Below are 72,089 nucleotides of genomic sequence, written 5' to 3'. Positions count from 1 at the left end.
GACCTCTGATGTGACAGTAGACCTCTGATGTGAGGGGGAACCTCTTGTGTGAAGGGCTGGGTCTGATAAGATGGAGGGACCTCTGATGTGACAGTAGACCTCTGATGTGAGGGGGGACCTCTGGTGTTAAGGGCTGGGTCTGATAAGATATGGGGACCTCTGATGTGACAGTAGACCTCTGATGTGAGGGGGGACCTCTGGTGTGAAGGGCTGGGTCTGATAAGATGTGGAGACCTCTAATGTGACAGTAGACCTCTGATGTGAGGGGGGACCTCTGGTGTGAAGGGCTGGGTCTGATAAGATGGAGGGACCTCTGATGTGACCGTAGACCTCTGATGTGAGGGGGGACCTCTGGTGTGAAGGGCTGGGTCTGATAAGATATGGGGACCTCTGATGTGACAGCAGACCTCTGATGTGAGGGGGAACCTCTGGTGTGAAGGGCTGGGTCTGATAAGATATGGGGACCTCTGATGTGACAGTAGACCTCTGATGTGAGGGGGGACCTCTGGTGTTAAAGGCTGGGTCTGATAAGATGTGGGGACCTCTAATGTGACAGTAGACCTCTGATGTGAGGGGGGACCTCTGGTGTTAAAGGCTGGGTCTGATAAGATGGGGGGACCTCTGATGTGACAGTAGACCTCTGATGTGAGGGGAGATCTCTGGTGTGAAGGGCTGGGTCTGAAAAGATGGGAGGACCCCTGATGTGACAGTAGACCTCTGATGTGAGGGGAGACCTCTGGTGTGAAGGGCTGGGTCTGATAAGATGTGGGCACCTCTGATGTGACAGTAGACCTCTGATGTGAGGGGAGACCTCTGGTGTGAAGGGCTGGGTCTGATAAGATGTGGGGACCTCTGATGTGACAGTAGACCTCTGATGTGAGGGGGGACCTCTGGTGTAAAGGAGGAACTCTGATTTAAAGGGGGACCTCTGTTTGGCTGTGGCTAACCTTTCCCAACCAAAAAACAAGTACAGTATGGATAGGGCCTTCAGTTGCAGTATAGAAAATAGAGATTCGCCCTCTCTGTTTGATCTGGTAATCGTTGTCATTGAGAGCGAAAGTGAGGTCAAATCCATCGTTTTCAGTTTTCGGGGTAGGTGCAACATGGTGCAGGTAGCAGTAATCACTCTGAGGCTCAAGGAGTACAAAACGATGTATTGAGGAACTTGCAGAACAATACAGAAGCCGGTGGGCTGAAATGTCTGTCCGGGAACTCATAATCAATAAAGCAGAGCAACAGGCCCAAGCTGAAGAAAGCTCTTGCCAAGGAAAATGGAGAGCGGTGTGGCCGGTCCAACTCAAGACGTAGTGTACATGCAGGCCCTGCTCTTTCCCTACTACTTTGGAACTCTAGTGCTGATACTTACAGATGGGTGAGCTCTCCCTCCACTAGGCACTTTGCCCAAATGTGCCAAAACCCTGGGGGCAGGAACTTAAAAAGACTCTGCTTGACCCAAGATGGTCACCAGGGTCACCTGGATGCAGCGTAGCCAACTTGAATGTTGTCCCAGGAGAAATCAGGTTTCTTTTGACTTCCTCTCCAGCTGTAGTACCACTCCAGTTGAGCGCCACCTATAGTGGAGGAAACAGACTGCACCTGCCTACAAGCTGCTACCAGAACAGGAATAGAGGGGGAAATTTTCCAATGGTGACCTTAAAACTGGCCATACACCGATCAATATTTGGCCAGTTTAGTTACCACTTGCCTGCCGGGCACTTTCATCCCCTTCCTGCCCAGGCCAATTTTCAGCTTTCAGTGCTGTTGCACTTTGAATGACAATTTCGTGGTCATGCAACACTGTACCCATATGACATTTTTATCATTTTTTCACACAAATAGAGCTTTCTTTTGGTGGTATTTAATTGCCACTGGGTGTTTTTTATTTTTTGCACTTTGTTTTTATACAATTTTGCAAACAGGTAATTTTTCTCTTTCACTGATGTGCGTTGATGAGGCTGCACTGATAGGCAGTACTGGTGTGCACTAATAGGCTGCACTGATGAGCTGGCACTAGTGGGAATTGGTGAGGAGGCACTGATGCTGATGCACTGATATGTGGCACTGATGGCAGTTCTGATGTGCACTGATAGGCTGCACTGATGAGGTGGCACTGGTGGGAACTGATGAGGAGGCACTGATGATGCTGCACTGATGTGCGGCAATGATGAGCACTGATAGGCAGTACTGATAGGCAGTACTGATGTGCACTGATGAGGTGGCACTGGTGCGAACTGATGAGGAGGCACTGATGTGCGGCAATGATGGGCACTGATAGGCAATACTGATGTGCACTGATAGGCTGCACTGATGAGGCGGCACTGGTGGGAATTGATGAGGAGGCACTGATGAGGCTGCACTGATATTCAGCACTGATGGGCGGCAATGATGGGCACTGATAGGTGGCACTGATGGGCAGTACTGATAGGCAGTACTGATGTGCACTGATAGGCTGTACTGATGAGGCGGCACTGGTGGGAATTGATGAGGAGGCACTGATGATGCTGCACTGATGGGCAGCAATGATGGGCACTGATAGGTGGCACTGATAGGCAGTATTGATGTGCACTGAGGCTGTACTGATGAGGCGGCACTGGTGGGAATTGATGAGGAGGTACTGATGATGCTGCACTGATGGGCAGCAATGATGGGCACTGATAGGTGGCACTGATAGGCAGTACTGATATGCAGCACTGCTTGGCAGCAATGATGGGCACTGATAGGCAGCACTAATGTGCACTGATACTTGGTACTGATGGGTGCTGATAGGCACTGACTGACGGCACTGACAGATGGCACTGCAGGGCACTGATGGGTGGCATTGATGAGTGGCACTGATAGGCATTGCTGGGCACTTTTGGGGCTGCACTGATAATCAGTGCCCTGATTATCAGTGCAGATGTCCTGTGTGACATATTGCCGGTTATCGGCAGTATGTAATATATGAGACGTGAGGCAAGTGCTGCCGATAACCGGCAACTGTATTTACTTTGTGATCAGCTGTCTCATTGGACACAGCTGATCAAGTGGTAAAAGGGCACTGTGATTGGTCTTTTACCTTGTCATGTGATCAGCTGTGTCCACTAGGGGCACGCGGGGGGGGGCACATTCCGGGAGGACGTCATATGGCACCCTCCCAGAACTGGACAACCTCACTGTAGCCATCATTCGGCTATAGCCCAGTTGTGGTGGTTAAGTGTCTTGAAGGAATGGAGACGTGAGAACATCAAGAGGTGGAAGGTGTGCTCCATAGATAAAAGTAAGAAGCTAGTTAGTGACGGGGAAGCCTTTCGTTTGACATTTGACCCCTCTAGAGTGTTGTGTTTGTGGTTACATTGGAACATCCCTCCCAGCATGACTCGTCTGGCAGGTTTCAGTCTATTCTCTCTATAAAAACAAATGCTTGAGGATAAACATGGTCTGACAAAGCCACTTACAGGGGGCAGAGACAAAAGCCACAGCAAGATTTGTACCAAAAACTAGAGAAAAGGATTATATCTTAAAGCCGAGTGATCGCAAAAAAAAAGATAAAATATTGACCTCCACCAGAACCAAGGTAGGTGAATCTCTTCCTTTCTTCTACGCTCCTTAGATGTGTCATAAGGATTCCGATTGCTTGTTAGAGTGTGTCCCATGTAACTGCCATTGACCTAAATATACAAATTGTTACAAAAATTTTAATTTGCAGTTTGTTGAAATGCAGATCCCTAAATGGACAAACAAAAGTAAAATAAGTTATCATATTAAACCCTCAGCATTTTTTAGTTTAAGGCCCCATGTACACGGGACGTTTCTGAACGATGGAAACTGACTTTTGGAAAACGTAGCTTAAAAAACGTCTGTTTGCATAACTCGTTTATACGCGTTTGCGTTTAGACGTGTTTTTTAAAGATAAGCACAGGAGAACCTCCCAAATGCCCAGAATGCACTGAAAAGTGGTAAATTATTAACTATTTCAGACTGTTTCAGAGAAATACAGAGAGTAGAAGCAGAGACAGTAGTATGTGTTGAGATAATTAGGTGTGAGTTGCTCATTAACATTTCTTTTGTTTCCAAGGGTGGGAAAGTTGTCTGGTGGAGGAGTCATTAAGGCCACCTGGCAGGGGGTCTTCATGAGGAATTTGAGGTGTGAATGGGTCATTAACATTTCTTTTGTTTCCAAGGGTGGGAAAGGTGTCTGGTGGAGGGAGTCATTAAGGTCACCTGGCAGGGGGTCTTCATGAGGAATTTCAGGTGTGAATGGGTCATTAACATTCCTTTTGTTTCCAATGGTGGGAGAGGTCTGAGGTGTGAATTGGTCATTACAATGTGTGACAAGCTTGGTAGGAACATCCTGTGTTCAGTGTTTTGTCCATCTGAGTACCTTGAAAACGCTTGCATGCATTTTTCATGATGAAAAAAGGCTCTGGACAGCATCAGGAACTGGGAGAGTTAAAAAAAATTTCAAACGCTTACAAACGCGATTTGCTGCATTTAGATGCGTTTACAAGCGTTTGCGTTTGAAACACTGATAGAATTGACGTCTGGACACAAGTTTGTTGCGTTCAAAAAACGACTCTAAACTTAGGTGCCTGTAAACGACTGTAAACGACGATGTGTACACGGACACATAGGAAAACATTAGGGAGAGTTCAGGGGCTGCTGAATAAAATGCAGAAAAGCTCCTAAACGGCAGTTTATCAGCTGCAGTGTACATGAGCCCTAACATATTCAGGGCAAAAAAATAAGCATTGCCCCAGAAACTATTTGTTAATATTCTTGTCCCAGCACTTGCACTTTACAGCTGGCTCTTGCTCCTACACCCCAGCTGGCTCCTGCTCCCTTGGTGCTGCTTCTCTGAACTTCAGGTCTTTACAGGAAAGTGTTAACAGTGGACAATGCAGTCCCCAGCCAGTCCGTAAGCTTTGAGAATAGAGGTGGGGTTAACAGGGAATGGTTGTGCCATCTTGGGTTATGGGGTTGTGTGTTTCCATTGATGTGCACAGTGTAGGGAGACACAACTTTAGTCCCTGCCTGCAAGGGTGACTCTATAACAGTAGGTTCCAAACTGCCCTTTGTTTACTTGAATGGGGCATTGTTCCTTCCACTGTTACAAAGCATTATTCCTCCCACTAACACCACCAATAGAGCAATAATTCCTACTCTAACATCAACAATCGGGCACTATTCCTCCCACTGACACCAATAATGGGGCTCTATTCCTCCCACTGACACCATCGGTGGGGCTCTATTCCTCCCACTGACACCAATGGTGGGGCTCTATTCCTCCCACTGACACCAAAAATCGGGCACTATTCCTCCCACTGACACCAACGGTGGGGCTCTATTCCTCCCACTGACATCAATGATGGGGCACTATTCCTCTCACTGGGGCACTATTCCTCCCACAGACACCAAAAATGGGGCTCTATTCCTCCCACTGACACCAATGATGTGGCACTATTCCTCCCACTGACACCAATGATGGGGCACTATTCCTCCCACAGACACCAATAATGGGGCTCTATTCCTCCCACTGACACTAACGTTGGTGCTCTATTCCTCCCACTGACACCAATGGTGGGGCTCTATTCCTCCCACTGACACCAATGATGGGGCTCTATTCCTCCCACTGACACTAATGATGGGGCACTATTCCTCCCACTGACACCAATAATGGGACACTATTCCTCCCACTGACAGCAATGATGGGACACTATTCCTCCCACTGATACCAATGATGGGACACTATTCCTCCCACTGACAGCAATGATGGGGCACTATTCCTCCCACTGACACCAATGATGGGGCACTATTCCTCCCACTGATACCAATGATGGGATACTATTCCTCCCACTGACAGCAATGATGGGGCACTATTCCTCCCACTGACACCAATGATGGGGCACTATTCCTCCCACTAATACCAATGATGGGGCACGATTCCCCCCACTGATACCAATGATGGGATACTATTCCTCCCACTGACAGCAATGATGGGGCACTATTCCTCCCACTGACACCAATGATGGGGCACTATTCCTCCCACTAATACCAATGATGGGGCACTATTCCTCCCACTGACACCAATGATGGGGCACTATTCCCCCCACTGATACCAATGATGGGGCACTATTCCTCCCACTGACAGCAATGATGGCGCACTATTCCTCACACTGACACCAATGATGGGACACTATTCCTCCCACTGAAACCAATGATGGGGCACTATTCCTCCCACTGACACCAATGATGGGACACTATTCCTCCCACTGATACCAATGATGGGACACTATTCCTCCCACTGATACCAATGATGGGACACTATTCCTCCCACTGATACCAATGATGGGCACTATTCCTCCCACTGATACCAATGATGGGGCACTATTCCTCCCACTGATACCAATGATGGGGCACTATTCCTCCCACTGATACCAATGATGGGGTACTATTCCTCCCACAAATACCAATGATGGGGCACTATTCCTCCCACTGATACCAATGATGGGGCACTATTCCCCCCACTAATACCAATGATGGGACACTATTCCTCCCACTGACACCAATGATGGGGCACTATTCCTCCCACTAATACCAATGATGGAGCACTATTCCCCCCACTGATACCAATGATGGGGCACTATTCCCCCCACTAATACCAATGATGGGACACTATTCCTCCCACTGACACCAATGATGGGGCATTATTCCTCCCACTAATACCAATGATGGAACACTATTCCCCCCACTGATACCAATGATGGGACACTATTCCTCCCACTGACACCAATGATGGGGCACTATTCCTCCCACTAATACCAATGATGGGGCACTATTCCTCCCACTGACACCAATGATGGGGCACTATTCCTCCCACTAATACCAATGATGGGGCACTATTCCTCCCACTGACACCAATGATGGGACACTATTCCTCCCTCAAATACCAATGATAGAGCACTATTCCTCCCACTGATACCAATGATGGGGCACTATTCCTCCCACTGACACCAATGATGGGGCACTATTCCTCCCACTGATACCAATGATGGGGCACTATTCCTCCCACTGATACCAATGATGGGGCACTATTCCTCCCCCTGATACCAATGATGGGGCACTATTCCTCCCCCTGATACCAATGATGGGGCACTATTCCTCCCCTGATACCAATGATGGGACACTATTCCTACCCTGATACCAATGATGGGACACTATTCCTACCCTGATACCAATGATGGGACACTATTCCTCCCACTGATACCAATGATGGGACACTATTCCTCCCACTAATACCAATGATGGGGCACTATTCCTCCCACTGACACCAATGATGGGGCACTATTCCCCCCACTGATACCAATGATGGGGCACTATTCCTCCCACTGACAGCAATGATGGCGCACTATTCCTCCCACTGACACCAATGATGGGGCACTATTTCTCCCACTGATACCAATGATGGGGCACTATTCCTCCCACTGATACCAATGATGGGGCACTATTCCTCCCACTGACATCAATGATGGGGCACTATTCCTCTCACTGACACCAATGATGGGGCACTATTCCTCCCACTAATACCAATGATGGGGCACTATTCCTCCCACTGACACCAATGATGGGACACTATTCCTCCCACTAATACCAATGATGGGGCACTATTCCTCCCACTGACACCAATGATGGGGCACTATTCCTCCCACTGACACCAATGATGGGGCACTATTCCTCCCACTAATACCAATGATGGGGCACTATTCCTCCCACTGACACCAATGATGGGGCACTATTCCTCCCACTAATACCAATGATGGGGCACTATTCCTCCCACTGACACAAATGGTGGGGCACTATTCCTCCCACTAATACCAATGATGGGGCACTATTCCTCCCACTGATACCAATGATGGGGCACTATTCCTCCCACTGATACCAATGATGGGGCACTATTCCTCCCACTAATACCAATGATGGGGCACTATTCCTCCCACTAATACCAATGATGGGGCACTATTCCTCCCACTGACACAAATGGTGGGGCACTATTCCTCCCACTAATACCAATGATGGGGCACTATTCCTCCCACTAATACCAATGATGGGGCACTATTCCTCCCACTGACACCAATGATGGGGCACTATTCCTCCCACTGACACCAATGATGGGACACTATTCCTCCCACTGATACCAATGATGGGGCACTATTCCTCCCACTGACACCAATGATGGGGCACTATTCCTCCCACTGATACCAATGATGGGGCACTATTCCTCCCACTGACACCAATGATGGGGCACTATTCCTCCCACTGACACCAATGATGGGGCACTGTTCCTCCCACTGATACAAATGGTGGGGCACTATTCCTCCCACTGGCATCAAAGGTGGGGTGCTACTCCTCCTATTGACACCAATGATGGGGCATTAATATTTACCCCCTCTGATGCTGGAACATTTTCTACTCTCATTGGCCACAGTCCTGTCCCCCTAAAGTCTGAGGCTAGGTTCACACTAAATGCAACCTGAAGTTGCACGATTTCAAAGATCAGTGCGATTTTTAGATGCGACTTGCCTGACATCTGTGCAACTTCATGCACAGATGTCTGTGCAAGTTGCACCTGGAATCGATATAAATAGTGCAGAAGCTGCTTTCGAAATTGATTTGAACGATTCCATTGCCAAAAATAGGGTGGGACTTGTCATGCGATTTGAAACTGTCAAATCACACCGGGGCTGAAGCACAGTAAACTGCCCCCTGCTCTATGGGACTCTGCAAGAGAAAGGAGCCAAGGATTAAAAGATAAAGAAGCTGAATGCTCTGTAAGCGAATAAATCTGCTGCAGAAAGTGCTTTAAAAAAAAAAAAAGTGTTTAATATCACTTTAACCCCTCGCCCTCCAGAGGATTTCCCCCCTTCCTGACCAAGCCATTTTTTGCGATACGGCGCTGCGTTACTTTGACAATTGCGCAGTCATGCAGCGCTCCACCCAAATGAAATTTATATCCTTTTTTCTGAAAAATGGAGCTTTATTTCGTTGGTATTTGGTCACCTCTGTGTTTTTTTTATTTTTTGCGCTGTGGAAAAAAAGACCAACAATTTTGAGAAAAAAACAATATTTTTGACTTTTTGCTATTTAACATGTCCAGTAAAAAAAATTTAAAAATAAAATTTCATCGTAAATTTAGGCCAAAATGTATTCTGCGACATTTAATCAATAAATCACTCAGTAACCTATCACGTGGTCCGGAATGTTGGAATTGGATACAGAGGATTAAGATATTTTTGGTGGACTATAATAAAAAAAAAATATTTTTGGACACTAAAATTTATTTTTTTGGACACTAATTTTGGACATTCATTTGTGGTCTTTAATTTGTAGAAATTTTGGTGCATTTGGGTTTTGAGTTGAAGGAAAAGGCTTTATTATTAGTATTCTGCGACATGTCTTTGCTAAACAAAATCCCAATATGTGTAAATTAATTTGTTTACTGTACGTGAAAGTTATAGTGTCTACAAATTAAAAACATCTAGTATATTATATATACTGGAAATTTTTTTTTTTTTTTTATGCTAGTAATGGCGGCGAACAGTGACTTATACAGGGACTGCGGCGGGCATTCTGACACTGGGGGGGACTAACTGTCACTGACATCCCCAATGACAATAATACAGTGGTCAGTGCTAATAAAAAGCACTGCCACTCTCCTAATGGCACTGGGCAGGAAGGAGTTAACATTTGGGGTGATCAAAGGGTTAACTGTGTGCTGTGTGTGCTTTACACTGTAAGCACACTGCTTTGTATGGCTCCGCTGCATTTTTTCAGAGGTTTGCAATCGCAAAGAAATAACATTGTGTTTGTGTATGTGAGCATTTGAAGCTTGCCCAGTGAATGGAAATGTCACATAATTAGGCTGAAAAAAAGACATAAATCCATGTAGTTCAACCATAAAAGTGTGTGTGGGGGGGCTGTTTGTTTGTTTTTTCTATCCTATACTCACAGCTGACCCAGAGGAAGGCAAAAAACCCCAGCACAGCATGATTCAATTGGCTCCTGCAGTAAAAAATGTCATCCAGATCATCCAATGGGCAGCACAGTGGCTGAATGGTGGGCACTTCCATCTGGCAGTACTAGGGTCGTTGGTTTGAATCCCAACCACAGCACCACCTGCCCGGAGTTTGCATGTTCTCCCTGTGCCTGCGTGGGTTTCCTCCAGGTACTCCGGTTTCCTCCTGCACTCCAAAGACATTCTGGTATGTTAATTGGCCCTAGTATGTGTATGTATGAATGTGAGTTAGGGACCTTAGATTGTACACCCCTTGAGGGTTAGGGACTGATGTGAATGTACAATATATATGTAAAGTGCTGAGTAAATTGACAGCATTATATAACCCTGAAATAAATTAAAAATAAATAAATAAATAAGAATCTAATGTCATTGTTGGGACCTAGAGATGGGGAGGGATTTTTTTTTCATTCTCTAGGATATCTATTTATTGTATCGTTGTATATATTTATTGCATATACTGGGTTTGTATGTTGTATGTCTGTGTGTATGTGTGTATGTGTGTATGTGTGTGTGTGTGTGTGTGTGTATGTGTGTGTGTGTGTGTGTGTGTGTGTGTGTGTGTGTATATAGTGAATAGCGCCTACCTATTCACTATTAGTTCACATACAAATGTCACTTTCACTTTCTACAGGCAGCTGCAAACCCCCCTGGGGGGGTAAATATTATTCTAACACCAATTTATTTTTTATTATATATTTGTTTTTATTTTCTATTTCATTATAGCAATTGGCGCCACAATAATTTATTATATATATTTTTTTAACAGAAGAGAGCTGTCATTGTCATCAGACTAATTGGGGGGCAGTTGTAGTAGCAATAATAATAATGACCGTAATTATTATTATCATCATTCAGGATTTATATATACAATACAACTCAATGCAAGAAGGTTCAGAGGGCCCTGCTCCCAAGAGCTTACAATCTAAAACAGAGGGTCAATTGATATGTGAACTAATAGTGAATAGGTAGGACTGCTTTAAGGACTGGTCTCCTGCTCCCTGTTAAGGATTGGCACCTTTGGGGAGCGGGGGGGGGAGCAAGTACCCGAAATTGACAGGTACCCGCTCCCACTTTCTCTGCGATCGCCTAGGCAATCAGAAGCATAAGTTGTCCCCCCCACATGACAGCTCCCAGAAGACTACGTGACCATTCACAAAGCGCAACGCTACTCACGCATGCGCAGTGAAGTGTGCGTTCAGAAATGTATTCTGCATACCTTGGTTGTAACAAGAGGTTATTTGAGTTACAGTTGCCTTTCTATCATCTGGAACCAGTCTGCCCCAGGGCGCGGACTGACTATTTGGAAACTCGGGCATTGCCCGAGGGCCAAGGGTCAGTAGGGGGCCCCATGAGATGCCCCTGGTACCTTTTTCATAGGCTTTTGTGAGTTTGGGCAAGGACACAGGGGCCCCATGATCCCCTGTTGCCCAGGGGCCCCATGAGTTGTCATTCCACCCCTAGTCTGCCCATTCTCCTCTGACCTCTGACATCAACAAGGCATTTTCCTCTACACAACTGCCGCTCACTGGATATTTTCTCTTTTTCGGGCCATTCTCTGTAAACCCTAGAGATGGTTGTGTGTGAAAATCCCAGTAGATCAGCAGTTTTTGAAATACTCAGACCAGCCCGTCTGGCACCAACAACCATGCCACGTTCAAAGTCACTTAAATCCCCTTTCTTCCCCATTCCGATGCTCGGTTTAAACTTCCGCAAGTTGTCTTCACCACGTCTAGATCCTTAAATGCATTGAATTGCAGCCATGTGATTGGCTGATTAGCAATTTGTGTTATCAAGCAATTGAACAGGTGGACCCAATAAAGTGGCTGGTGAGTGTATATGGTAACGGATTTTATGTAGGTCAGACCATTTAAAGGAATCTTTTATTTGATTGGAACCTTAGATGTATTAAACAGTTTGCAATCCGATATGCATGATTTTTCCTGAAGGAAGACCACAATCACACAATGTTGTTTGTCAAAAAAAAAGAATTCCGTTCTGCTCCTTCACCTTTATCATCACTACCAGGGGCGGACTGACCATTTGGAAACTCGGGCACTGCCCGAGGGCCTGGGGTCAGTAGGGGGCCCCATGAGATGCCCCTGGTACCTTTTTCATAGGCTTTTTTGAGTTTGGGCAAGGACACAGGGGCCCCATGATCCCTTATTGCCCGGGGGCCCCATGAGTTGTCAGTCCGCCCCTGATCACTACTCTCAAAAGCGACCATAGAATTGACCCCACTAACCATTAGAAAATCCAACAAAGGTTCAGCAAACAAAAATGTAAAAATTGTACTGGTGTGTGGCCAGCTTTAGGGACCACCCTTATATGAGGAGCCTTGATGCAGTTTCCACAAGTATTTGCAAATATATGCAACTAAAACCTGTGTTTTTAGCCTAAGCAGTTGAAAATAGACTAGTTTGGGTGTTTTTTTGCTGGTCATCTTGAACTTGTCTTCCCTTGATTCCCTTGTAGTTTTGTGTATTGCCCAGCCCATGTGTTCCTTTCCCTTTCCTTTTTTGAATTTCCAGATTGGCTGCCATTATTGCTTTCTTAAATCATTACTACATTAATTAGGAAGCGTTGTTTTTTTTGAGCCTTCAGTAATTGGCTTTATCTTCTAGACCAACAGGTGACTCTCTACATTCACTAAAAGGTATCCAGAGAACATCCATGGAGCCAAGAAGACCAACATTAATTCATGAAGTCTCCAGGAATTAGCCCTCTGTACATTTCTAACTGAAAACTCTTCACGCAGCCTACAGGATGAGAAGAGAAGTTGTGTAAGGTGTCCATTGTCTCTGAGGTGGACTGAGATCTCTTTGTTGGGTGGAGCACATTGTCAATGCATCTATGAGATTGAACTGTTCAAAGATTAAAAAAGGCTTTGTGGCTTGAGAGTCAAGATGGTCCTATGCTGGAAGGAGAGGCAGGAGGAAAGCCCACGTGGGATCAATTTATGGCAACAAAAAAGGTTTTATTATTTATTCAATCAACATAATATAGGATCCCATTCATCTCGTCATTAGAAAAATTTCTAGGCTATGTTGTTGACCCTTCATTCTAAAAATGCAAGTTGCTTGGCCATCATACTGCCCTTCAGGACCATGCCTAGGTTAACTGCTGGCTGAGGCATCTGTTTTTGCTGCCTCCCTGAAAACATTTATAAGGCTGTATATTCTCTGCTTTACTGTGGCTTCATGGACACTCCAGATACCACCTCAATTTTTCCACCCCCTATACTTTGGCTTTTAGGATGTTGGCACTGCTGGAATTGTGTGGCTGTGCATCTTCGGCAGCTAGGAAGCTTGCGGCTCAGTATCATGCTTTTCCAGAATGCAGCCAGTTGGGCCATACAGCATCATTGACTGTTATGGTGCAGATGGCAGCCTGCACCATAGTAACCAATAATGCTGTATGGCCTATCCGCCAGCATCCTAGCAACCAGATCAGTAATGATGCTCTGAATCCAAAGACCATAGAAGTCAAGAATGTCAGAATTCAGGTGCAGATGTTGCACTTTCTACCAAAACGACTGACTCCTGGCTGCAGTAATACCAACAGGAATTCTGTGTGACATCATTAACCAGATTTTGGGTGATGGCATCGCCTGGGGTTCCCGATGGTAACTCTAAATTACCGCAGCCAGGAATCTGTCAATTAATAGCAGCAGTGCATTGTGTACAAACCAGCGGGTGACAGTTCGTCCTGATAATCGTGGGTTATCTCGCTGGAGACTGTGATTGGTGCTGGATTACATCTGAGGACATTCATGAACTTTTTTTTTTAAAGTCAGTATATATGTGTTTTGTTTGAGTTAAATTTTTTTAATTCAGTGTGTGAAATATGTAAGGGGTACTAATGTACTCCTGTACTCACTACCCTGGTATTGGGCAGGTATCTTGTCACCCCCTATAAATGGAGCTTCCAGATTACTCATAAGAGTCCCCCACATACCACCTACTTCTTTTTGGGGCACATGGAGGTAGGGTAAAAGCCCACCTCTACAAAATGCTCTCTTACACAAGGGTTTGGTCAGATTGTCCACCCGTGAGGTCCAAGTAGACATTCTCTCAGTGCTTATGCAGCTGCTTTTCTACAGGGGAAGGAATCCCGAACTATAGACAGCCACTTGACTAAAGGGGCTGTGCACACCAGCACAATCAGGATCCTGGTAAACTATGGACCCTGGCATTACCAGTCCGACTGGGGTAGAGGTGGCAGGAAACAGGCAGCTTGATTGTGAGAAGGACATGGTTAGGAAAGGAGCAGCCACATGAGGAAGAGGTGGCTGGTAAAGGAGAAGCTTGATAAAGCCAATATGGTAGGGAAACGAGCGAGATCACTAGGAAGAGGTGGCCAGGAGAGTAGTGGCTTCCTGGGGGAGAGGAGGCCAGGAGAGTACCGGCATGACAGAAGGGAGGTGGACAGGAGAGTAGGGGCTTGACATGGCAGAAATGGTTGGGAGAATAGTTGCTTGAAATGGGATAGATGGCTAGCAGAGTGGAGACTTCATGGGGGAGAGGTGGCCAGGAGAGTATCGGCTTAATGGGTAAGAGGGGGCCAGGAGAACAGCAGCTTGGCAAGGCAGTGGTGACCAGGAAAGTGGTGGCTTCACATGGCAGAGGTGGAGAGGAAAGTAGCAGCTTGATGGGGGAGAGGTGGCCAAGAACGTAGCTGCTTGATGGGTGAGTGGTGGCCAGGAGAGTATTAACTTGCACATGGCAGGCTAAGAAAACCTGCAAACTGTTTGTTTATATAGGGCCAAATCCCAATCTGTCAGCACTAAATACTAAGTGGGTGGCTTTGTTTAGACACCAGCTTTTGCTTAGATATAAATACCCCTGTGATGACAACAGATCCTGCAAATATATCATTAAACCTGCGCTCCAGACCTTGCCTAAGGCTTTACGGTTAAGGTAAGCTTGGAGCCATTAGAGTTTCCCAGCTATGGGACAGCTAAAGCAATATATAAACAGAGAACAAGCTCACTTTGAAGCAACCCTTTCCTCCTTAAAGGGACCACACCTATCAGAGGTGCCGAGGTGCAGTATGGCTTCTAAATGGTATTTGCAAATGTTGTGCAATGGAAACCTCAGCTTTAAGATCAAGTAGTTGAAACGTATTAGTTTGGAGGGTTTTTATTGATGGCCAGCTTGAAAGTGTGCTGGGGATCCCTTCTGTACTGTTTTATATATTGCCCATTTCTGCCCACATTTCTGCATGTGCGGGAAAAAAAAAAGCAAAAACGTGCGACGCACTTGCTGTGCAATTATTTCTTAATGGCACCCCAAACACGAGTAGCAATAATGCATCTTGTTGCATGATTTCTGCCAGACCGATGGGCTGCGATCTGAGCTGAAGCCTGTCTTTCATTAACCTTACATTATTATTATTATTATTACATTGAGTTTATATAGCGCCAAAGGGTTTACTCAGCGCTGTACAATAGAGGGGGGGGCAATACAAGAAACAGAACAGCAACAACAGTACACGAGGGGTTAGAGGCCCTACTCTTTCGAGCTTGGAGTTGAATATAGTGTGCTACAGTTCCTGCATGTTATATTATATTTTGTAGTGAGATATGCTCTCTTCTCTGCCAGCACCTGAATACAGAGTGTAAACCAGGGGTGGACTGACCATTTGGAAACTTGGGCGCTGTCCGAGGGCGCGGGGTCAGTAGGGGGCCCCATGAGATGCCCCTGGTACCTTTTTCATAGGCTTTTTTGAGTTTGGGCAAGGACACAGGGGCCCCATGATCCCCTATTGCCCGGGGGCCCCATGAGTTGTTAGTCCGCCCCTGGTGTAAACCTGGGACACTGATACTGCAGGCTTGGAGCGGCAGAAATCTGTTACAGTGTGCATTGTCATCACAGACAGGAAGTGCTGTGCTGGCAGGATCACCATGTGAAAGTTCAGGGGGAAAAAAATGTGAAAAATGAAAACTAATGCAGCTACCACATCTAAGAACGTAAAAGCTTCAATGTATTACATTTTTGTTCTTGTGTTTAGGTATACTCAGGATCCACAGGAGAAGTACAGACAAAAGAGCTTTGGCTGTAGTTCTGTGGATGACAGGAGTTCAATTCGTTCTGTACTCCTGAGACCCGTTTTCAGCTGACAGTAGGCTGAAGTCCGCTATTGGCTAGCGTCACTAAGCCGCTCCAGGCTGGTGAAAGATCCAAACTTCAAAGTCAGGATCAGGGGCGGACTGACCATTTGGAAACTCGGCTGCTGCCCGAGGGCCCAGAGTCAGTAGGGGGCCCCATGAGATGCCCCTGGTACCTTTTTCATAGGCTTTTTTGAGTTTGGGCAAGGACACAGGGGCCCCATGATCCCCTATTGCCCGGGGGCCCAATGAGTTGTCAGTCCGCCCCTGGTCGGGATCCACCCCAGAGTATGGAGAGGCACCTGGCTCAGCCTCTCACTGAAGCTCCCTCCCCCCTACAACCCAGCACAACAGTGAGCACTGGGGGGCAGAGCAGAGTTCTCACCCTTAGAGCCGACGGGGCAAATGCTGCATCGACCAGATGCTGCACCCACCTAGGTAAGTATAAATTGGGGGGAGGGGGGCCTACTTCTCTTTTAAAGACCCACATGGGTTGGAATATACAAGAGATCTGTTTTAAAATACATAAGAATTTTGACTAGAGAAAACCAGAGATGGCAGCTTTAATGTGAACTAGCAATAGTAGCAACATAGATGGATACTAACATTTACCTATAACTGTTAGTATCCAGTTATATTCTGTGTATCTAAGAAACAATCCAGGACTTTTTTGAATGCTTTATAGTAAGCTCCTCCTCATGGGTGGAGCAGTGATGAAAAGTTCCCCTTTATAAAGCTGGGATGACCTTGGGAGACAGAGAGATTGCTTGGCGCCACTGGGAAAGGGAGCACAGCCAAGGGGTTCTTGATATGCTTTCCCCTTTGGGATAGGGGCTGTGGAGGGCTTGGCCTTAGTTTATAGAAATATTGGCTATGAACTGAAGATGGGTTGTCAGTACTGTATTGCTATTCCACCGTTGTGTCAAGTACAAAGGGTATGTTTGCCTTGCCATTACTTGGAAAGCTATTAGCATTCAATGAACTGCTGCTAAGGTTGGGAAGTAAGAAATTACTTTTGCAATTAGAGGCTTCTGTGTGATGCTGAGTGAAGTATTAAATACAGCTAATGGCCGAGGTGAAGAGTTTGGTGGTTTACTGGTGCAAACCTGGTTTGCTCTGAAGTAGGTGGTGATGGAGAAATAGATTTCCCCCACGTGACAGTGAGAGGGAACCCCCTCATGTACCATGGCTCTGGCCCCTGTGCTCCACAGGGACCAGGTGAACAGTTGGGCTTCTGGAGCTTCCATCTGGACCACATGTAATACATAGGCCTATGTGTGAGTACTTCAGGTGTGAATGTGAACAGTACGTGGCTTTGGGCTGAATCTAGGCATGATGCCCTGAGACCCTAAATGTAAAGGCGGAGTACAGGTGTGCATGCCTTCCACGTAGAAACAGGCTGAATTCACCTTACATTTGTAAACCCATCTTTATTCAATAAGGAGGGGCAGGAAGAAATGGTAATGTACAAATTACAGTAACCCATAGAGAAACCAAATGGATGTCAGCTACCTGCATCTAGATCAGTCAAAAAGGATTGCTGATGAGTTGTAAAATTCTGTTTTCCTTTTGTGATATTCTAAAATATCTTCTCTCAACCTGGGTTTTATTGAACTCTACTGAGATTTCTAGGGGTTCCTTGGGAAATGAGCAATGGCAAAATAATTTCCCAGCTACACTGACGACCAAGGCTAGGGGGCAATTTTTGGAAAAAGAAACCTTTAGTCCAGCTGTGCTAACAGTTCCAATCCCAGTGTCCAATTCAATAGTGTCCAATCTGAAAGGTCTTCCCCAGGGGACAACTGTCAGAAAAAGAAACCTTTACTTCAATTGCGCTAACAGTTCCAATCCCAATGTCCAACTCAATAGTGTCTGATCTGAAAGGTCTTCCCCAGGTGACAATTTTTGGAAAGAAACCTTTAATCCAGCTGTGCTAACAGTTTTAATCCTAGTGTCCAACTCATTAGCGTCGAATCTGAAAGGTCTTCCCTAGGTGGCACCACCAATGGAAGTGTTTACATCTACACTGACTACTAGGGCAAGGGATCAAAATAAGTGTTAGAGACTTTTGAGGTACCCAAGGATACACCTATTGTAACATAGATTTAAAGCCCGTCTCCAAGAAACCTAAAAAATCTCCCTTGCCGTGGGGCTGCACCCTCACTTCAGGACCTTAGACTACTAGAGCATGAGGGGAAGACCTTGCAGTTGAGACACTAAAATGTCAAAAATAGTATACCCCAATAAAAATTTTATCTGCTACCATTACTTACATTTCCTTTCTATATTTTTCACTATACTAATGACGTTTCTGCAACCATAGGTATCTTGTGCAAACAAGTAACACAATCTGTTTTCACAGGATTCAGGAGCTGCCCCTCCTTAAATATGCACAGAGGAATCGTACAAGGGCTCTAAAGAAGTTGCTAGCTTTGCAGACCACTAACCCACTGCAAAGAGGTAAGTACTTCATCCTGGTTAAGATAAAAAAAAGAGTCAAATCTACAAAGAGTGGCAATCCAAGGCTAGTTGTATCTAATATCCACCTAAGGTGGTCATAAATAATTCCAAATTCAGCCGGTTCAGCAGGGACTGTGCAAACTTTGATCCATCTATGACCGCTTCTGCTTGAAAGAAGTTGATCTAATGATCGACTTAGGTTGAATGTGCTTGTTGGAAATGTTTTCTTGATTACCGGCTGCAGCTGCTGATCGGTGTATTCTGAAAGAGGAATACGCCGCAGGTCACGCGGCTTCATCAGGGGGTTGTGATTGCAATCAGGGATGAGAGACGGGGAGCCAGTTGAGACATACCCACCATACCTTATATGATGCAATACACATCTATTTAAAAGTTCCATAAAAGAACGAAAGCGCAGTAAGCCTACTATAGGCTATCAAGGAGGTGAGCGTACATCTTAAATTTACAATAAGGAAGTCATTGGAATTTATCATCATTAAGATTTGACATCATTATTAAAGAAGGCACTGGATATTTATCACTTCACTCTAATCACTGGGAGTGGTCACTCCATTATAATTAGAGACTTTTGTTCTTTTTTTCAATATATGTTATGTACAGGATGTCTTATTAGATAGGTTTTATTATGTAATTATTTGTTTTTTGATCACATGGGTTTTATATAGTTATTTTTCATTTATTTTTGTTAATATTATTATTATGGTACATTTAATAGTTTTTAAATTGAATGGGTACACTCTTTTTATTAATTTGCTAGATTAGGAGCGCAACATTATTTTTATTTATATTTATTTTATATTGACACATAAATAGAGGATGTGTTGGATGTCAGCGAACCTATACTAGTTATAGTTGGTGGCTCACAAGTACTACTTACATTTTTTATTAGAACTTCTTGGATATGACTATATAGAGCAAGTATGGTTGGTGCATGGATCCTCTTCTTGGGAGGCAAATAAGCATCTTGCTATATATATATATATATATATATATATATATATATATATACACAGTTAGGTCCATATATATTTGCACACAGGCACAGTTTTAGTTTTTTCAGGTATTTACCAAAACATATTCAAGCTATAGTTATATAATGGATATGGGCTGAAAGTGCACACTCTCAGGTTTAATTTGAGTATATGTACATCCAAACTGGAGGAAGAGTTTAGGAATTACAGCTCTTAAGAGTAGCCATCCCCCCTTTTTCAAGGGACCAAAAGTAATTGGACAATTGAATATAATCATAAATAAAATGTTCATTTGTAATATTTTGTTGGGAATCCTTTACTGGTAATGACTGCCTGAAGTCTGGAACCCATGGACATGACCAAAGACTGGGTTTCCTCCTTTCTGATGCTTTGCCTGAAGTCTGAAACCCATGGACATGACCAAAGACTGTGTTTCCTCCTTTCTGATGCTTTGGTCATGTCCATGGGTTCCAGACATCAGGCAAAGCATCAGAAAGGAGGAAACCCAATCTTTGGTCATGTCCATGGGTTTCAGACTTCAGGCAAAGCATCAGAAAGGAGGAAACCCAGTCTTTGGTCATGTCCATGGGTTCCAGACATCAGGCAAAGACTGGGTTTCCTCCTTTCTGATGCTTTGCCTGAATTCTGAAACCCATGGACATGACCAAAGACTGGGTTTCCTCCTTTCTGATGCTTTGCCTGAAGTCTGGAACCCATGGACATTACCAAAGACTGGGTTTCCTCCTTTCTGATGCTTTGCCAGGCTCTAACTGCAGCTGTCTTCAGTTGTTCTTTCTGCCTTTAGTTTTGCCTTCAGCAACTGAAATGCATGCTGAATTGGATTGAGATCAGGTGACTGATGCGGCCATTGCAGAATATTCCACTTCTTTTCCTTCAAAAGCTCCTGGGTTGCTTTTGCAGTGTGTTTTGGATCATTGTCCATCTGTACTGTGAAGCGCCGTCCAATCACCTTTGTTGCATTTGGCTGAATCTGGGCTAACAGTATATCTCTAAACACTGCAGAATTCATCCGGCTGCTTCTGTCACATGATCAATAAACACCAATGACCCAGTGCCACTGAAAACTATGTATGCCCATGCCATCACTAAATGGAGAGAGTGTGCCAAACATGCAAGATAGATTTTGGGTTGACATAAACTTAATAAGAAAATAAAGCATACATACCAAACAAAGATGAACTTTAACGGCCTTACACTTTGTTTTTTTCCATCCAAGAATATGCCGGGTCAGTTCAGGTCTCAGATCTACAATATGCAGTAATTATAAATTGAAATGAGATGGGAGAAAAATACAATGCTTATTGCTATCAAGTCCTTGACGCTTATAAAACCTGCTCGGTTGTACTTTATCTGTCAAGAAGGCTATGACACACAGGGGTTGATTTTTCCAAAACTAGAGCGTTCGAAATCTGGCACAGCTCTGCATAGAAACCAATCAGCTTCAGGTTTTTTGTCAAAGCTTGATTGAACAAGTGGATGTTAGAAGCTGATTTGATAGAATGCACAGCTGTACCAGACTATGCACTCTCCAGTTTTAGTAAATCAGCCCCATTGCCTCACAATGATGGACTTTCTGCTAGGTGACGTTGGAGAGACTGCACTACATCTTGCCGTGCTTCATGATAACCTGGAGTCTGTGAAGATTCTGCTGGACCATACACCAGAGCTTGTCAACCAGCCCATGACCTCAGACCTCTATAAAGGTAATTAATGGAACCATTACTGGTGCGTTGAAGCCAGAATTTAAAATGCATTATCACTGGTCACATTCAGATGGACCTTACATTACAGAACAGGTCTAGTTTATTATGACTAAGAACTATGAGCTATACCATGACCTGGATATATGAGAACTTTTGCAGATGCATTTTGAAATGTTAATTTATTCATAGTATTGTATTGCATTATAGAAGAGTGGATAGATGCAGAATGTAGACATTTCATTTCCTAAAGTGCCAATCAACCCAAATGTAACATTTCATTTATAAGTGGAGTCTTGTGGACTGGGTCATCCACTGCCCTGTGCCAAAAATATTTTTTTTTCAAAAATCCCTACCCTTGTTTCCAAAAAAAAAAAAAAAGTCCCAAAATACAGTAGTTCTCTCCCCTTGCATGTTCAAACGCTGTGCTTTGCATCCTCTTCCAGCCCTGACCACCACTTCTTTCCTGGCACCACACTTTCCCCTGTAAGGGTCTCCATTTCCTTCCTAGTTTTAGGTATAAAGAGGGAATGGTAAAGTCCAGGACAGTGAGTGTTGTGGCAATACAGTAAAGAGGCAACTACTGAGTGTGAGTATTTTTTAGCCCCTGTCCCAAGGATCCAGGGCCTGCATCTTTAAAATATTGACTTCTTTGTTTGGGCTTTACTCCTTGGGGGAAGGCCATGGGGGGAAGGCCATAGATCTTTCCCCTTAGTGGTGTATACTAAGAACCTGAAGTGGGTAATGTAACCAACCATCCATGTCTGAATGAATCATGAAGTCATGGACTATGGTGCCTGTTGCACAAGTAAAGAACAATTCCAAAAAGATTCAGTCAAGCTTTGTCATTCCAGTGGCCTATACCTGGAGAACAAGAAGTATGGACACTGGCTTAGGCAGTGGACTGGTAGTGGTGGTGAGGATGCATGGTGGTGGTGGTGACAGGCCTCCTGTCTTAATCATGTCCCTGGAAATCCCATGACCTTGTAATGTTTGGATCGGGTGAGTAGTCAGCCTCTAACAGACCCAGCCTGGAGCCTCTGTACTGGGGCACCGAACAACCTTGTTATATAGTATTAATGTAGACCTCTTGCTAAAGACCTTCTGAGAGTTCACAGGGAGCCAGAGCCCAGGAGAGATTAAAAAATCTACCGGTCCCTGATTCAGACATATTTAATGTTAAGATCAACAGTAGAGAGGTCGCTGGGGTGGCCCTGGCTCATGAACATCCTGCTATGGGGCCTGATGATCTGTAGTTATGCCTCTACACCAGTGGCGGACTGACCATTTGAAAACTCGGGCACTGCCCGAGGGCCCGGGTCAGTAAGGGGCACCATGAGATGCCGCTGGTACTTTTTCATAGACTTTTTGAGTTTGGGCAAGGACACAGGGGCCCCATGATCCCCTATTGCCCGGGGGCCCATGAGTTGTCAGTCCGCCCCTGCTCTACACTAACATTGTTTTGGGACAGGACGTGAGGGTAAATATCTTCAATGGGGGACGCAGACAGCAAAAAGAAGCCTCAGTCTCTCCAAACAGGGGAAAAAGTGTTTGCTGAAGATGCAGTTTAAGTTTCCCTACAAGGCAATCAACCCAGTGGTGTATTTAGGTTTTGTGCTGCCCTAGGCCAGACAAAAATCGCCTGCCCCCTCTTCCCCTTGGAGAGAGCCTGACACCAACCAACACCACCCCACCCGAGAGAGCCTTCCACTACCACCACCCTCCATACACCCCCCCACCTGGTCCCCATGCCGCGTGTGTCCCTTCTTCTGTCCCTTCGTCCGGGGAGCGGTGCTGCCCCCCTGCCGCCCTAGGCAAATGCCTTGTTTGCCTTGTGGTAAATACACCCCTGAATCCACCATATACTCAATGACAGATCTGAAGAATATGATATCAGTCGATTTGTTTTTACAGATTTCCCCTTTCTTGTGTCTTGGCAGGTCAGACAGCGCTGCACATCGCTGTAATGCGTCAGAATCTGGCAATTGCACGAGAGCTGATACAGAATGGTGCCAATGTGTCCATGCCACGGGCAGTCGGAACACACTTCCAGCTCAAACCCAAATCCTTCTATTATGGTGAGTTAGGGTGTGCTTTCCTGTTTTCTGACCCAAAGTGATGTGTTACTATAGGATAGAGATTGGGCCTAAAAAGTACATAAAACCCAGCAATTAACTTCTTTTATTTATTTGCTTTTGGTCTATTTAAGTAACCATTAAACTGTTTTGTTTTAATATATCCTAATCCCTTTAGCAGCTTCTAAAATCATTGTGCGCATACTGGCAATGAAAGCCTTGTTTTCTAAACTCATCCTCCATCTTGTGGCAGAGAACATGATGACCAATGGAAAAAAAAATCATGGGTCAGTCCACAAAAATTGTATACTTCCATTTTAGTAGATGCTGGAGAGATAAATGACCTGACAGTCTCTAACAGCTTTAGGGGACTCTCTTAGTGAGATCTTTGCTTTTCCTCCCCATATGTGCACATCTGCTATGAAGGTTTCCCACCATACCTGATGGATTTGTATTCTTATTATGATCTTAAAATATCTATATATATATACTGGAGAATGTAACAGCAGGAGTAAGGACACACAAAGGTGGACAGGAGCCCCTAAAATTCCCAGGCAAGCAACAACCTATTTGGGGAATTATGGCAGGGAGGTCTCCCTGTTGGAGAAACCATATATATACCTACAGTATATAAGAAGTCAGGGTCTAATTTAGCACACCAGTTGCTAAAATAGAAATATTATTTGTGGTCGGATCAACCCTTTAATTCTTCCATGACCACATATTTGCCTTATCTCCTTTGTATTTAAACATGACAATATAAATTCGTCAACAATATATTACTGTCTGTGTCCCTGTTTTGGAGCCTTCCGCTTAACCATTTGCCGCCCACTGGCCGAATGGCGGGCGGCAAATGTTATCAGCGTTCTGGGTGGACGCCATATGGCGTGCTCCTGCAGAGCGACGCAGTGGCGCGATCTGTCACCGGCCGTGTACCTCGGACACGGCCGATGACAGATCTGAGTATCGGCCCCGTTGCCGGTACCATGTGACCTGCTGTGACCAATATACAATGGATGGCTTCATTCATGCCATCCCATGTATACTAGTGTCTAGCTGTGAATGGTCACAGCGATCACATGCACATGTCATGTGATTAGCTGTGGCCAAATCACAGTTAAGCACAAAAAAAAAAACCCCTGAATGAATCGATGTCATTCAGGTAAATGCTTGCTTATAGCAAAGTAATTCTTTGCTATAAGCAAATTGTGTAAAAAAAAAAAAAAAATACTTATCACTTCCCCAAAGTAGTACAATGTTACTATGGTAACATTGTACTACTTTGGTCATAGTGAAATATGAAAAAAAAAGAAAAAAAAAAGTAATAAAAAATAATAAAAAAAAGAAAAAAATATATATATTTTTTTTTTTTCCATACTGTCACCAGTCAGTGTCCCTGATCACCGCCATGCCAGTTATATGATGACGCTGTACTGCACTGGTGACAGTATGTAAAAAACAAAATAGTAAAACTAATTTTTTTAACTTTTTAATTTTTCAAAAAATTATGACAAAAAAAAATACAACTTGCCTCTTATGAAGTACGTCTACTTTGCAAAAAGGGGTCATTTGGGGGATATCTGTCCTGTCCTGACATTTGGGGGATATCTGTACTGTTTTGACATTCTTGGACCTCAAGAAATTAGATTGGCTGTCAGTACTTCAGGATTGATCAATATTCAGATCTATACCATAGTTTGTGAACTCTATAACTTTCCTACAAACTAAAAAATACATCCTAATTTGGGTTATTTTCACCAAAGACATGTAGCAGAATACATCTCGGCCTAAATTTATGAAGAACAATTATTTATTTGAAAACTTTTATAACAGCAACAAAGAAAAACTTTTTTTTTTCAAAATTTTTGGTCTTTTTTTGTTAATTTAGCAAAAAATAAAAACCCCAGCGGTGATTAAATACCACCAAAAGAAATCTCTAGTTGTGTGAAGAAAATGATAACATTTTAGTTTGGGTACAATGTTGTATGACCGCGTAATTGTCATTCAAAGTGTGAGAGCGCTGAAACCTGAAAACTGGCCTGGGCAGGAAGGGGGTAAAATTGCCCGGTAATGAATTGGTTAAAATCATGTTCCGATTATACTTTGGGTGGCAGGTTGTCACTGGGACAGGAAGTAGTTGGAAACATCCACAATAGGGACACAGAGAACATTTCAAATTTAAGAACAGGTAATGACAAGGTGCTAGACACAAATTTTCACTGTTTTTTTTAAAGGTACCGTATTTTTCGCTCCATAAGACGCACCCTAGGTTTTAGAGGCAGAAAACAGGGAAAAAAAATTCTGAACTAATGGACTGCAGACATAGTACAGGAGATGACCAGAGACTGCAGACATAGTAGAGGAGATGACCAGAGACTGCGGACAGTACAGGGATGACCAGAGACTGCGGACACAGTACAGGAGATGACCAGAGACTGCGGACACAGTACAGGAGATGACCAGAGACTGCGGACATAGTACAGGAGATGACCAGAGACTGCGGACATAGTACAGGAGATGACCAGAGACTGCAGACACAGTACAGGGGATGACCAGAGACTGCAGACACAGTACAGGGATGACCAGAGACTGCGGACACAGTACAAGAGATGACCAGAGACTGCGGACACAGTACAGGAGATGACCAGAGACTGTGGACATAGTACAGGAGATGACCAGAGACTGCAGACATAGCACAGGAGATGACCAGAGACTGCGGACAGTACAGGGATGACCAGAGACTGTGGACACAGTACAGGGGATGACCAGAGACTGCGGACACAGTACAGGGATGACCAGAGACTGCGGACACAGTACAGGGGATGACCAGAGACTGCGGACACAGTACAGGGATGACCAGAGACTGCGGACACAGTACAGGGATGACCAGAGACTGCGGACACAGTACAGGAGATGACCAGAGACTGCGGACACAGTACAGGGATGACCAGAGACTGCGGACACAGTACAGGGATGACCAGAGACTGCGGACACAGTACAGGAGATGACCAGAGACTGCGGACAGTACAGGGATGACCAGAGACTGCGGACACAGTACAGGAGATGACCAGAGACTGCGGACAGTGCAGGGATGACCAGAGACTGCGGACACAGTACAGGAGATGACCAGAGACTGCAGACATAGCACAGGAGATGACCAGAGACTGTGGACACAGTACAGGGGATGACCAGAGACTGCGGACAGTGCAGGGATGACCAGAGACTGTGGACACAGTACAGGAGATGACCAGAGACTGCGGACAGTGCAGGGATGACCAGAGACTGTGGACACAGTACAGGAGATGACCAGAGACTGCAGACATAGCACAGGAGATGACCAGAGACTGTGGACACAGTACAGGGGATGACCAGAGACTGCGGACACAGTACAGGGGATGACCAGAGACTGCGGACACAGTACAGGGGATGACCAGAGACTGTGGACACAGTACAGGGGATGACCAGAGACTGTGGACACAGTACAGGGGATGACCAGAGACTGCGGACACAGTACAGGGGATGACCAGAGACTGCGGACACAGTACAGGGATGACCAGAGACTGCGGACACAGTACAGGGGATGACCAGAGACTGCGGACACAGTACAGGAGATGACCAGAGACTGCGGACAGTGCAGGGATGACCAGAGACTGTGGACAGTACAGGGATGACCAGAGACTGCGGACAGCACAGGGATGACCAGAGACTGCGGACACAGTACAGGGATGACCAGAGACTGCGGACACAGTACAGGAGATGACCAGAGACTGCGGACAGTACAGGAGATGACCAGAGACTGCGGACAGTGCAGGGATGACCAGAGACTGCGGACAGTACAGGAGATGACCAGAGACTGCGGACACAGTACAGGAGATGACCAGAGACTGCGGACAGTACAGGAGATGACCAGAGACTGCGGACAGTGCAGGGATGACCAGAGACTGTGGACAGTACAGATGACTGCTGACCTTTGGGGAGGTGGGGAGCGGGTACCTGAATTTGACAGGTACCCGCTCCCACTTCCGCAGAGTTTTTTTTTTTATCTTACCTGTTCCTCTATCCAGCCGCGCGCTGTCTTTCCGGCTTCTGTAGTGTGGGCACTCGTCGGACAGCCGGATTCCCAGTGCGCATGCGCGAGAAGCGCTGCGCTTTGTGATTGGTCCGGCGGCTTCTGGGATCTGTCATGTGTCCCAGGTACCGCCTTACCATTCACAAAGAGCACTGCTTCTTGCGCATGCGCACTTGGGACCCGGCTGTCACGCACACTACAGAAGCCGGGAAGACAGCGCGCCGCTGGATAGAGGAACAGGTAAGGTCCCACTGCAGAGCTGAGCGGCCGGCCCGGTATTCTGACACGGCGGCGGTGGAAATACCGGACCGGCCGCTCTATATTCGCTCCATAAGACGCACTGACATTTTCCCTCCTTTTTTGGGGGACAAGAAGTGCGTCTTATGGAGCGAAAAATACGTTAAATAAAGTCATGACTTGAGCCTGATGATTTGGCCTTGGCCACTCACCACAAAACAGGGAGGCCTTCAACTTCCAAGGGTAGTAGGTCAACAAAAGCACCAAATGAAAATCATGAGAGTCCAAAATCTTAAAATGTTTGGTTGGTGACAACAAGAAAAGTAAAGGACGCAACATGTTTTGTGGGCCACATTAATCATGGCTGGGCGGAATATTACTACCTGAACTCAAAAGTGCTCCTCTGCAGATCCAGTGTGCTTGCCATTTTGCTTTGAACACTTGAACTGATTGTTCTCCCTAACATGTACTGTCTGCAGACCAATCTGCATAGGAGCACTTTCAGGTCCATATCATGTGCTGTTCTGCCCATCCTTGATGAAGAGGGGTTTTGTGGCCTCCAAAATGCATTGGATGTCCTTTGCCTTTGCTTTTCTTGTCATCGGTAGAACATTTAAATATTTTAGACTCTCTTTGCATTTGGAGCTTTATTAACCTACTACCCTTGGTTTTAAAGATGAATTCCAGGTATGGATGTTTTTACGTGGTTACATTGGTCCTTCATGGTGCAATGTAACTGTGCATATACCATTCCTGGCCAGTCCCCCTGGACACTTGAAATCACTGCAGTAGACACTGCTACTCCAATAATCTCCACTAGCTTCTGAGTGGCTTAATTGCTGTTTACTGAACTCTTTTTTTTTTTTGTCAATGAATGCAAAGCATTCTCTGATTGGATGAGATGGAGATTGTGACATCACTGTTCTGCTGTTCTAAATCATCCAATCAAAAAACGCTTTGCATTCAGTGAGAAAATGCAAAGGGTTCTCTAAATGGGACCCTTGCAACCTCCTGTGTTCATAATGTGGCAGGGCAGTCACACGGCACACAACCCAGAAGGTAATGGAGATCTTTGGAATAGTGTTGCCTAGTACAGTGATAATCAACTTCCACAGGGATCAGCTAGGAATGATATCATGCATGGCTACATTGGTCCAAGATACACAAATGCAACAATATAAAAATATCCATGTCTGGAATTCTTCTATACCAGTAAAAACCAGACAGGGGTTCTAACCGATCTCCATCCAAAACAAAAATGCATTTTGACTAGATTTGTGCTTTATGAGTAGAACTCAAGCCTATCAGCAGATCTCCATCCCAATTAAAGCAATTCGTTGCCCTTTATCTTCAAGACTTATGATCTGGTGAGGAGTCAGTTTTGCATGAAAAAAAATCTTGCAGAAGGGAAATGTGTTAGCAGTATAACAATTGCTGATTTGGTCCGAATGAGAGAACATCGAAGATGTACATGAGATAAGGCAGGTGACATTCTATGATATATCTAGTATTTGCGGAATGTAGAAAACAAAATATGCTATAAAAACACTGATTTTTATCAGTTATCAGAAAATCTAGCCACTATCAGAACAAAAAAATACTTAGAAGGATGTGGGCCAATTTCTAGTGGTTGAAAACCCTTATATACAGTTGCAAGAAAAAGTATGTGAACCCCTTGGGATTACGTGGCGTTTTGCATGAATTGGGCATAAAATGTGCTCTGAACGTCATCTAAGTCACAATAGAAGAACACAGTCTGCTGAACATAATACTACACAAACATTAGATGTTGCCATGGTTTAATTGCACATAACATGTAAACATTCACAGTGCAGGGAGGAAAAAGTATGTGACCCTTTGGACTTAATAACTGGTTGACCCTCCTTTGGCAGCAATAACCTCAACCAAATGTTTCCTGTAGTTGCAGATCAGACCTGCACAACGATCTGGAGTCATTTTGGACCACTCCTCTTCACAAAACTGTTTCAGTGTAGCAATATTCTTGGGATGTCTGGTGTGAATGGCTCTCTTAAGGTCATGCCACAGCATTTTAATCGGGTTGAGGTCAGGACTCTGACTGGGCCACTCCAGAAGGCGTATTCTGTGCTGTTGCAGCCATTGTTTTGTTGATTGACTTGTATGCTTTGGGTCATTGTCCTGTTGCATCACCCATCCTCTGCGGAGCTTCAGTTGGCGGACAGATGGTCGTACGTTTTCCTGCAAAATGTCTTGATAAACTCTGGAATTCATTTTCCCATCAATGACAACAATCCGTCCAGGCCCTGAGGCAGCAAAGCAGCCCCAAACCATGATGCTCCCTCCGCCATGTTTTACAGTGGGGATGAGGTTTTGATGTTGGTGTGCTGTGCCTTTTTTTCTCCACACATAGTGTTGTGTGTTCTTCCCAAACAACTCAATCTTGGTGTCATCTGTCCACAGTATATTTTGCCAGTAGTGCTGTGGAACATCCAGGTGCTCTTTTGCAAACTTCAAACGTGCTGCAATCTTCTTTTTGGACAGCAATGGCTTCCTCCGTGGTGTCCTCCCATGTACTCCATTCTTGTTTGATGTTTTCCTTATTGTAGATGTGTCAACAAAAATGTTAGCATGTGCCAGAGATTTCTGTAGGTCTTTAGCTGACACTCTGGGATTCTTCTTTACCTCATGCAGCATTCTGCGCTGTGCTCTTGCAGTCATTTTTACAGGACGACCACGCCTAGGGAGAGTAGCAACAGTGCTAAACTTTCTCCATTTGTAGACAGTCTGTCTTACCGTGGACACATGAACATCAAGGCTTTTGGAGATACTTTTGTAACCCTTTCCAGCTTCATGCAAGTCAACAATTCTTGATCGTAGGTCTTCTGAGAGCTCTTTTCTGCGAGGCATGGTTCACATCAGACAGTGCTTCTTGAAACCAGTAAACCCAAAACAGGTGTGTGTTTTTTAAGGGCAGGACAGCTGTCAGCAACACATCCAATATCATCACGCTGATTGGAGTCAAGGTTGGCTCACTCCTGGCTCCAATTAGCTCTGGGAGAAGTCATTAAGCTAGGGCCTCACATACTTTTTCCTCCCTGCACTGTGAATGTTTACATGTTATGTGCAATTAAACCATGGCAACATCTAATGTTTGTGTGGTATTATGTTCACCAGACTGTGTTCTTCTATTGTTGTGACTTAGATGACGTTCAGAGCACATTTTATGCCCAATTCCTGCAAAACTCCACGTAATCCCAAGGGGTTCACATACTTTTTCTTGCAACTGTGTACCCAGTGAAGTGACTGGCCTGGTGATACACAGAGATAATACAAGTCCTCCTACATAAATTGTACCTGTTTATCTGCAGTTTTCTTTACTCTATAGCAGTACAAAGTACCCAGTTTACACAACACTCCTGAGCTTCAGAAGGTAGGGAGGTGGGAATGATGTCACATATGTTGATGGAGTATATTGCAGATTACCTGTCTTTAGATATTGAGGATGCATTATACAAAACAGTAAAAGACAATTGAAAAAGATAAAAATGACAAAAAAAGATAAGGCACAGAGCACAGAAATATCAGCTCACAAGATTTCTGGCAGGATGGCCAAACAGGATCAACTAACAGAAGTTCATTTTAGGGTTTACATAAACTTTAAATCAAACCTGATGCGACTTAAAATATTTAAGGTAACTAAAATCTACTAGTACAAGCACCTTACCGTTACTTGGGCTAGTTTTTAGATTGATCTACTGTATGAGGAGTCCCATTGGATCCCAGGCTCAGGCTATACACGAGGCCGGCACAAGTCAAGGTTTACATCCAAAGAGAAAAATAAATAGCTGTGCTTCTACCCCTAGTCTGTGTTTGAGAGGATGGAAATCAGATTCTTGTGCCTGGACATAGGCTGTACATATTTTCCATGAAAATGTAAAAAGTGAGGGTCCAGCACCAAGGCATCATAAGATAAAATCTTTATTGAAGATCCATCATGACATAGAACGAATACGTTCCTACAGTGATAATTGACGTGTTTCAGTCATTTTGTCCTTCGTCACAATCAAATACTATAACCAAAAGCAGCTAATTATATAGGATTCCAAAGCTGTGACAGATGTTCAAGATGCCATTGTGCCCCACTCTCACTTTCTACAAATTAAAGTTTAGCCTATACATGTGGCCTGCAGAAGTCAAGGTGTAGCCAATAAATGTGGCCTGCACAAGTCAAGCTTTAGCCTATGAATGGGGCCTGCACATGTCAAGGTGTAGCCTAAACATGGGACCTTCACGAGTAAACGTTTATCCCATACATGGGGCCTGCACAGGTTAAAGTTTATCATACACATGGGAATGAGTAACACAAGTTAAAGTTTAGCCTTTATATGGGGCTGGCACAAGTCAAAGTTTAGCCTATGCATAGGGCCTGCACCAGTCAAAATTTAGTCTTTACATGGGACCTACACAGGTTGAAGTTTAGCCTATACATGGGGCCTGCACAAGTCAAGGTTTAGCCTATACATGGGGCCTACTCAAGTCAAGGTTTAGTCTTTACATGGGGCCTACACAAGTCAAGGTTTAGTCTTTACATGGGGCCTACACAAGTCAAGGTTTAGCCTATACATGGGGCCTACTCAAGTCAAGGTTTAGCCTATACATGGGGCCTACTCAAGTCAAGGTTTAGTCTTTACATGGGGCCTACTCAAGTCAAGGTTTAGTCTTTACATGGGGCCTACATAAGTCAAGGTTTAGTCTTTACATGGGGCCTACACAAGTCAAGGTTTAGCCTATACATGGGGCCTACTCAAGTCAAGGTTTAGTCTTTACATGGGGCCTACTCAAGTCAAGGTTTAGTCTTTACATGGAGCCTACATAAGTCAAGGTTTAGTCTTTACATGGGGCCTGCACAAGTCAACGTTTAGCCTATACATGGGGCCTACTCAAGTCAAGGTTTAGCCTATACATGGGGCCTACTCAAGTCAAGGTTTAGTCTTTACATGGGGCCTACTCAAGTCAAGGTTTAGTCTTTACATGGAGCCTACATAAGTCAAGGTTTAGTCTTTACATGGGGCCTGCACAAGTCAACGTTTAGCCTATACATGGGGCCTACTCAAGTCAAGGTTTAGTCTTTACATGTGGCCTACTCAAGTCAAGGTTTAGTCTTTACATGGGGCCTACTCAAGTCAAGGTTTAGTCTTTACATGGGGCCTACATAAGTCAAGGTTTAGTCTTTACATGGGGCCTGCACAAGTCAACGTTTAGCCTTTACATGGGGCTGGCACAAATCAACGTTTAGCCTCTACATGGGGCATGGACAAGTCAACGTTTAGCCTCTACATGGGGCATGGGCAAGTCAAGGTGGAGTCTATACATTGGCCTGGCACAAGCCAAGGTTTAGCCAAGCACTTCCTAACGCTATGACATGCTCCTGTCATTTAACTGTTAAATGCCAGATTTTCTACTGCCTACCAAAAGCTCTGACCTTTCAAGACTGAACAGCAGGGGAGGAACTTGTTGCAACTAAGGTGCAAGATTAGTTTAACACAGTCAAGCATTCATTCAAAAAAGTTAAGGTAGATGGAAATCTTATTGGAGAAACATTTTGTTTGCTGCAGCACTGTGAGTGCTAAACATTTTTTTCAACACTGGTTTCATAATTTTTCATCCTTTGCAGCTCAGTGCTGCCTCCTCTTTGTAGGCCCTTGAAGGCTACAGGCACTCCAGCGATTGCTTCATGGCATTTCTCAGGGAGGGTTTCCTGATGGTGCCAGCAGTGGACCATATCTGTGTAATGAATGTTGAAGTGACCACTTTCAATCTCCAGTGAAAGCTCATGAGACAGGTTGACAATGTAGGAAGAAAATTGGAAGACCAGAACAGAGCGTTGTCACCTTGTAACAGGAAGGGCCTGAATGAGGACCTTCATGTCAGGAGCATGACTTGTTAATTTAATGAAATCAGCAGAATCTTTGTAAATATGAAAAATAAAAAAAAATGGTAAATTCTGAAATATATACGAGATGTTTATGATTGGGTTTACATCTACTTATAATCCATTAATATTCTAAAGTATTGGAAGTAAAAAAATTCTTTGTTTTCATTTAACAGGAGAACACATTCTTTCCTTCGCTGCCTCCCTAGGGAACGCAGAGTTGGTCCGATTGCTACTGCAACATGGAGCCGATGCAGAGGCCAAAGATTCCCATGGTGAGGTTTATTACTCTGCTGCGCAAATTATTTTTATTTTGAATAAAATAAGAATAAAATCTAAAAATATTTTTATTCTGTAACTACCTACACATCTTTCTGTTCTTTGATCCTTAACCACTCAAGTCCCATAAGCCATTTTAAAATGGCACCAGAATTGAGCAGTTCTCTTCAGTCCCAGCTCGGGTGCAAGCTAGAACCACCGGCTGTCACTGACAACTGGCATTGAGCACTATTCTCAGGAGGTGAAACGATCAGCTCCTGGGATTCTGATTTTGCTACACAGCACTCTGTTGGAGTGCTTGTAACAGGTCAATGTATATTCTCTGGTTGGACAAGGTGGAGAGGCGATGTCATGATCTTTACATTCATTGAGAAAATGCAAAGTGTTGGCTGAATGGTGCCATGATGCGTGAGCGACTCCCTGTGTTTACTAAGCAGCAGGGCAGCCACTTGGTGTGGGACCTGGAATCTAGTGGCTGTTACTACAATGATTTCCAACTTCCACGGGAACTGGCTAGGTATTGATCATGCACACTTACATTGGAACAATGAAACCATGCAAAAACAGTTATACTGTACCTGAAATTCAACTTTAATTGCTCTTAGCCAGGAGGTGTAGAAAAGGGGAGGTAGTGGGATCCAAACACCTCAAGAGCATCCACAGTACCACAACTCTCTCTGTCCGAGGCTGAGCCCCCCAAGAAATACAATTATCTATGTCCCTGTTATCAACAAGGGCCACTGCTAGAACCAGCTGCTGACTGATGATGGTCAAACCTACAACTTGGTTATAGTAGTATGTTTGAGGCTTGTTTGTACTACCTCTGATAAGGGATTCAAAGTGGCTTTTCCTCTGGAAAAAAAGAGGAGCTTTTTGAAACTGACCTATGAAAAGCAATTCACTTTTTTTCCCACCCTATAAGGTGCTCTCCCAGGTCAAAATTGATATAATTAATTAATAGTTTATTTTCCATGGACAGCTGGGAAATGATCCACTGACGTAACATTTCCCTTTCCATCCCTATATATCAACTAAGGAAGATCCAATTATTTTACCGTCTTTATTTTCTTCGCAAGCAAAAGCAGATAAGTAACTAAAGTGGGATACATGTGAAACCTAAAAATGTATTTACATTTCTATTTGATATTATAACTACTCATATAATGTATGTACTGTGTGTGTGTATATATATATATATATATATATATATATATACACACACACAAGCACACTGCTTTTTTTCTCAGAGAATAGGTGCAGGAACTACATACATACATTCAGTGCCGGAGGAGCCATTCCCGCTGAAAAAAAACTCTCTCTCTCTCTCACTCATATATATATGTGTGTGTGTATATGTATGTACACATATATATATATATATATATACACACACTTCTCAAAAACATTACAGGAACACTTTTTAATCAGCATTTAGCATTAAGTCAATGAAACTCCTGGGATATTGATCTAGTCAGGTAAGTAGCAGAGGGGGTTGTTAATCAGTTTCAGCTGCTTTGGTGTTAATGAAATTAACAACAGGTGCACTAGATGGGCAGCAATGAGACGACCCCCAAAACAGGAATGGTTTTACAGGTGGAGGTCACTGACATTTTTTTTCCCTACTCATTTTTTCTGACTAGTTTTGCATTTGGCCAGGGTCAGTGTCCCTACTGGTAGCAAGAGGCGATACCTGGACCCTACAGAGGTTGCACAGGCAGTCCAACTCCTCCAGGATGGCACATCAATACGTTCCATTGCCAGAAGGTTTGCTGTGTCTCCCAGCACAGTCTCCAGAGCATGGAGGAGATTCCAGGAGACAGGCAGTTACTCTAGGAGAGCTGGACAGGGCCATAGAAGGTCCTTAACCGATCAGCAGGACCGGTATCTGCTCCTTTGTGCAAGGAGGAATAGGATGAGCACTTCCAGAGCCCTACAAAATGACCTCCAGCAGGCCACTGGTGTGAATGTCTCTGACCAAACAATCAGAAACAGACTTCATGAGGGTGGCCTGAGGGCCCGACGTCCTCTGGTGGGCCCTGTGCTCACTGCCTGGCACCATAGAGCTCAATTGGCATTTGCCATTGATCACCAGAATTGGCAGGTCCGCCACTGACTCCCTGTGCTTTTCACAGATGAGGGCAGGTTCACCCTGAGCACATATGACAGATGTGAAAGGGTCTGGAGAAGTCGTGGAGAACGTTATGCTGACTGTAACATCATTCAGCATGACCGTTTTGGTGGTGGGTCAGTGATGGTCTGGGGAGGCATATCCATGGAGGGACGCACAGACCTCTACAGGCTAGACAATGGCACTCTGACTGCCATTAGGTATCGGGATGAAATCCTTGGACCCATTGTCAGACCCTACACTGGTGCAGGGGGTCCTGGGTTCCTCTTGGTGCATGACAATGCCCGGCCTCATGTGGCAAGACTATGCAGGCAGTTCCTGGAGGGTGAACGAATCAATACCATTGAATGGCCCTCACGTCTGACCTAAATCCAATAGAACCCCTCTGGGATGTCATATTTCGGTCCATCCGACGCCGCCAGGTTGCACCTCAGACTGTCTAGGAGCTCAGTGATGCCCTGGTCCAGATCTGGGAGGAATACCCCAGGACACCATCAGTCATCTCTTAAGGAGCATGCCCCAATGTTGTCAGGCATGCATACAAGCACGTGGGGGCCATACAAACTACTGATGACCATTCTGAGTTGCTGCAATGACATTTCAGCAAAATGGATTAGCCTGCTGCATTGTTTTCATTTTGATTTGTGTGGTGTCTTTGAATTCAGTCCTCTGTAGGTCGATCATTTTAATTTCCATCAAACAATGGGGCATCCTTACATTCCTAACACATTACCCCATCCATATCAGTATAGATATCAAGCAGGAGATTTTTCCCCATTGAGATCTGATGTGTTTTCAAAGTGTTCCTTTAATTGTTTTGACCAGTGTATAGAAAGATATTTATTTCTACTTGCTGGTGTTGCCCACCCTTTTAAACTTTATATATTTATTTCTCATATATTTTTACCACCCATCATCCAATCCTAGTTCTTCAATTTTTCTCCCCCTCCTGCAGGGAACACCGTCCTCCACATTTTGGCCTTACAACCCAACAAAATGTCAGCCTGTCAGATGTATGACCTCATCCTGGGCCATCACAAAGAGAAGTTTGGGCCTGGTTTAGAAGGGATCACCAACAATGATGGGCTGACCCCGCTGAAGATGGCAGCGGTAGAAGGAAACACTGTGGTATGTACAGTATATGGAAGGATTCATCCTCCATAGCAGAGAAATGCATTGTTATTGTAATATGGGGTCACTGGGCAATGGTTCAAACTGAGTCCATGGTCATTGATCAATAGCAAAGTATAACCTTAATGGGGGGGGGGTGTAGAGCAGGGTAAGTGTGGAGGACCTCAGTGATTAAAGATACAGATTGAGTCAGATTTATTTATACAACACAAAAGGCGGATAGAATCACCAACTGGAACTAAAAAATGCCCCTGCGTTGGTGGTGTCACTGAAAGGAAAAAATGCCAATGCATTCATCTAGTGAGTCTGAGGGGGACTGTTTTGGCATCTGTGTCAGCATGATGAAGGGGGAAAGTGAAAGTGGGCTATTTGGGGTGCATGGAACTAAAGGGATCTGGGGGAACTCTGAGGAAGGGAGGGGGACTGAAAAGGCTAAGATGCTCTTGGGAGGGTTCTTAGGAGTAGAGGGAGCTTTAGGGCTGAGTTGTCCCCCCACCTTCTATGTAATCAATCAGTTCAGATCTCCTTCTGTATGGAATGAAGGCAGCTTCTCCCATCTTTAGTCATGTGGTATGTCACATGGCAAGAGGAGACAGGAAAAAGGCCTTCACTTCCCAGCAGCTATCATGCCCTGCTATAACAAGTGTGACTGTGTAGTCTGTCCCCTCCTGAAGCTCCCAGCGTGCCCCCCCCCCACCTATTAACACTGCACCCAGGGCACGTGTCCCTAATGCCCCCTAATGCCCCCCACTCCTTGTCCCAGCCCTGCCACTCTATACAGCAACAGACTATTTTCAGCAAAAAAAATCCTTTAGTGACCTGACTAAAGGGTGACTGCTTGCCATGAATAGTTTCATTTTGTAAATTTAGTGCTTTAAGCATAATTGTATTAAATGAGCCTCACCTAATATTGGTCTCCTTAGATGTTCCAGCACATTGTACAGAAGAGAAGACATCTGCAATGGACATTTGGTCAGATTAGCTGCTATCTTTATGACCTGATGGAGATCGATGTATGGGGGGATCCCAAGTCTGTATTGGATCTGGTGATCTCTGGAAAAAAAAGAGAGGTGTGTATGGAGTGAACCCCTTCTGGAAGAGGTTCTAATCACTCTGCTAAAGGAAAGCATTTTTTTTACTGCTTGTTTTGCTTTTTGAAGAGTTCTCCCACTTTCTGTCCGATAAACGTTGTCAGCAGGACAATAAGTGGGAGGAATTCTCTCTAACAGAGCCACACATTTCAATAAAAACCAGGCTAACCATGCCTGACTATCCAAGACAAGGAAAATATGATTTTTGTACTTACCATAAAATCTTTTTCAGCAAGTCTGTTAACCTCCTCGGCGGTATGATTCTTTCCGATTTTTTGTGCTGAAAGCGGTACCATTTTTTTGCATGGAAATATGTAGTTTTTTATTGTAGGCTGTAATTTTTAGGAATAACTCACTGAAATCTGTCCGAACAAGAGTCTATTAAACATCCCGGATATGATAAAATTTGAAACACGAAATCATAAATTATAATTTAATAAATAATCATAAAAAATAATAATATAATAATAATAAATTTAATTTAATAATAAATTCAAACCAAAAACACTGAAATTTGAAATACAGAGGCAAATTCGCACATCGCTGAGCAAAGTCGCAAAATCGTTTTCAGTGTCTGATGACGAATTTCCCCCACAAATCATTATCACTCAATTCTGCAAGTGGTTCTAAATTACTATCGCTGTTCTAAAACCGCTTTTGACGTAAAGGGATGCTTTTTGGACGCCATGGACTTTTCTAAGTTTCCAGGCAGAAAGAACATTCAAAATGCAGGCAGGGCGCCGGACAAAGCAGTAGGGACAAAATATATATGAAATGCATTGAAACAGCAATGACAGCAAAAATGAAATTTTTTAAAAATTTTAAATTTCCCGACGTCACAGGGACCGGAACACAGAAGCCGGATGCCGGCATCAGCCGGAGGAGATGGCCTGGGACGCTGCAGGGGACACATCGCGGGAGCGAAGGACAAGGTAAGTGCTGCAGGGACCCCCTGAGCAACGCCGCATGGTAAGCCCAAGTGTAGCTCAGGGTTACCGCTCTTGGTATAGAAATTTTACCTCGAGCTACACTCGGGAATACCGCTAAGGAGGTTAAGGGACCCAGGAATTCGGTAACAGTCGGGTTATACTGCTGCCTATAAGCAGTTGGGATACTGGCAAACAGAAAAAGTTGTAAGCCAGCATTTCTCGGTTTTGTGAGGAAGCGGTGCACAGGGCCGAAAGAAAAACTAGACGGGTGGGACCCTCAATAAACTCAAAGAAAGGTACAGTTGTGCTCAAAAGTTTGCACACCCTGGCAATTGTGAAATTTTGGCATTGATATTGAAAATATGACTGATCATGCCAAAAAATTGAAGGATGATGATCATATGAAGACATTTATTATCAAATAGTTGTTTGGCTCCTTTCTAATCATAATGATAACAGAAATCCCCCAAGTGGCCCGGATCAGATGTTTCCCTCCCCTGGAATGTTTGGCCTTGGTACAGACACACAAGGTGACACACACGGGTTAAAATGCCAATTAGAGGTTAATGTCCCACATCTGTGGCTTTTTAAATTGCACAGTCACAGTCAGGTAGAACAAGAAAGATTGCAGCCACAACTGCCAGAAGAATTGTCTGGGATACAAAGGGAAACCCATAGGTAACCACAAGAATAATACAGGCTGCTCTGGAAAAAGACAGTGTAGTTGTTTTGAAGGAGCAGAATATGTGTCAGGGGCCGAGTTTTCTGCCGCGACGCGCCGGGTGGCGCATGCGCAGAACACTGACACGCTTTAGCCAGCAGGCAGCGGGACCTGGGCGATTGCGACGGCCGCACATGCGCACTCGCGATCGCGGACACGCGCCTGGCACCAATGACAGTGCAGGGCGCGCTATTTAAACGGGACAGGAGGTATGTCAATTGCCGTTTGGTCTTATTGTCCTGTTCCTGTATTCTGATCCTGTGAAGCTTCCTCTTGCCAACCTCTGCATTGATCCTGACCCTGCTGATTGTCTCTTGCTTGACCCGACCATTCTTCTGCCTGATCCTCTGTACCACGCTGCCTGTTAGTTGGTGAACCTGGCTCATGACCCTGACCATTCTCTGCCTGCTCCTCTGGTACCTCACTGCCCACATGTTGCTGACCTGGCCTGCTTGACTACTCCTTACGTTTTCCTGACGGTCCATCCATCCATCCCGCATGGATCTGTCCCTGTTACCAGGCCTGCCAGCCTCTTCACGTCAGGCTCCATTTCCCGCACACCCCTGACGGTGCTCTCTACCACTGCCGGATGTACTCAGGGGTCACGACTTGGTCTCAGTCTGCTCCAAGTCCATCCCCACCATCAGGGGCACTGGTGAATAAGCAGATTGGGACTTAGACCCCGCGCACTGAGGAACCCCTCGCTGTGGGTTGCTAGAGACTAAGCCAGGCGGTGCTTTACAATATGATGACACTTCAACAAAAATTAGCTGCATGGTGGAGGTTCCATAAAGAAGCCTTTACTGCATCAATGACACAAAAAGGCCCGGTTAGGCATGTCAAGGTGTTGTCAAGCATATTGTAACCGGGCTTTTTTGTGGCATTGGTGCAGTAAAAGCTTCTTTCTGGCACCTCAAGCAAACAGCTGATTTTTGTTCAAGTATCACCGTATTGTACTCAACCACACCAGCTTTTTCCAGAGCAGCCTGGATTTCTTTTGTGGTTGCCTGTTTGTTTTTCTTTGAATCCCAGAATTCTTCTGTCAGTTGTGGCTGCAATCTTTCTTGTTCTACCTGACTGTGACTTGGTATCAAGAGATCCCCGAACTTTCCACTTCTTAATAGGTGATTTAACAGTACTGATTGGCATATTCAAGGCTTTTGGCATCTTTTTATATCCTTTTCCATCTTTATAAAGTTCCATTACCTTGTTACGCAGGACTTTTGACAGTTTTTTTCTCATCCCCATGGCTCAGTATCTAGCCTAGTCTGTGCTTCCACGTAAGAGCTAACAAACTCATTGACTATTTATACACTGACACTAATTGCAATTTAAAAAGCCACAGATGTGGGACATTAACCTCTCGTTGGCATTTTAACCCGTGTGTGTCACCTTGTGTGTCTGTGCCAAGGCCAAACATTCCAGGGGAGGGAAACTTTTGATGATGGCCATTTGGGTGATTTCTGTTATTATGATTTAGAAAGGAGCCAAACTATTTGATAATAACTGGTTTCATATGATCATGCAGAAAAATGCTCTTTTATTGAAGGATGATGATCAGTCATATTTTCAATATCAATGCCAAAATTTCACAATTTCTACCAGGGTATGCAAACTTTTGAGCACAACTGTATCTCATAGAAAGTGGAAAAATATGTATCCATCATCCATTGAAGGACACAGGAATTCATTAACAGCTGAGATGTCTAAAAGCAGTCCAACTGAGGGGTGGACTCTAGCCTCAGAGAAGTCCAAAAGAAATTTGCAAACCAACCACATTTTAGTAGAATTTGAAGGTTCAATGCCTGAATCAAAGCTAGATGAATCTCTCCCTCAGAGAGGGAAACTGCCACAACCTGGCGGAGAGCACTGAGCATAGAAGTGGTGCTGCAGACTAGGACAAAGAAAAAAACCCACAAGGTAAACTTCACTTGAAAGAGCAATGGGCCTAAATCAGTGAGAGAGTGGAAGGCCAACCTACAATTCCACCAAAGAAAAAAAAAACAAGTGGAAACAAAATTACTACCCGAACAGAAGGAAATCAGACCAACAACTAGAAGTGGTCAACATTAAATATTTATTGGGTCAAGTCCCAGAAAATTCATGTCCCCAGAAGCAAGTTTGGTGGACAACAAGCAAGTCCAAAAGAGAAAACCAGCTGGTCAACAGAAAAATAGTCACAGTCTAGCAGTCCTAGTCCTAATCAGGAAAAAAAGAAGTTCCATGAAAATAAAGCTCTAACATATGATTCCAAGAATCATCCAACCTGCCTCAGAGCAGTACTATAGCCTCCTCCGAGGAGTGATGGTCAGGAATCTTGGTCACAAGAACACTGACCTGTCTGAGGACAGGAATGAAGAAGGAATATAAAGGTACTTCCTCAAGAGGTTGCCACTCATCTTGTGCTTAAGTCCTATGAAGGCCTTTGGACTTGCGTTATCCCCCATAAGGGATGCCTGTAGCAAGGTTTCAGCATATTCACAAACAAACACAAATTTCCCACCACACCTATTGGCTTGCCTGCACACAATCCAAATTGAGCTGATCTATCAATTCACGTTAAAAACAGAGGGTTTCATTGCACATTTGCAAATATATGTAGAAGCCGCGGTGCCCATGTCAAGGCTGCTCTGTACACTGCGGTCCTAACTCTGTTTTTTTGAGAGTCTATAAATTGGAGAATATATAGCAGTGGATAAATTAGGGTAGGCTTGCCTGGAGGAAGCACACTCCTGCTTAAACGCATGAGGACACACCGTGTATACATATTGCACCACACAGTGGTAAGCAACTAGGCTCAATGTCAAGCAAGGCCTCAAGTATTCACAATCCCAGGTAACCCAGGTTCTAGGATGCATCAGTAGAAGGGTCACCAGCAGGAGGAAGGAGGTTCTGATTCCCCTATATAGATCTTTAGTTAGACCTCATTTAGAATACTGTGTCCAGTTCAGGAGACCTCACTTACAAAAAGATAAACTTTTGTTCAAAATAGCCATAGAAAGAATGGCCAACCTCCTAAGACACTAGCAAAAAAAACTGAGCAATTCTGGATTGAGGAGGGGTAATACCAGGGCTGGTCTACAACTTTTACTGTTTGCCAATGTCCTGACCTCCTGTAGGCAGCAGTATAACCACACTGTTACTGAACTTCCGTGTCCCTCAATGAACGAGGGAGAAAGACTCTGTTATCCCTATATACACTTCAACTCCATCCCTCCTCCTATCCTTAACTCTTAATCAGGGGTGGACTGACAACTCATTGGGCCCCCAGGCAATAGGTGATCATGGGGCCCCTGTGTCCTTGCCCAAACTCAAAAAAGCCTATGCAAAAGGTACCAGGGGCATCTCATGGGGCCCCCTACTGACCCCAGGCCCTCGGGCAGTGCCCGAGTTTACAAATGGTCAGTCCGCCCCTGCTCTTAATCTAAGCTTTACAATTGTCTCTTAACATTGATATAAAATACATTTCTCATTGTGTCTATTGCTGATTTAGAATGTGAGTCATGATTTCAGGCCTCATTGAGTGTATACTTTTCTTAGGCTCGTCGAATTTTGGATCTCTCCCCAGTGCAGGAGTTGGTCAACAGAAAATGGCAGAGGTTTGGTCGGCCATATTTCTGGACATTGGCCTTTATCTATATCCTTTACATGATTGTTGTCTCTCTTGTCTGTGCCAACCGCCCCCTTAAACCAAGAATGGACAATGTAACTGATCCAAGGGACATCACCTTACTGGTCCAAAAATCGCTAAATGTAAGAAACTTAACCACTTTTCTAGCAAGACATTTTTTTCTACTTTTTTTGTGTTAAAACGTTTATTTATGTTAAAATATGCATTTTTTTTGCTAGAAAACCCCCAAACAGTTATATAATTTCTGAAAGCAGAAACACTGGAGAATAAGCTAGTGGCAGTTGCCATTTTGTTTTTGTCACGCAAAATTAGAAATAGCTCTTCACAAACAAGATATTGTGCTAAAGCTAGATTTGCACCTAGTGACATCATCACGCTACATAAAGCCACTCGGGAATAACTTTTGGTGTACAAAAGGCATTAGCATATGATTAAAGAGGCACGTTTTTCTGTGGTGGTGTGCTTTTATGGAGATGGTGTTTCACCCAAACTCCTAATGAGAAGGAGTGTCTTCATATGTTTGATTTTTTGCACTTAAGATTTGGACAGTGTCACTGAGGAGCACAACGGAACTGTATTTTTTTGGACTTATAAGTGATGCAGATTCTTTAATTTAAGAATTTTTTGTTCACTTAATTTACCAGTGTGCTTTTTGCACATTTTATTTATCTATATATGTGCACTATATGGAGTTGGTTTAGTTGCTGAAAATGGTACATTTTGTATTTATGTGAAACTTTGTTAAGTCATAGTGTTGCGATTTATTAATTTTGAGCGCTGTATATTTTTTTTTTTATATTGCAGTAAGGTGTGTTCAGGGGAAATGGGGTGCTTTTAAATGATTTTTTTTTTGTATCACTTTTTTCCTTATTTTAACTTCTTTGCTTTCACAAGGGGGATATGGTGGCAGCAGAAGTCCCCCAATGTCTCCCCTGCCCTCCTCTATAGCTAATCAAGCACAGACCATGCTTGTTAACCTGCTATCCTGCTACAGTACCTGGCCAATGACAACTCTGTACCTGGAAGTGGTGTAATACATCATTACATTAGTTGCAGAGGGGATGTTCACCTTTCCTTTTAGATTGTAAGCTCTAAAGAGCAGAGCTTTCTGATTCCTCCTGTATTGAATTGTATTGTATCTGCACTGTCTGCCGTCATGTTGTATAGCATTGCGAAAACTGTTGGCGCTATATAAATCCTGTATATTAATAACAATAATCTCCTATTGCTTTCAAAGGCACTGAATTCTAGAATATATTCCCAAAAATAGGCAGGCAGAGGGCAAAGGACTAGTAAGTAGTATTTCATATAGTCTCTAGGAAGCTGATCTTTCCTCATTATGGATTGTCTTGTTCTACACTCTGTGTCTATGTGGCTGCAGTCATCCTGCTAGACCCAGGGCTTTGCTTCCTCATATCAGAGCCTCCAGCAAAGAGAACAGTAATTAGCACAGCAATGGCATCACCAAATCTCTCGAGACTAGAAGTCAGAGGCAGCAGTGTCTTGGATCTCACACTGCAGATAGGAAGTTGGCTCAGTGCCTAAGCCCCCTCACATACAAGTTAGTGCATTGTGGCTTTTCAGGAAGAATTCAAGACAAAACGTAGATTTTTTTTTTAGGGTACTGCTTAGCCACAATTAACATTTCTAGATATTCCCTATAATCACAAATCTTCACTTTTTGAGGAAAGAAAAAAAACTGCATTTTGGTAACCAAAACCCTAGTTTCCTTAAAGTTAAAAGAAATGTTCTACTTGAAAGCACTCGAGAACTCAAGACTGAGCAAACCCCCCCTGCCAAGTAGCCCCTTCTGCCTCCCCTGAAGGTTCCCTGCAAGTAAATTATTTTACGTACCATACATATTGCAGGGATACTGTGGTGACACCAAGGGCCGGTGCTAGACCATTTTGTGCCCTAGGCAAGACCCCCCTTCCCCCAAAAAATAAATAACATTTTTTAAAAACAGAAAATATTAAATCAACAAAACATGAAACTGTTAAATTTATTTTAATGTGCAAAAATAAGTGCCATAAGATGCCATCAGCACCAATATTAAAGACAAAATCAGTGTCATGGATGGACTGTATCTGTGGTTGGCAGTGGCAGGTGACAGTTGCAGTGAGTGGAGGATGATGGATCCACACTATGACAGATTCCAGGCTGGAATTCCCCAGGCAATGGGGGGAGGTAAAACACTGTGACAGCAGGCAGTCCAGCCGACACACACACAGAGAACACCTGCAGTGAGCGATCCCACACAGTGATAGATCTGACACAACACACCACCACCAACACTGACACAGATCAGCAGGCCCAGCAGGCACTAGAAGAGCAGGCTGTGGGATCGTGATGTTATCATCACTCACTGACACATTGCACATGTGATGGATGGCTGGCTGGCCAGGTCACACTCACACAGACAAGAGACATCAGAGTCAGACATTACCTTCCTCCACATGCTCAACTCCACCTCCGCTGATGAATGGCAAGAGAACGGCTGGAACTCCACAGTGATCAGCAGTCGCCAGCTGGCTTTCAGTAAGGGACTGAGTCTGAGAGGAACACTGGAAGCTGCCACACTGGCCCCAAACACCGGGCATCTTCCTCTGTCCTTTCTTCCTCCTCTCTGTTGCCTCTACCCTCAGCTGAAGGATCATGCATGACGTGGTGGCATCCCACACAGAGATAGTGGCGGCCTGTGCTACGCCCAGGTGCCCCTAGGTGGCAGTGTGCCCTAGACGACTGCCTAGTTTGCCCAGTGGAAGAACTGGCCCTGGTGACACCTATGACACTCTGCACTCACAGTGTCCTTAGTCTTCCAGGTTGAGTAACTCTGGACATCATTAACCCAGAAGGCTGAGGATATCTTGAGGTGGAGATGAGGTACTGCTCGGAACCTCTTTTAGAAGTGTTTGCTGAGTAGTGTTAGAAATACTTCCAATTCAAGCCTATTCGGTGGGAAAACATGTTGCCCACATTGAGTATTCACCATAATATTTTCTTCTTCATCTCACCAGGAATCATACCTCACTTCTGAAGACCACCTCCGCCTGGCTGGAGAGATCATTAGTGTTATTGGAGCATTTTTACTTTTACTTCTCAAGGTAAACACAGAATTTAAAGTGTACGTCAAGCCAAACTTTTTTTTTCTAGTTTTGGATAAAGTGGGGAAGTATAAGAACTCCTGTTAGGTTTTTACTACTATCTTGGGCACTTTTAGCATCCTGAGGACAACAGACAACATCTGTCTCTGCACTGTGACCGTGACCATAGGTGAGCAGTTGACTACGGGAGAAGGTGGGTAATTAGAGGTGTGGAAGGATCTTTTTACAGTGTGGAACAAGGGCAGACAAAGGTCTGTGACCTTTCCTATATAGCAGGGGTCTCCAAACTTTCTAAGTAAAGGGCCAGTTTGATGTCCTTTAGGCTTTAGTGGAGCCGGACCATGGCCAGTGGGAGAAGAAATCAGCATCAGTGCCCATCATTGATCTTAATGAGGGAATAGTGCCCCATTGTTGGTATTAATGGGAAGAATAGTGCCTCATTGATGGTGTCAGTAGGGTAAATTGTGTCTCATCATTGGTATCGGTTGTGGAATAGTGCACCAAGGGCCAGATAAAGGCAAGCAAAGGGCCATATCCGCCCCGGGCCACAGTTTAGAGATTATTGCTCTATAGGAAGGGGAAAAGTCTGAGATCAGACTCACCAAGCCTTTCCAGCTGTGCTGATGATGAGTAATTCTAAAACTTAGAACAGCTCTTTATTGTTCTAGTGTGTGAATCCTTAAATTGTATGTAAAACCCTTAGTGCTCAAACACGTGTGGTAGTCCTTGCCACCAATCTGAAAAGCGATCCATGGTGGACCGCTTTTTCAGAGGGCATTTTACAGGCGCAAGAAGGTCATATTTCATCTCTTCATCACCAGATTTAACCCTGAAAATGTCACAACGCCACGCTGCAATCGTGCACATTGTACAAGGCTGTGGCTCTGCCCCATATTATTATTATACAGTATTTATATAGCGCCAAAAAGTTTGCTCAGCGCTGTACAGAGTAGTGGGGGACAGAACATGAGACAATACAGTAACAAAACAATACACGAGGTGTTTGAGGGCCTTGCTCTTTCAAGCTTACAATCTAGGAGGGAGGGGATGGTGGCACAGGAGGAAGTGGCTGTGGGGGATGGAGTGGTAGGAGGAGTGGAGGAGATCGGCTGTTAGGTGAGGGTGGGGTAGGATTCCCTGAAGAGATGGATTTTCAGGGTGCGCCTAAAGGTGAGAAGGGTAGGTGACCGTCTGATGGATTGGGGTAGTGAGTTCCAGAGGAATGGGGAAGTCCTGGAGAAGTCCTGCAGTCGGGCGTGGGAGGTGGAGACCAGGGAGCTAGAGAGGAGGAGGTCTTGTGAGGAGCGAAGAGTACGGGTTGGGTGGTATTTGGGTATCAGGTCAGTGAGGTAGTTCGGGGCAGCAGTGTGAATGGCTTTGTATGTCAGTGTTAGTAGTTTGAATTTGATGCGTTGGGCAATCGGGAGCCAGTGGAGGGAATGATAGAGGGGGGTGGAGCCAGTGGAGGGATTGGCAGAGGGGGGGTGGCAGAAGAGGAGTGGTTGGTAAGGTGGATGAGTCTGGCCGCTGAGTTCAGGATAGACTGAAGCGGGGATAGTCTGTGATGAGGTAGGCCAGTGAGGAGGGAGTTGCAGTAGTCCAGACGGGAGATAATAAGGGAGTGGACGAGTTGTTTAGTAGTGTCTGGGGTTAGGAACGAACATATTTTGGAGATGTTGCGGAGGTGGAGTCTGCATGAGTTTACCAACGATTGCAAGCCCCATAGACTTGCATTGGCCGCGTTCAGCGATGGTAATGCCCGCCAAAGGTGACATACTGTTTATTTTTTGCTGTGATGTTGTACAGCATGTGTACAGCCCTAAATGGCTTCATGTCCTGTTCTAGGCAGGCAGTTGGAGGGGTGGGGAGCAGTAAAACCATGGCTCAACCACCTTGTGTTACCGCCCCTTAGTTGCACATGTAAGTGAAGCCTAATAATGATCTTCTGTCCTTTGCTCCTTTTTTTTTCTTGTAAATAAAACATTGAAAGCGTTTTGCTATATCTGTTCACTAGGTGCAAAAAATGATCGTTCCAGAAATCTTGTGAGCTGATACGTTCCTGTGCTCTCTGTCTTGGCTGCACTGTTACCATTTAATTTGTTACCAACAACCCCCTATCCCAACAATGTTGTAGAGAAACAAAGAGGGGAAGGTGTTCTGTAGTCAAGGCCTAGAATGCAAGGTAGAATGTCACCAGCACACCGAGGATCACCAATATGTGTCCAAAAGTTTTAATGAACAATCACATAGTTGCAGCAAGGCAACGTTTCGGAGTCTCGCAGAACCCCTTCATCAGGTAGGTGACAAGAGTCCTGCGAGACTCCGAAACGTTGCCTTGCTGTAAATATGTGATCGTTCACTAACCACTTTACCTCCACAGGATTTTCCCCCCTTAATGACCAGGCCTTTTTTTGCTACTCGGCGCTGCACTAATTCAACTGATAATTGCGCGGTCATGCAATGCTGCACCCAAACGAAATTTACGTCCTTTTTTTCACACAAATAGAGCTTTCTTTCGGTGGTGTTTGATCACCTGTGCGCTTTTTATTTTTCACGCTATAAACAAGAAAAGGCCAAAGTTGGTTTTAAATTTAGGCCAAAATGTATTCTGCTCCATGTTTTTGGTAAAAAAAATCCCAATAAGTGTATATTGATTGCTTTGTGTGAAAGTTATAGCGTCTACAAACTATGGTATAAATACTGCAATTTACGCCATTTTTCTGCTATACAGCACTGCGCTAGTTTAACGGACAATTGCGCGGTCATGCAATATGGTACATAAATGTAATTTACATCCTTTTTTCCCCCACAAATTGAGCTTTCTTTTGGTGGTATTTTATCTCCTGTGCGGTTTTTATTTTTTGCTCTATAAAAAAAAAAGGCTGACAATTTTGAGGAAAAAAAAACAATATTTTGGACTTTTTGCTATAAAACATGTCCAGTATAAAAAAATGCAAAAATAAAATTTTGTCATAAATTTCTGCCAAAATGCATTCTGCGACATGTCTTTGCTAAAAAAAAAAGTTATAGCGTTTACAAATGGCGGGGAAGATACTGGGATTTTTAGGGTTTTTTTTATACTAATAATGGCGGCGATCAGGGACTTATGGCAGCGACCAGCGACTTATGGCGGGACTGCGGCGGACATTCTGACATAGGGGGGTACTGACTTGGGGTCACTGACATCCCCAAAAACACTAATACAATGATCAGTGCAAAAAAAAACACTGACACTGTACTAATGGCAATGGGGAGGAAGGGGTTAACTTTATTTTGCAGGGAAGGGTTATAGGAGTGAGGGGAGTGTTTTACTAGGGGGCGGAGTGTGTGCTGGACAGGACAAGGCTGATCGAGAAAGAGAAACTGTTCTTTCTCGATCAGCTCATCCTCGAGCTGACAGGGAAGTGACAGACAGCACAGCTACTGCAGCTGTGCTCTCTGTCACTGTTTGCCGCCGATCGCCGGGAAACAACCGCTGTGACCCGGCGACTGACATCTGTGGCGGTGATTTGCGGGACAGATAGGGCGGCGGCGCGCCTCGCATGCGCCCCCTATTTGTTTACAAAACACACGTTTTAAAACGTGGTTTTGCCTGCGAGTGCCGCCCTGCCGCCGTATATGTACAGTGGCTGGGCGGCATGTAGTTAAAACTTTTGGACCCAAATTGGTGATCCTCAGTGTTCTGGTGACATTCTCCCTTGCTGATTCTGTTCGGTTCCAGCCGACGGTCGCTGCAGCACCCACATATACACACTTTTGCCATTTTTAACACAGGAACATGTGCGTATGGATCAGGGGCGGACTGACAACTCATGGGGCCCCCGGGCAATAGGGGATCATGGGGCCCCTGTGTCCATGCCCAAACTCAAAGCACACCCAAAAAAGCCTATAAAAAAGGTACCGGGGTATTTCAAAGGGGGCCCCTACTGACCCCGGGCCCTCGGGCAGAGCCCGAGTGCTTGAATGGTCAGTCCGCCCCTGGTATGGATTATTCACTTGCATTCAGGTCTAGAATGCAACACCTCTCTTCCTCAGATACAGTACATTGAGTAAGCATAGCCAGCCTATGACAGGAATTGTAATATAGTGACAGAATCCCTAGTTAAAAATCAAGGAAAAAAAGCCTGCAAATAAAACTAATGCTGCCACCCCATTTAAGGACTGGTAAGCTATAATATGCTACATTTTTATTCTTGGGTTTAGATACACTTTATTAAGCCCCCAAGGTAGTCCATTAAAGAATAGCTACTAGGGAACACTTTCCAGCTGCTGACAAGAAGCAGTGGGTGCAGAGATCACAGCACTGCAAACTGCCTGTAGTACACCTTGTGCCATTGGGTGAAATATGAATTTAAAAGGGAGTTTATTCTGTAGAAAACGGTGCAGTCGTGTTGATCTAATCTCCAATATATTCTACTCATTTTCAGCATTTCTCTAAACTCTCTAGATTCCGGACCTGTTTCAGATAAGAGATCCAAGGTACTTCATACAAGCTGTTCAAGGAGGACCCTTCACACTTATCATGTAAGAACCACAGGGAAGAATTTTATGTAAGTTAGCCAAAGATGTGAACAGAGGCGGACTGACAACTCATGGGGCCCCCGGGCAATAGGGGATCATGGGGCCCCTGTGTCTTTGCCCAAACTCAAAAAAGCCTATGAAAAAGGTACCAGGGGCATCTCATGGGGCCCCCTACTGACCCTGGGCCCTCGGGCAGTGCCCGAGTTTCCAAATGGCCAGTCCGCGCCTGAAATGTGAAATGACGATCAGAAGATCTGCCTACTGAAGGTCTCTCTATAAACATGTATGGTTGGTTAGACCAGTCATACTCAACCAGGGCAGTCATTCTCAACCAGGGTCCTCCAGAGGTTGCTAGGAGTTCCTTGAGTTGTAGCTGATTGACTTCCCATCTGATGATTCCTGGATGGTTCTGGGGCCAACACCAGTTGGCAGAGCCAGCAGCATGACACCAATGATCTTCTTAGCTGGCTTTAAGTGTGGCATACTGACCACCACTGTAAGGGCTTCATTCTACCTCCTGACCACCAGTGTAAGGATGTTCCCACTAGACCCCCAACAAACTGGATTTAGTAAGTGTTCCCGAAGACCTGAGAATTTTTCCAAGGGTTTCTCTGGGATAAAAATATTTAGAGAGGCTGCATTAGACTGAATATGTATGTTTCTGCATCCAGGAGACACTGTTGGCGCCATCATTATCTCAACAAAACAATAAGCATTGTCACATTGTCACAGAATTTATATATACACTCGCTGGCCACTTTATTAGGTACACCTGTTCAATTGCTTGGTAACACAAATTGCTAATCAGCCAATCACTTGACAGCAACTCAATGCATTTAGGCATCTAGATGTGGGGATGACGGCTTGCTGACATTCAAACCGAGCATCATAATAGGGAAGAAAGGGGGTTTAAGGGACTTTGAACGTGGCATGGTTGTTGGTGCCAGACGGGCTGGTGTGAGTATTTCAAAAACTGCTGATCTACTGGGATTTTCATGCACAACCAGCTCTAGGATTTACAGAGAATGGTCCAAAAAAGAGAAAATATCCAGTGAGCGGCAGTTGTGAGAAGGAAAATGCCTTGTTGAGGTCAGAGGAGAATGGGAAGACTGGTTCAAGATAATAGAAAGGCAACAGTAACTCAACCACTTGTTACATCCAAGGTATGCAGAATACCATCTCTGAATGCACAACACGTCGAACCTTGAAGTAGATCAGCTACAGCAGCAGAAGACCACACAGAGTGCCACTCTTGTCAGCTAAGAACAGGAAATGGAGGCTACAATTTGCACAGGCTCACCAAAATTCGACAATAGAAGATTGGAAAAACGTTGCCTGGTCTGATGAGTCTCGATTTTGAGCTGCGACATTCAGATGGTAGGGTGAGAATTTGACGTAAACAACATGAAAGCATGGATCCATCAACAGCTCAGGCTGATGGTAGTGGTGTAATGGTGTGGGGGATACTTTCTTGTCACACTTTGGGCACCTTAGTACCAGTTGAGCATCGTTTAAATGTCACAGTCTACCTGAGTTTTGTTGCTGACCATATCCATCCCTTTATGACTACAGTGTCCCATCTTCTGATGGCTCCTTCCAGCAGGATAATGCACCATGTCACAAAGCTCAAATCATCTCACACTGGTTTCTTGAATATAACAATGAGTTCACTGTACTCCAGTGGCCTCTAGTCACTAGATCTCCATCCAATAGAGCACCTTTGGGATGTGGTGGAATGGGACATTTGTATCATGGATGTGCAGCTGACAAATCTGCAGCAACTGTGGGATGCTATCATATCAATGTGGACCAAAATCTCTGAGGAATGTTTCCAACACCTTGTGGAATCTATGCCATGAAGAATGAAGGCAGTTCTGAAGGCAGAAGGTGGTCCAACCTGATGTTAGCAAGGTAGACCTAATAAAGTGGCCGGTGAGTGTATATATTTATCACCACCTCACTGCCTGTTTTAACCCCATTGGGCTGTTTTGCTGTGCTTAGCCTTTCCAACACTACTTTAAATAGCCTAAAGGTGCATTTTTTATGTTTATTTCTTGGTTTGGATATTTCTTTTGTCTATATGAGCAAAGCAACTAAAATATTATCTGCCAACAGAATCACCTTCCCTTGTTTTGTTTTTGCGACCCTCGTTCTCCGAGTGACTGACACGGGTGGAGAGGTGGTGCCGATGTCCATATTACTTGTACTTGGCTGGTGTTACGTCATGTATTTTGCACGTGGATTCCAAATGCTGGGACCGTTCACCATCATGATCCATAAAGTAAGTTGACTTGAGAAGGGATGGACATGCACAATCTGATAGGACCAAGCAATGTGAGTGGTTTGATGTAGAGATGCTGTGTTGTATCGTGAATTGATAAGACGTTGGGAAAGTTCTTGTCAAAGCAAATTGTTCCCTTTTCTGTAGGGGCCCTGATGAGCAAGTTTATTTTATTTTATTTTTTTCTATTGAGGAGCTTACAACCCAAGGTCTGCATTTCCCATTCATACACACACATACTAAGGCCAACCTAGACAGGAGCCTAATAACGTATTTGCAGGGGCGGACTGACCATTTGGAAACTCGGGCACTGCCCGAGGGCCCGGGGTCAGTAGGGGGCCCCATGAGATGCCCCTGGTACCTTTTTCATAGGCGTTTTTGAGTTTGGGCAAGGACACAGGGGCCCCATGATCCTTTATTGCCCGGGGCCCCATGAGTTGTCAATCCGCCCCTGCTTATTAGCATGTTTTTGGAGTGCGGGAGGAAACCAGAGTACCCGGAGGTAACCCATACATGCACAAGGAGAACATGTTAACTCCATGCAGATAGTGTCCTGGCTGGCATTCAAACCAAGGAAAACTGCAGCAAGGCAGTTGGCACTGTTGGGCGTGCAGTATATCTACTCTTCACCCTTGCAGTAATAAATAGCAGATTTAGGATCTGTGCCAATAGGCTTTGGTTGGTGGTATCAGTTTGAGATACTTCTGAGATCTAAAAAAACAGGTGTATTTGACCTACAGTTGACCTCCCTTTGACCTGCGTGTTTTCCATTCTCATTGACTTGATTGAAAATGCAAAACACATCTGATACAAACAATAGCTTATCAACAGAGGTCCTTACAATGAGGATTACATTATTCTTGCTGTAGAAGTCTCACTATTATGAACAATCAAGAGTTGGGAAACATGGGACATGTATTATCTACTTGAGATTAGGTCATTGACACGGGAGCAATTATTAGACCTAGACCTCAGGGTGTCGTAGCTGAATGATACCCACATGGAATAAAAATATATTTTAAACATATTTTAAAAATATTCTTCCCAAATATATTGACATATATTTGAAATACTACAATTTTGGCCGTATTCAATATATTTCAAAATATAAATAAATATATATATTTATATATATATATCTATATATATATATATAATATTTATTGCGTGTTGAAATGCGTTTTTATTACAAAATATCTGAAACATATTTTTACATACATTTTCAAATATACTGTATGTCTTTAAAAATACAAAATCTACATTTTTGGAATGCATTTACAATTATATGTAAAAATATATGTTAAAATGACTTTTTTATGTATATGTTTTATATGTTAAAAAAATCTGAAGAATATATTTAAGAAAATATATTTTTAAAAATATTTTTCATATATTTTGTAATATTTAAAAAATGCATTTCAACATGCAGTGTATATATATATATATATATATATATATATATATATATATATATATTAATTGAAATATATTTTGAAATATATTGAATATGGCCAAAATTGTAGTATTTCAAATATATTTTTTTTCCATATGGGTAGGCTTGCTTTCGTAAGGAGGAATTGAAGGAACTGTACCAGAGAGGTAAAGAGAGAGGCCAAAGCCATACAAGCAGGGCATGAGAAGTATATGTGATCTTGGTATTTATAGGAAATCTGATATGTATCCAATATATTGGGTTTATGAGAAAATCCTACTATCTCGGTTTTTGCAGATGATTTTTGGAGACTTGGTAAGGTTTTGCTGGCTGATGGTTGTGGTCATTTTTGGATATACAACTGGTAAGTAAAGAGTTCTGAAGATGAATTAGACTTATAGAGTAGATATTAAAGCGGTTGTGAGCCTAAAAAATGTAAATCTTCTCTCTGCAAGTTAAGAACATAATGTGCTAGTATGTATCACACCCTAGAAAAATTATGAAAGACTTACCTGAAAACGAAGCTCTCCAGGAGAGCGCTGTCTCGGCTGCCCGAGGCTTCCTTCATTACCCAGTCTTCCTTCCAGGTTTGCAAGTTGCGGCCATCTGATTGGCCGAGCTGCGATGTTGGCACTCCCGAGAATGAGCTTGGGAGTGTCGGCCGTGGCACATCTCTCTCAATGGACAACACACCATCTGTTGAGAGCGCAGTGCGCATGCGCCGGTGACAACACCGGCCCTTCTACAGTAAATATCTCCTGAACAGTGCATGTTTAGGAGATATTTACAGTACCTACAGGTAAGCTTTATTAAAGGCTTACCTGTAGGTAAAAGAAACAAAATTGGGTTTAATTCCACCTTAAAGCCTAAATGATCAGTTAACGCAATTATTTTATTCCACCTTTGGGTAGAGTCTGGTGAGTCAGCCCTTTAATAGTGCTTATATGTCTTGAATATGTCAACAGTCAGATCTCCCTGCTATAATCCTGACTCAGCTACTGTCCACCTGGGTTTTGGGTGTCCTTGCCCACTTTTGCTTGTCCCATTTCCTCTTGTTACATTCGCCATAAAATGAAATAAATAAAAACAATCCAACGGAGATGGTGTGAGACCCTAATAATGGGCACAGCAGGTATACAAACCTGGGAACTCAATTCAGATATCTCACAATTAAGTCCCCAAGAAACTGAAGAGATATGTGGTTGAACTTTCCAGCATCCACTAAATCCTAAAATGTTAGTTTTGGGTTGGCTTGCCCTTTGATTTTTTCCAGAAATTTGTTCAGAAAAGTTCAATTATAATCAGTACATGGCTATACTGCTCCAATCTTCCCTAGTCCCCTTTGTCTATCAGCAGGCGATCCTGGACACCGTTGCTGCTGCTGATGGAACATTCTCCTTTCTGCTGCACAAAAAGCTGCATTTAAAAAGCTTTATGTGGCAAGACATTTCTCAAAGTCAAACTTGTCCTGGAAGTTTGAAAGCAATTGATGATACATGAAGTAGCTACACAGCACAGAATTACAGTCCTGCTGATCATCTATGGAGCTGTATGTGCAGATCATGTAGGGCAGGGGTATGGAATTAAAATTCAAGGAGGTCCGGTCACTAAAATGTTCTCCTGCCCGATATTCGAATAGGGTGTTTCCATCAGTGTGCCCCCTTACATTAGGTTTTGCCATCAGAGTGCGACTTTACATCATGTAATCACATCAGGTGTGCCCATCAGAGTGCTCCTTTACATCAGGTATCCCCATCACATTGCCACCTTACACTCAAAGTACCCCTTTCTATCATATTTCCCCATTAGAGTGCCCATTTATATCATATTCCCCATCAGAGTGCTCCTTTACATCAGGTATCCCCATCACATTGCCACCTTACACTCAAAGTACACCTTTCTATCATATTTTCCCATTAGAGTGCCCATTTTCCATCATATTCCCCATCAGAGTTTCCCTTAACATAAAATGTGGCCATCAGAGTGCCCCTTTACGTCAGGTATCCCCATCATAGTGCCACCTTACATTAGGTATTCCCGTCAGAGTGCCCCCTTACATTCAAAGTACCCCTTTCTATCATATTTCCCCATTAGAGTGCCCATTTATATCATATTCCCCATCAGAATGCTCCTTTACATCAGGTATCCCCATCACATTGCCACCTAACACTCAAAGTACCCCTTTCTATCATATTTCCCCATTTGAGTGCCCCTTTACATCATATTCCCCATCAGAGTGCCCCTTACCATCACATGTGCCCAGTTATGCCCCCTTAACATAAAGTGTGCCCATCAGAGTGCCCCTTAACATAAAATGTGCCCATCAGAGTGCCCCTTTAAATCACAGTGCCATCTTACATCAGGTATTCCCGTCAGAGTTCCCCCTTACATTCAAAGTACCCCTTTCTATCATATTTCCCCATCAGAGTGCCCATTTACATCATATTCTCATCAGAGTACTCCTTTACATCAGGTATCCCCATCACATTGCCCCCTTACACTCAAAGTACCCCTTTCTATCATATTTCCCCATTAGAGTGCCCATTTATATCATATTCCCTATCAGAGTGCCCCTTAACATAAAATGTGCCCATCAGAGTGCCCCTTTACATCAGGTATCCCCATCACAGTGCCCCCTTACTTTCAAAGTATCCCTTTCTATCATTTTTCCCCATTAGCGTGCCCATTTACATCATATTCCCCATCAGAGTGCCCCTTTCCATAGTATGGGCCCATTTGTGCCCCCTTAACATAAAATGTGCCCATTAGAGTGTCCCTTTACATAAAATAAGGAGCATGCTGATGGGCACATTTTATGTTAAGGGGCACTCTGATGGGCACGTTATGTCAAGGGGCACTCTGATGGGCAAGTTATGTCAAGGGGCACTCTGATAGGCACATTCTATGTTGTGCCCATCAGAGTGCCCCTTAACATTCAATATGCCCATCAGAATGCCCCTGTAAGACTACACCCTACCTTGAGGGCAGATAGGAGCTGTGCCAGGATCTTTGCTGGATGCTCGTGTACAAGCCGGAGAGACAGTGAGCTGAAAGGGGCGGGGTGCGCACGGGATGGCATGTTGCCGTGACGACCGCCGTGCTCAGCAGCAGATCTGTCATTGCAGGCTGGTGGGCTGGTGGTCCGGGCGGCAGCACTGCTGGGGACGCTTGTGGAATGCGATCCGCCATTTAGCGACCGCTGATGTAGGGGATTGCAACTAGATCAGATTGAAGCAGATTCAATCGAAAAGGGGCAGCCAGCTTTTGCCATGATGTGCAATCATCCTTCCGCATTCACTTCTTCCCTGCTGATGCTATGTTATCTTCTTGTTCCTCAGGGTCCACCCAGGGGCGGACTGACAACTCATGGGGCCCCCGGGCAATAGGGGATCATGGGGCCCCTGTGTCCTTGCCCACACTCAAAGCACACCCAAAAAAGACTATTAAAAAGGTACCAGGGGCATTTCATGGGGCCCCCTACTGACCCAGGGCCCTTGGGGAGTGCCCAAGTACTCGAACGGTAAGTCCGCCCCTGGGTCCACCATCTCCTTACCTGACCCATTGGGCAGGCACTGATGGTGTAAATCAAGCACATGTACATTGGAGTTACATAATCTCGGCCCTTGGCTCCATTCCCTACTTCTGGAAGATGCTGGGACTGCACATTGTACTGCTCATGCATTGCAATCAATATAAAGATTTCAAACATTTCCTAGCAGGTAAGTAATGGAGTTTTTGACACGAAAGACTTATAAATGCTCTTCTGTTCCACTGCAACTCTCTTAGGGACTTGTTTAAGTTCTTGTTTACGTCATTAATGTTTCTTCATTAATTACCATATATATTTTAGTATACATTTCTCTTTTACCTTTGCCCTTGTATTCTATCACTGATAGGGAATTTCAGTAGTCTCTTATCTGCTCAAGGATCACGTGAATGTAGACCCTAATCTTAATGGGACACCCTCTCTGTTAGGTTGTTGGGTAACTTTAGTTTTGGGGCTTCCCCTGCCTCTAGAAGACGTTTCTAAAGAAGGGGTCTTCAAACTTTCTTTACAAAGGGCCAGTTTAGACTTTAGGCAGGCCAGACTGTGGACATAGGGAGTCACAAATGTCCCGGCATTAGTGGGAGTAAAGAGTGTCAGTGAGAGGAATGGTGCCCCATTGTTTGTGTCATTGGGATGAATGGTGCCCCATCCTTGGTATTATTGGGCCCCATTGTTGGTGTCATTGTAAGGAATTGTGCCCCACCATTAGTGTCATTTGGAGGAATTGTGCCCTTCATTGGTGTCATTGGGGAGATTTATGCCCCATTGTTGGTGTCAGTGGATGAAATAATTCTCCAAGGGCCAGACAAAAGCAAGCAAAAGGCCACATCTGGCCCCACAAGACCACTATTCTAGAGCTTTTTTCTCTTTTTTTTACGTATTGTGACTTATTTACTACCATATTGAGTGATGACAACTGACACATTACACATGCCTTAAGACGCCCATAGATTAGTCTTTTTTTTTTTATAGGTGAATGGGGGAATCCTCCCAGCTGAGCTATTGTATTCTGACAGTGTAGTGATCATAATACATTGATCGAGCCGGAAAAATCCAACAGGCTGGTTGTACAGAAGTTGGCATTGACGTCTGTACAACCTGCCTGCCCATATATGGGTCGAAATTCAGACAGTCCTTGCTGAACCAGCTGATTCTGCCCTCCTGGGTTTCCTAGGTGAAGACTGCAGTTGGATCATCAAGGTCCTAGATCAGGGAGAATTGGGGGACCTATTTCTGAAGTTGTTGAGAATAGTCTGGAGAAAGTTTTGCTGAGGATCTGGCCTGAAGGCTCACAGTACAGGGTCTGGCTTGGACTGGAAGGAGGCATTCATGTATACAGGGACACAGTAAGTAGAGGCCTAAGAGAGAGATGCTGGAGAGACTGTTGCTATTTGACCCCCTTTTTGAGAAACTGTTCTAATTTTGCTGGCTCAGACCTGTTTACAGTATGGGATCCCCCTGTATGCAGGGGTGGACTGACCATTTGGCCCGGGGGAAGTAGGGGGCCCCATGAGATGCCAGTGGTACCTTTCATGGGCTTTTTTATGTGTGGTTTGAGTATGGGTGAGGACACAGGGGCCCCATGATCCCCTATCACCTGGGAGCCCCTTGAGTTGTCAGTCTGCCCCTGCCTGTATGTCCACATTCTCTTGCATTAGAGGCCTACCTTAAAGAGGATAATTACTACTAGATATGGTCCTCAGTTAAAGTTTACACTAGTTCTAAGTTATCCCAAGGCTCACCCTATACCCTATCCAAGTGCCCCAAACAAATAAATAAAAAAAGAGACACTTTCTGTCTGGTCCTTGTGTGGAGAGACTGAAAACTGCCGTGTGCCTGGCTGCTGTGCATTCAATAGGGAATAGAACCTGGGAGAAACAGCGAGACCGGCTTGGGGTCTGAGCTACATACATTGAACAGATACATAAACCCTTGAATACAAGTTTGCACTGTTACAAATTCAAGGGAAGTTCAAGTTGAAAGTTGCAAAGAAACCCATCTAGTCCTACAGGATCCAGGGCTCGGCTGAGACTGCTACAACCCCTGTTTCCACAATACAAATATCATCAAATTAATTTGATGATTGGTTACTGCAGCCTTACACAATTGGAATGAACATTGCTTTGGCTTTCTGCTGTTTATCTGACCAGAGGTACTCTTGGACTAATGGTTCCCTAATAGGACCAGAGGAACTCTTGGACTAATGGTTCCCTAATAGGACCAGAGGAACTCTTGGACTAATGGTTCCCTAATAGGACCAGAGGTACTCCTGGACTGATGGTTTTTCTACCCCCCCCCCCCCCAATGTCCGCTGAATAAGGGTTTTTTTGTATTTTCTACCAATATTGATCTTTATCTACATCAGGTGTTACTGTCAGGAATGGACTTGCCAGTAGTGGTGGGACTCACCTGCCTTGTGGGCTGCAGTACCAGGGCTGGCCAGCGGGTGCTCTCAACAACCAGAGGCTCACTTTGGCAATTAGCCATCACCTGGGGCTGATTGCAGGTGGTGTATTTAAGGGATGGCCAGACCTGCAGTCTGTGCCTTGTTGTACTGTTTGTTTGGCCCTGGTTTCCTGATCCTGTTTCTGCTGTTCTGACGCTCCCTGAACTCTGCCTGTACTGACCTCGGCTAGTCCTGACCACTCTCCCGCCTGCTCCTGGTACTCCGTTTTCCCGTTTGCTACCGACCCGGCCTGCCTGACTACTCTTGTATCGTATGTTTGTTATCTGTTGGAGGTTTGGTTCAGTTTGTTTGCACTGTGTTATGTTTAGTTTTGCACTGCGTTTGTATTGTTAGTCTTAATAAATTATATTATTTACTATATCTGAAGCCTACGTTTCCCTGTTTCAGTCCACACACTTCTGGTCACACCCGCATCCCTGACAGTTACTATTGTACAGAGCATCATCATCTGCACTGTTATCTTGTTTTCCTAAATTCCCTGAGGATGTGGGTCTTATCCCACGAAACGCGTCAGTTTCTGGATTAATAATTCAACTTTATGGCAATAAATTTGCCTATTGACGATCTATGTATCTGTTGGTATTGTTGGGGCTCTTAGACTCTTGCCCGCTCCCCCCCTTCTGTTCCATTAGATTTATATTATGTTTTTTTGCTTCATTATGCATGTGTCTATTTTGACTGACCAATTGGTCTCTCTTACCACGTTTTTTTTTTTTTTATAAAATTACAATAAAACATGTTCTATTTTATCTAGTGTTTTCATGTTGTGCATCTTTATACTTTCATATGGTATGGTGCTTTAAAAGCTGCATTAGTTTTTTCTCTGTTAGGATTTTTATATCGTTCTGATTAAATAGGGGTGTGGCACCTATAAAACCAATATACAAGGACAGGTGAGATTATATGTCTCTCCAGCTCCCGTCCTATTTTTTATCTAACTGTATCGTAAAACAGTTTTAGTAAAAGTGAAGCTTCTTTCTCTATATTAACCCCCCTGGCGGTATTCCCGAGTGTAGCTCGGGGTAAAGTTTCAGTTCCAAAAGTGGTAACCCCGAGCTACACTCGGGAATACACTGCGGCGCTGCCCCAGGATCTGTTCTTCTCTTACCTTGTCCTGCGCTCCCGCGATGTCCCTCCTGCAGTGTCCCCTGTAATGTCCTCCGGTGGATGCCGGCATCTGTCTTCTGGGTTCCGTTCCCTGCGATGTCGGGACGTACGGGGGAGGGAACGGCGGGAAATTTGAAAATGACAAAAAGTGCCATTCACTAAATTCACTAAAATCACATAGTATAACATTCCTGTATCAAACCATTTCACATACATTTTGTCCCGAGTGCTTTGTCCGGCGCCCTGCCTGCATTTTTACTGTTCTTTCTGCCTGGAAACTGAGAAACGTCCATGGCGTCCAAAAAGCGTCCCTTTAGGTCAAAAGCGGTTTTAGACCGGCTAGAGAACAGCGATAGTAAATCAGAACCACTTGCAGAATTGAGTGATAATGATTCGTGGGGGAAATTCCTCATCAGACACTGAAAATGATTTTGCGACTGAGCTCAGTGATTGGCGCTCTTTCAAATTTCAGTGTTTTTGGTTTGATTATATTATTGAATTAAATTTATTATTATTATTTTTTATGATTATTTAATAAATTATAATTTATTAATTCGTGTTTCAAATTTTAACATTCCTGGGATGTTTACTAGACTCTTGTTCGGACAGATTTCAGTGCATTATTCCTAAAAATTACAGGCCTACAATAAAAAAATACATATTCCATACAAAAAAATGTACCGCTTTGAGCACAGAAATATGGACATAATCAGACCGCTAGGGAGGTTAAATGTAACATCATGTTCATCGATCTCTTTCTGTTTGTGTTTTCTTTCTGCCAGCGTTTTACATCATCATCCAGACAGAAGATCACAAACACTTTGGATCTTTCTATACCTACGTTATGTCTATTTTAAGCACCTTTGAGTTTTTCCTCAACATCATCAACTCCCCCACCAACTATGCTGTGACCCTTCCTTACATTTTCCACATTGTATATTTTTCCTTCGCCATCCTCACCAACCTCCTGATGCTGAACCTGCTGATCGCCATGGTGGGAGACACTCAATGGAGGGTGGCACAGGAGAGGGATGAGCTGTGGAGAGTTCAGGTACTCGAAGGGTTAATGCCTAAGGATCTTTGGATATATATTTTTGAAAATCTAATTGAACTTTATTGTACAACAAGTTAATTCTCCATCATAATAAAGACGTACCTGTTTCTCGCCTCTCTTTTTATCAGGTTGCTGCAACCACAGTGATGTTAGAGCGAAAGCTCCCACGATTCCTTTGGCCTCGATCAGGCGTTTGTGGCACAAAATATGGATTAGGAGACCATTGGTACTTATGGTGAGTTGAATGTTGTAAGGTGTAGCTGACTTTTTGTCTTTTTTTAACTCTGCTTTGCAGAGATCTCCAGTTTTTATCTTAACTGTTTTACTGCCACCAAATGTCATATGTGTGTCGTAGGTCGGTGGTAGCTAGAGCCTTTTACACATGACTGAGGTATTGCAGATACCTATTGGCTTCCGTCACCTTTAGAAAGACCCCATTACTTGTGTCCCCCCACCCCAATAACAGACAACACAATCTTATTGCTTGGAATGTAAAGGCCATAGCAGTCATTTTATTGGAAGAACAATAAAATGCAACTTTATTAAAAACTTACATTGTGAACATAGCTGACCACAATGTAATTACAGTAACTAACGTCCTTAACCACTTCATGTCCGGACACTTTCACCCCCTTTCTGTCTAGGCCAATTTTCAGCTTTCAGTGCTATCACACTTTGAATGACAATTGCGCTGTCATGCAACACTGTACCCATATGCATTTTTTGAGATAGATAAAACTTTATTTTTATTTTTTCCAATTTTTTTTTTGAGACAGATAAAGCTTTATTTTATTGGTACTTATTCACCACTGGGATTTTTATTTTTTTTGCTATGTAAATGAAAAAGTCCAAAAATGTAAAAAAAAAAGTGTTTTTCTTATAAAATTTTGCCAATAAATATTTCATCATAAATATTGGCCAAAATTTATTCCGTTATCTTTTTAGTAAAAAAAAAACAAAAAACCCAAATTAGTTTATAACCAAAAATTATAATTTTTAAACATTTTTTTCACATTTTTATTTTATTTTTTTATATTATTATTTATGGGGTTTTTTTTTACATACTGTCACCCTGGCAGTACAGTGTCACCTTGGTGACACTGTACTACTTGTGGGGGGTGATGAAGATTTTATTTTTTATTTTTTACACTAATTGCTTTTACACCCATAAAGGCTGTTAAAGCAATCATTTCTCCTTCCCTCTGGCTGCATTCTTGCAGCCATTGAGAATTACTGTGTGAGCTGTGATTGGTCACAGCTTGTCACATGGTACAAGGCTGTTGTGAATAGCCCTGTACCATGTGACCTCTGTGATCATTCACAGATTTCACACGTAGTAAGCAATGATGTCAGAAGTGACATCTTGCTTACTACTCTGCATGTGATCACTGATTTGCCAATCAGTGATCACATGATCGGCACCTCGCAAAGAGGTCCCATAATACGATCAGTGCTCCACTATGTCCGGAGGACACAGCGGACACCAGATCACGGTGCTGTGCGCTCCCATGGAGCGCGCACAAGCAGGGGGCGGGGAGGCCGTTTAGAAACGACCACCCGACCCTGCCTTGCCACCGTCCGATCGTTTATATACAATGGCTGGATGGGAGGTGGTTAAAATCTAAAGGTCTTTTAAGGCAACTTGTATTCAACCGACCGGCTATATCTGCCACCATATAGACTTGAAGGCCCCCAGCCGCAAATACACCGGCTCAAGGACAATTTAATATCCAGATAACCTCAATTTAGCCGAATGACTCTTAATATATTACTCCTTAACTTAACTAGGGAAGGTACACCCATACCTGAGATGGGCCCAACCTGCTCATTCTCCAACAATTTTACCAGTCACTGCCTTAAAAGACCCTGAGACCCCCTGCCAACTGCTACGACACAACCCAAAACGAAAATGAAGAACATCAAGGCAATTAATAAAAAAGGCTAACACAATACAAGGCCAAATTAAGTATCATGGGCAGGAGGGAGGGAGAAGCTTGTTCTCTTCTGTACCAGCTCCGACTGACTCGGAGGAAAATTCTCCACCCCTTTTCCTCTTCCAGGGCCCACCCTGCCTCGCTCCGTCCCACCCCATGTTCCTCCAGTCAGATGGGAAAAACTTTTAAACAAACCTGACTCATTTTTTAACCCCATGTTACTCCAGCCTTCCCTGCAAACCCAGTCATGTCTGGCTTTATGCTTATGCTGCCCATCTAGCTCCAGGCCCTATTCTTTCCTGGCTGCTACAGAAGCCAGGAGTGTGTGTAAATATTTAGGTAGAAGAGATCCGGCAGCTTTCCCACCCACAGGCCCAAGACCCACAAGTCACCGGGTAGACGGGAGGGAGACCAGCGAATGTCCATTTGCTGATCTCTCCGAGATAGTAAAAACCGAGACGCAAAGAGGATTTTGTCACTTCCGTTTTCTACTATCACTTTTTCTGGCCACTGTGGTCAGGGAAGAAGCAAATGGATTGTGGTCTGTGTGGAATGCAGCGGGGACATCAGGGGTCTAATAGAGCTTGGAGACCATGTTAAACGCAATGTCACAAGCATGAGACTGCAGGCTTGGCTGGCTTAAATCAGGTTTGGTCTCAACCCAGAGACTGGCCACATCAATCACCTTGCAGGTGGACAGACAAAGAGAATGTATCACAGCCAAAACCTGGATGAATGAGATCAGCAGCTGTGATAGATCAGGAACGTTAAACATTCCTGACAGTGTATTTTTTACTGAAAATTTTCTCCTAAAGTGTTACTAAACCCAGGACCCTGCATTCACTATATCTGGTATCGGTAGCTACATGCCACTGTATGCTGTCCTACTAATGGTTAACCGACAACTAGCTAACAAAACTGACAGAAGCAGCGTTGTGTTTCATTCCTGAATTTTACATCTGTGAATAATTCTGTAAAACTGCAATACAATCACAAAGTGAAGTTACAATATGCTTGTAGACATGTCTTTTACAAATGTATACACTGAACACATTTCTTGTAAACAGCTACCTACAAATCACAATAAATACATTGAAATTCAATCTAGATATTGCATAACTTCATCAAATGATAAAAAAAACTTACAAGCATACTGTATGTGTATCAAAAGGAGAATGGAGGAGACCTTCACAGGTTCTTCAGGAAGCTAAAATCACTCTACAGTGGTTTATGGAAAATCCTTATGAACAAAACGGTTTTATTGTACAAAAGTAGACTGTAAAACAACAGTACATTTTCAAATGATACATACAGCAAAAACAAGGCACTTTTGAAAAGTACAATACAGAAAAGTATATTAATGAAAGAAAGAGAAGAAATAGAAAAGAGTAGGTAGCAAGTACATGAAATATGTAGATGATAAGGTAGATTGAATGATACATCTGTCAGCAGTATATGCCAGTCAACTTTCATTGGGAATGTTATTAATTATGCAATAAATGTCTATAATCCCTCCATGACTCCCATTTTTTATCAAATAAGTGCATCTTATCCAGTAGGGTATAATGAATACGTTCCATGAGCATTACAGCATCAATTCTGTGTAAAACGGAGGCCAAGGGTACAGAATTGGACCTCCAATGTAAGGCAATAGACCATAAAGTGGCAATACATATAGTATGTATCAATCTCATAATGGCATCAGAGACCCCCGGGATATGAGCCCCCAATAGACAGGTCTGTAAAGATAATCGTATCGGGGTACCCACCAGTGAGGTAGCCACCTCAGATATCTTGCACCAAATAATAGATAAGGTCGGGCAATCCCAAAATATATGAACCAAAGTACCTGTGAGGCCACAGCCCTGGAAACATAAAGGGGACATTTGTGGGAACAGTACATGTAGTCTTGATGGGGTATAATACCATCTAGTTAAAACCTTGAGGGCCTTCTCACGAACAGAAAGAGATCGAGAACACTTACATATGTTATCCACCATGGAATTCTATTCTCCTTTTTTAACAAGACACTCCCTATTCTCGTTGAAAGAAATAATAAAAACAGGTGCTATTGCAGTGAACACCCAATAGATGGTTCCTTATTCAACACAATGGTATACAGAACAAGCTGGTTTTAGAACCGTTCTCACAGATATTACACATTTAGAACTTAGACAAGGATTTAGAAAAGTGTACTTTAAAACCTCTACCTTTGGATAAAGAGGGTAGGTAGTTGAAAAGATGAAAAGCATTATTGTAGAAAATATTTCCTAAAAAACCACTCTAACTTAATCTTCTGGTATTACAGGGTGGTGGTAAGAAAGGACCTTAGTCAGAAAAAGATCCGTCGTTATGTCAAAGCTTTTCAAGGTCGAGAAAAAAACATTCATTCAGTCAAGGAAACACCAAATTACTTCAAGGAATACCAAACGATAAAGCCAGATCTGCTTGGATTGGTGGTGACTGAGGCTGAAAAACTACCAATAACCTCATATGAGCAAATAAAGACTTCCCAAACACCAAGTGGGTTGCTACACAAGGACACAGCCAGGACACAAAGTGCTTCACATATGGTTTCCTTGGACATACCACGAGTATGTGTGGAACCATCTGGGTCAGAGCTTCAGTCTTTAAAATGTGAAGTGCCAGTGGTTAGGAAGGCCAGAGGACACGGCTGGGAAATCTTAAGGCCACTTCCATTACGATTACAAGTACAAACCTCTCAAGCCATTAATGGTGATGAGGAGGAGAAAATTCTCCATATCTAAAGTTTTCACTCAAATGTGGTGCTTTTCATCAGCTTTGGTCCAGCAAGCAAAGTACAATTTCAAGGCTCGTGGACCCCTTTTATTAAAGTAAAGTTCAAAACAGCTTACAGGGTTATCTTTGCAGGGGTTTTCAGCATCTCCATGACAGAACAATGACAGAACATACATTTTCAGCCTCCCAGCTATCACAACTCTGCCTACCTTGGACTGCACAGGCTCCTGCTTTGTTACACACTGTGGTGGATTTACTAAAACTGGAGAGTGCAAAATCTGCACAGAAACCAATCAGCTTCCAAGTCTTATTGTCAAAGCTTAACTGAACAAGCTGAAGCTAGAAGCTGATTGGTTATCATGTACAGCTGCACCAGATTTTGCACTCTCGAGCTTTAGTAAATCGACCCCACACTCCTAATATTACTTTCAGGCCCCAGTCTGGTCCGATCTGAGCACCTCTCCTCGAGGTCATGGTAAGCACCATCCTAGTGTCTCTACATAAATCTACTGCTCCTGCAGCAGCTTGTCCCTAGGGAAGGAGCCCTGAACTGCAGACAGAACCTTGCCCAAAAATTCTGTGCAAATCTGCACCATCAGGGTCCTGGTCTCCAGCTTTCCTGGTCAGGGGTAAGCCAGACTCGGAGACCAGTAGCTATAGCAGTAGAGAGGCTCCCACCAACCAGCAGGGTAAGTATACAAACAAGTCACCCTGGTGGATGGTGTGGGCTCACCTGAGATGCGGGATCTAAGCAATAACCAGTATTCACCAGAGCTCCTGATGGTGGAGATGGGTTTTGCTGTGTATTAGTATCAGATCGTGGTCCTCAGGATCGCCTGCCAGGAAGTGAGCAAGCCAGGGTCCAGTAGCAGATACAGAAGATAGGGATCTAGCAAAAGCATAGTCAGTAAATAAGCCAAAGATCACGAACAAGTGTTTGCAGGTTGGGATCCAGCGGAAGCATAGTTGAAGAACAAGCCAAAAGTAGACACCGAGTGGTAGTGGAGATACGGCCAGCAGCAGGAGTGACAAGAGCGCAAGGTTAGCTGGAGAGAGAGCACAAAAATTTGGAAAACAGGATCTACAGAGACATGGCTTAAATCAAGAAAATCATGGAAGCAACAAAGGGTGCAAGGTTCATGAGAAACAAGAGACAAAGCAAGATTGTCCCTAGAGATCAGACAGAGAGCAGTCTCAGGTGGCTCAGTGAGAAGAGCTACAGGCAGACACCACAGCTGTCAAAGGGTTCAAACCAAGACCCTGCAACCAGTGAGATGTGGACACAGGATTAGAGGTGTCATCCCTCCCAAGACTATTCAAAGGCTCTGGGCTCCAGAACCAAATCCAGGTGTGCTTGTGAGCCTGACGGCACAGGAAGGCTCTCGTACAGCTGCGGCTCGAGGGCCACTGAAGGTGGAACAGCAACCACAACAGTATGGTGGGGTATGAGTGCCTGGTCAGTCCTGTAGTCTGTGCAGAGATTGTTGGCACTTCGCTGACAGCTGGACCGGCTGGTAGCAGGCAGACGTCACAGCTGGACAGGCTGGTGGCAGAGCAGGCTGGCAGCGGGCAGATGTCTCATCAGGATTCTGTATGCGGGGCCAGACAGGCCAGGTCGGTAATAGATAAATGGGTCAGGCATGAACAGCAGGCAGAAGAATAATTGGGTCACAGGCCAAGGTCAGTAATGGTAGTAGCAGATCAGGCAGAGACAGAAGGCAGAGGCAGAGTCCAAGAAGCAAGCAGGGGTCAACCACAGGCATCACTGATCAGTCAGCACAGGGTAATAGCGCTGATGAGTTTAAATAGTCTAATTGGCGCCAACATTGGCAATGGGCAGTTGCAGGTGTGCACAAATGCTCATGACTCTGCACAGCAGAATGGGCCCTCGCGCATATGTGCCTATGCCACTGTGTAAGCCCAGAGAGAGATTTAATCTCCAAACACGGAAAGGTTTCTTCACAGTAAGAGCTGTGAAAATGTGGAATAGACTCCCTTAAGAGTTGGTTGTGGCCAGCTCAGTGGGTTGCTTTAAAAAAGTCCTGGATTCTTTCTTGGATACACAGAATATAACTGGATATAACATTTATAGGTAAAGTTGATCCAGGGAATATCCAATTGCCTCTCGGGGGATCAGGAAGGAATGTTTTTCCCAGCAGGAGCAAATTGGATCATGCTTTGTGGGTTTTTTTGTCTTCCTCTGGATCAACTGTGGGTGTTGGATTCTAACTTTTTTTATTTAATGGTTTAACTGGATGGACTTTTGTTTTTTTTTCAGCCAGACTAACTATGTAACATATTCCTCACGCGCGCCCCCTACCTGTTTACAAAACACACATTTTAAACCGTGCTTTTGCCCAGCCGTGCCGCCCTGCCGCCGTATTTATACAGTGGCTGGGCGGCATGTGGTTAAATCAAATATTTGCAAGAGTATACTCATCAAAATGAACACCATTCTCCTTTATGTAATTACTGAACAAGATATACCATTTTGCAGCCTGTTGTTTATCAGGTCATTATTTCTCACATACATTATTACCACTGTAGTATCCTCAGTGTTACTAAGTGTAGGTAAAATCTGTAGGCAGAGGAGCAGGGGTTAATTTGTGTTTTATCAGTGCCCCAAGCACTGAGGCTCTTATTACCTTCCAATGTTTTCTGGAACTTTGTGGATAGTTCTACAGTCTAGTGCAGGGTTACTCAACCAGGGTTCCATAGAACCATAAGGTTCCTCCAGAGGTTGCTAGGGGTTCCTTGAGCAACGAGCAATATCTGCCTCTCAGGTTCCCGCTGACACCATTGATATATTTAGCTATCTGTAAGGGGGGTAATTCTTCTCAATGACCACAAGTGTAAGGAACATTCTTCCCACTGACCATCACACGAATGTATCATGAGCTGTAGATACAGTCATTTTTAGCTCCCCGAGACCAAAAAGTAATTTCAAGGGTTCCTCTGTGTTGAAAAGGTTGAGAAAGCCTGGTCTAGTGGGTGGAGGAGCAGAGACTGCAGCCTGAATATTTATAGAGTTCCCACATGGCTGGATCTAGGGGGGTGCTGGGGAGGGCTATGCCCCCCCCCAGATTTTAGTTGTGCACCCTACCCCCCAAAGCCAACCCTAATGCAGGCCATACATGGGTAGAATTCCAAATGAATTTTGTTTTAGAAAATTGGAAATTTCGTGCATTTTGTAATCTGATGATGCCACCATTGATTTCGAAATTTGACCAACCAAGCTTTTAATTTCACCTCATGTTGCTAGAGAAAAGAATTTTCGTGGCCAAGAATTTTCTTTTCAGGTCACAGCTCACGCTCATTTCTTTTTCAGTAACATTTCTCACATGATTATCCCATCGTTGATTAGAAATTTGTTCTTTTTTCATACAATTTCCAGCATGCCTGGTCACTCAAATTTGATGGTCCCTCTAAATCAGCTGTTGTGGCCCCACTAATGGTGCGAAATTCAAAAAAAAATTCATAGAAAGGATTTTCGAAAGAAAATTCTTTCAGAATTCGACCCGTGTATGGCCAGCTTAACCTGCCACTATACTACCCTAACCTGCCACTATGCTGCCCTAATCTGACACTATACCACCCTAATCAGATATTTTACTGCCCTAGTTTGACATTATGCTGCCCTCGATTGACACTTCTAATCTCAGATATGCATTGTGTGAAGACGAGGAGCTCTGCTGCCTGTGGCCAGGTTCTGTGCAGTACAGGAGCTGTGCCCTGTCCACTGCCCTGTCAACAGTGACCCCTGTCATCTGACCTCCCATCCTCTGCCCCCCTGACATTTTTTACTGTACCCCCATATCAGACAGGCTAGATCGAGTCCTGAGTTCCCACCAATCCCTGAGGAGGCAGAAGGGGTGGAAACAACCCATACTACCATAAATACTCAGAAGCCTGGCAGTCTGGGAGCAGAGTCTGGGATCTGGTCGCTCAGAAAGGGTCCCCTGTGCTGGGGGGTTCTGCCCCTGAACAGAAGGAAGGGAAGACGAGAGAAAGCAAGAGGGAGCAGGGGCGGACTGACTATTTGGAAACTCGGGCACCGCCCAAGGGCCCAGGGTCAGTAGAGGACCCCATGAGATGCCCCTGGTACCTTTTTCATAGGCTTTTTTGAGTTTGGGCAAGGACACGGGCCCCATGATCCCCTATTGCCCGGGGGCCTCATGAGTTGTCAGTCCGCCCCTGAGAGAGGGAGAGAACATGAGAAGCTGGAAACCTCACACTCTTTACCAGTCTCATTAAGGCTTAGTTGAAAACATGCTAAAATCAAGACACAGCCTGTAGAGCAGTGCACCTATACAGCAGCCTCTTGTATTCCAGGAACCACTTAAAGGGACA

General features: G+C 44.2%; 1 protein-coding gene across 1 annotated transcript; it reads left to right on the top strand.

Annotated features, from left to right (window-relative positions):
- The first annotated feature begins 12,686 nt into the window (after positions 1-12,686).
- On the top strand, positions 12,687-67,849 carry LOC149449394 (transient receptor potential cation channel subfamily V member 5-like). Its single transcript, XM_089693311.1, has 15 exons — positions 12,687-13,022; positions 18,520-18,617; positions 21,211-21,333; positions 23,271-23,408; positions 33,799-33,897; positions 36,985-37,157; positions 38,084-38,230; positions 43,442-43,654; positions 46,550-46,636; positions 51,084-51,160; positions 53,273-53,438; positions 55,168-55,234; positions 62,774-63,042; positions 63,174-63,280; positions 67,288-67,849. Exons 1-15 carry the CDS (start codon positions 12,955-12,957, stop codon positions 67,745-67,747), a joined length of 2,292 nt encoding a protein of 763 aa, XP_089549437.1. The 5' UTR covers positions 12,687-12,954; the 3' UTR covers positions 67,748-67,849.
- Positions 67,850-72,089: the final 4,240 nt, after the last annotated feature.

This window comes from Staurois parvus, unplaced genomic scaffold (genome assembly GCF_062004578.1).
Source record: "Staurois parvus isolate SC_StPar_1 unplaced genomic scaffold, SC_StPar_1.0 ptg000621l, whole genome shotgun sequence".
Lineage (NCBI taxonomy): Eukaryota > Metazoa > Chordata > Amphibia > Anura > Ranidae > Staurois > Staurois parvus.
Note: the sequence above shows the minus strand (reverse complement) of the source record. Positions and strands in the feature narration are given on the sequence as shown.

Excerpts from the sequence above, each read along its gene's own strand:
- LOC149449394 (XM_089693311.1), top strand. The coding sequence starts at position 12,955 with ATGGTCCTATGCTGGAAGGAGAGGCAGGAGGAAAGCCCACGTGGGATC. Across the intron at positions 33,898-36,984 it reads AGAGGCCAAAGATTCCCATG|GGAACACCGTCCTCCACATT; the intron begins GTGAGGTTTATT and ends CCCCTCCTGCAG. Across the intron at positions 55,235-62,773 it reads CATTTTTGGATATACAACTG|CGTTTTACATCATCATCCAG; the intron begins GTAAGTAAAGAG and ends TCTTTCTGCCAG.